The 72,089-nt window shown below is 35.0% G+C and overlaps 1 protein-coding gene across 1 annotated transcript; it reads right to left on the minus strand.

The window, feature by feature from the left end:
- Positions 1–8,319: 8,319 nt before the first annotated feature.
- On the minus strand, positions 8,320–49,264 carry LOC128858147 (homeobox protein unc-4-like). The gene is made up of 4 exons (XM_054094159.1): positions 48,050–49,264; positions 14,371–14,549; positions 10,426–10,565; positions 8,320–9,598 (listed from the first exon to the last, which is right to left on the minus strand). Exons 1-4 carry the CDS (start codon positions 48,633–48,635, stop codon positions 9,025–9,027), a joined length of 1,479 nt encoding a protein of 492 aa, XP_053950134.1. The 5' UTR covers positions 48,636–49,264; the 3' UTR covers positions 8,320–9,024.
- Between the last annotated feature and the right edge of the window lie 22,825 nt (positions 49,265–72,089).

Here is a 72,089-nt window from a genome sequence, read left to right on the forward strand (position 1 = left end):
TAATTTATGACTAAAAAGTTTAAAAATATTCGAAAATTTCCGGATTTCAGCCCTATTCGTTCATGTCAAAACGACAAATCAACTCTACATTAATAACTATGATACTTTTTTTTATTTCAAACAGTCGAAACTGCAGATATCAGTCCATCTGGTTTTTAATAGGAGTAACTTCACGCCGGGAAATTGGGAAATCTGCCCCAGACATTGCATCTTCGGATTGCCATCTGTTCCGATCAATGCAATCAGCCCTTATTGCAGAGCGGTTCACTTCTTACGAGAGAATCGCAAACTGGCTTAATGAATGGATCAAGTCGAAAGAACTCGAATTTTGCTGCCTGAAAGATGGAGTAAAGTTGTAGCTTCCTTATTTAAATAATTCATTACTTTGGCTAAGAAAGGACGTAAACTTATTCCCATTCCCAATAAATACCTAGAGGCGCCAACCAAGCAAAAGGTGGCCACCCGCAAAACCCTCTCAGTCAGGGTCACTTCAGAATACATCTGTAAACACATCCTCGTATCCTCGTATTTTAAATAATTTGCTTTTCGTGTTTTAAAAATAATGATATATTTTGAGGAAGTAGGCTGGTCAAATACTCATTTTTTATAGATATTTTTTAGAATTTTTTTTGTTTAAGAAAATAAAATGCGATCGTTTTGATTTTGTAGTATCTATGTTATTATTGACTTCAAATGGTATACAAAAACAATTTTTTTTGACAAATTTTTTTTTTGTGTAGGGTGGCACCAAAGTAAGCGTCTTAAAAAAAGATAGGTGGCTTGTCAACAGGATTTTGGCAGGTGCTACAATGGGAACATTTTTTTGAAAAATGACAAAATGGCGGATTTTTGAAATAACAGATATGTTAAAAGTCTGCCATTTTGTTAATATATTTTTCAAAAAAAATTTCCCATTGTCACACCTGCCAGAATGACAAGCTTACAGAATAATTATCAGTTTAATTTTTTGGTTTCAGATGTCCTGTGTCCATGGCTTTCAATTAGTCGTTCTGCAAATGGGGCATACATACCTCCTAATTCGGAATATTTGCTATGAAGTCTGGATACAATTCTTAACATTCAATTATTCGAGCCTTCTAAAGAGAATCGTCCAGCAGCTTATTTAACTTATATTTAGAACAGACCCATGTGGATGCACGCACAGAGCGGAACAGAATCAGCTCTATTCGCAGTACTTCTGGAGAGTTTGTTTCCAGGGGATTTTTTTCTATCGAGAAAAAAGACTCCAATTATAAATTCCCCGGGAGAAGATGTTTCCCTAAAAATTTGGGAAGAGGAATTTCGAGCTTTGAATCAGCTATTTCGTGCACCTTTGAAGGATAGAAAAGTAAACAAATTATCCGTAAAAAATAAAGTTAGGTTGGTGCATTCCATTGCATTGCGCTTAGCAACTGAGAAGGTAGAGCACGAACCTATGTCGGACCAGACTATGTATTGCCTCTTCAGTCAGAGAAAATTGTTTTTGAGTGCATTTTACTCAATTTTAAGTTTTGAGCCCTTTTTTGCGGAACATGCTTTTTTTTGAATCGGTCTAAACCTATTTAGCCGCCGAAAGATCAAATAACAGAAAATTTTTTTTCCAATAGCGTTCGCCCCTCGGCAAGAAATGGCAACCGATCGAGTGTATTTTGGCCATGAAAAAGCTGCGCATAAAAAACCAATTGCCGTTCGGAGTTGGCTTAAAACTCTAGGACCCTCCGTATGCCAGTGAGCGAGGATGCAAATGATATCCAAGCCACTCACAATCAGTGGCAAAACAATCTCCAATTGCATGGGCTAAAAATAAGCAGGGGAAAGACAGAGCTTATGCGCTGCGAGTTTTCCACCAACTAAATAGCAATAAGCCTAACACCAATTTTGTAGGACGGCAGCCCACTAAATGAGGTACCCATGTTTAAACCATTAGGCTCCATTATAAAAATAACAGCGCAATATAAGTATATTTTTGACATGATAACGTCTTATAATTCGATTTAGCCGGCTGCACGCACGAAAAAATGTGTTGTTACCTTGCTCATATGTAGTTACCTTGCTCATTAGTGTTACCTTGCTCATTAGTGTTACCTTGCTCATTTGTCGTTACCTTGCTTATTTGTCGTTACCTTGCTCATTTGTCGTTACCTTGCTCATTGCCGTTACCTTGAATGAACTGCAAGCGAAAGCGCGGAACGAACAAAGCAAACGAACGGCAACGTTCGACATCTTGCTCTTTCCTACTTAAGTGAGCGTATATATGTATATATAAATTCACGTTTTTGTATTTGCATATGCCTTCTTATTGATTATTATTCATTTGATTTACTTGAAGAATTTAAAATAAAGCAAATTTGTTAATAATACCTGTTGTTTTAATGTTATTATTATTAATTTTTTTATTATATATGAAGGAAAAAATGTATAGTAATATTTACCACATACCTTATAAGATATGTTGTATACTAATATATGTATATAAACATGCATATAGGTACATATACAATTTCGCGCAATTTTCAAAAAGAACAAATCTATATGTAAAGATGCATACAAGTCATATGGACATATCAAATATACGAATCTATTCCGTACGCAAGCAAATGTTAGCTAATGTGCTTGAACTGCAAGCGTGAGCGCGGAACGAACGACAAAGAGCACAATCGGCCCCCGCGTTCGGCAACGTTCGACATCTGGCTCTGTCCTACTTGAGTGAGCATATATATGTATGTATATGCGCATATGTAGGTATATAAATTCACATACTTGTATTTGCATATGCCTTCTTCTTGTGTGCATGGTAATGAACCATTTCTCTGTTGAGAATAGGACGATGATAGAAAAAGTAGGAAATGAAGGGGAGTGTTTCGAGTGTAAAGTGTCTTGAAGAAGGCAAATCGATGATGGTGCCTCTTAGTGTTGTTGACTTATTAACGCCTGATGCACAATCGAAATTGAAGATAGCTTTCATGAATTTGATAAATGTTTCGTCATTTTTCACGTTTGTGTAAATGTAACTTGACCTATTCCATTGCAATTCCATTTACCCCCTCCTCTATATCCATACAAAATATCTATCAAACAAATAAAATTAAAATTTTGTTTTGAAAATTGCAACCATTCCATCAATATTTTCTTATGACGTTGTCACGTTAAACTATCGTCAGTAAACCGACTTTACAGACAACCTCTTTTTATCTAATTTTTTTATTTATTTAATTGCATGCGGCAAAGAAAATTTCGGGCAAAATTATGAAATATTTCCAATATTGTCGTATAGGGAGGAGATACGACGATTAATGAATTTGAAATGTTACAATAATAAATTTATTTATTTCTGTTCTAAATAAAAATACATTGAAAAAATGTATTTCGCAGTTACTTACTCGTAAACTATTATTCTAATATATTTTTTCAAAATGATGCGAAACAATGTACGGCCCAGCACTGTAGTACTTAAAAAAAGTGGTTGTCACATGTGCGATAAAGAACCTTTTTCAAATCTTTAGTTTATTTCATAAACCCGCTAAAAATCCCTAAATATGCATATTTTTCCCGCCGGTACTGTGACCTATCCTTTTAAAACGCTTCGGACCCCCTCTTCAATTACGGCTTTCAGTCATTTGCTGTGAAGTTCACATATGTTTTAAAAACTTCCAACGGTTAATTTCGGTCTTCAGACTTCAAAATGTTTTCTTAATTGTAACCTCTGCGGATTTTCTTACCACTGAATCCAAGCTCAGCTTTAAAGGTTCATTCATTTCAGTCGCAGTACCGATGATCTCTGTAAAAACGTGATAAATTGCTGGGCGACTACTGGGAAATTGTTCATTAAAAAAGCGCACATTACGCAACTGTCTAAACGTGAACTGTTAATTAGCTTGTTTTTGGCATTTCAATTTATCAGTCAACCGCAGGTTTGCTCTACGATTTTCACTATTGATAAAAATATCGAACAAAGAATTTGTCTAAAATTTTGCGTTTTGAACGAATCGCGTGCCGTATCATTGAAAATGTTGCAAAAAGCCTTTACGACAAGAGTGCTCTATCAAAAGCATGGGTCTACGAGTGGTATACGTTTTTGCAAAGGGTCGAGAAGTCGTGGAAGATTTGCGCCGATCTGGTCGCCCATCAACGCCTTCAATGGATGAAAACGTCGACAAAGTCAAGGAAATGGCGCTAGAAAATCATAATTTAAGTTTGAGGGAGGTAGCTCGTGACTTTAGCGTGTCTCACGAATCAATTGGCAACATTTTACACCATCAATTGGGCATGAGACGCAAGGCTGCTCGACGCGTTCCAAGAGAGTTGAATTTCTTTCAAAAAATGAATCGGAAGAAGGTGGCTGAAGACATGCTTGAGCAAGTGAATTCGGAGCAAACTTTTCTCCAGCCCATCAGAACAGGTGATGAAACGTGGGTGTATGAGTTTCACATGCAAACCAGTCAACAGGTGGCTGATGTGGCTGAATGGCGCTGTCCACATCAGCCGAATCCCAAAAACCACGTCAAAGTCGGTCAAAAGTGAAAGTCATGCTACCCGTTTTCTTTGATTATTATGGTTTTGTGCACTCAGAATTCATTCCAAATGGTTCTACGGTAAATAATGAATATTATTTGGAAGTTATGCGACGTTTGAGACAGAATGTGCGTAAGAAACGGCCCAATTTATGGAAAGAAAACTCATGGCTCTTGCACCATGATAACGCAGCGTCTCACAACGCTCATATTGTGACCATTTTTTTTTACCAAAAACTCGACGAATATCATCCAACAACCACCGGACTCACCGCATTTAGCCCATGTGACTTTTTCCTTTTCCCAAAACTTAAATTGCCACTCCGGGAACGCCGCTTTGAGTTGATAGAGACCATTAAGGAGAATTCGCTGAAGGAGCTGAAGAAGATCTCTTCAAACGCGTTTAAAAGGTGCTTTGGTGATTGGACTAATCGTTGGCATATATTATATGTATGTATTGCGTCGAATGGAGCCTATTTTGAAGGCAACATAATAAATTTTGATGATTAAATAATTATTTTGCGTTTAATTGAACAATTCCCGGTACTTTTTTGACAGATGTACAACACCTTTTTTAATTTCAGCTTAACAAACAAAGTTTGATTTAATCGCATATTAAATTTCACAGTACTGTTATTTTGAAAAATGGGTCCCAATAGCTGCTAAATCCTATTTAAAAAAGAAAAGAGTTGCCGGGCATATATTTTTTTTAACAAATATTTTGTAAATTATCAATTTTTGTTTTTCATTTTGTGTTTCACTACCTTTACTCTGAATTATAAATCTGTTGAGTTTGTATTATTTGTCTTTTTATTTCTTTATTTAGCTTGAGCTGCATCCGTACCTTAGGGACTCCAGCAAACTGCTTACCTTCATCTCGGGATTTTCAGTTAACCATTTCATAAAATAAAACACTTTAATTTTATGTGTAAATAGTTATGTGATATTTTTTATACCATAGGACATATTATTTCTTTATCCTTTTTCATCTATTTTACAGTAACTTTAAATGCAAATATATACAATTCGTAAAGTCTCAAAGAAAAACAAAGAAGAATCGTAGCGAATAAAATTTTAAATTGCTACAGAGGTATTAAAGCATCAGACATTAACTCAAACATACTTAAATACATAATACATATGTACATTCCTAAGTGCATGCATGCGATTACATACACACATGAAAATACGCATATTTGTAAGCAATAATAAGTTATTGCACTTAACACTAAATCTCTATAATATTCAAAGCCCTGTTTGCTCACAAAACTACATGTCTATTTTGCTAAAAATTAAACAAATTCAAATACATACACAACTAGCTAAAAAGAAGGCAAGTAACCAATGTTATTGGCAACCAACGAATTGAATGACGATATTCAAAACCCCTCCGAATGCGTTTTCGGCGTCCTTTTGCAGCAGTTCCAAATCCAAGTACCATTTATGAATTTATGAGTTTACAACAATGATGAACTGCGATTAGAGGATCGCAATTTTAAATACAATTTTTTAACTTTTATTCTAAACTTGTTTTCAGGAAATCTTAACCGATTTTAATATACGAAATGAATTAGTCTGAACAATTGACTATTAGGTCCGAATTCACAATAAATGGATGCATCAGTACTGACAAAAAATTTGTTCCGACGGGAACTGGATTTATAAAAATTCGAGAAACGTTCATCAAAATTTCATATTTTTTAAACAGAATTTTAGTAAGCATTTGAACACAGAGTAATGAAAATAGTAGTAAATTGTTTAAGTAACTGTATGTTGTTGTCTGAGTAAGCCCCGGCCAATAATATTATGGCGGTTGATAAAATCACACTTTTTCCGTCGGTTATGAAGTTTAATATCCGCGTTGGTACTGAGTGCCGTTCACGTGGATCGGCCGCCACACAACTTTTTATTCTAAATATTAGGGAGTCACAAGTTGTCGTAAAATGTTGCATGTATGGTCATAAAATTAGGAAGTATCGGTACGCCGTTTTATTGACCATTAAATTTTAGGGCAATAAATTGAGAAGTGGTTAAAAATTCTAGTTATTCTTTATAATCTTTATAAACTTCGTTAACGATGGCATGCATTTTCTCCATATAAAATAAATGTCATTTGTTTGCTTCATTTTTCATCAAAAGGTTTAAAATTTTGATGAAAATTTCTCGGATTTTTATAAATTTTGTATAAAGTTTGAAACTTTGATTTAAGTTATATGATATTTGTTGCATTTTTTATAAAAAATTGATGAGACCTAAAATGAAAAAAAAAAAATTAAAAATTATAAAAATTGGTTAAAATGTCGCGGCTAAGGGTGAAGGTACTTATATTTTATATTATCATACAAGATGGCGCAAAATTAATCATCTAACTATGTTTTTGATAACTTTTTCACTAAATCAAAAAATATATATATAATATTATATATAAATTGAGTTTGAGTGTAGGAAATCTTTATTTTGACCTTTATGCGCTTCATTGCTTGCCTGCTTTCATACTGCAAGGGTCTAGTTTACAAGTGCCCCATATGATTGACATACGACCCCATTTACAAAAATTATAAATCTTCGGGTAGGATGATAAATCTTGCCCCCCTTATAGTATCAAAAAATAAAATATGAACACAATTGTTGGAAAATAAGTCGAATTGGCTGAAACTTTTTTAAGTAACTCGCAGAAGCTTCAGGCATGCTCTGGTGAACTATTTCAGATGGATTTTAATTTAGCAATATTTGTATGATTTTGGTTAGAAAAAAGGGCAAACAATCGAATTTGTAAAATGTAGAGTAGACCATCGGGTGGTTTCTTTTTGAAACCGCTACAAAAATTTTTTTTTATTTTAATTTCGTTGAAAAGAGTAGGTAATTTGAATAAATTCTGGAATATAACTTCATTCAATGGACTTACTCGTTTTGCTCTCTAGCAGGCCATATTTTTGACAGTTTCTGGCTTTATCTCTCGGATGGCTTAATTGATATTTGCTTTAAGAGTCTGCTTCGTTCTTGTTTATCAAAAACTTAATCTTTAACAACGATCCATAACAAAACGGTGCCATTTAACTAATCGTAATTTCGAAGTAGCTCATTTGGGTGACAGGATACAACTTTTTTTTTTTTTAAACTGCTACACAAATAATGGAATAAGTAAGTCTTTTGAATAAATTGTAGAATATGCATAACTTTATTCTAATGAGACTTAATGGTATTTCCGATGTGGCCAATTGACATCCCTCCGGCGGCTGTCAGCTTGGTCATTCTGTCGAACTTGGTGCCCATTTGATGAGCAGTGTGGCACTATAGGCCTTCTTTCTGCAGCCTCATTCGTAACTGGATTAAGTAACTGTAGTAGATTTTCAGCAGTATTCTCAAAATAGGCCAACGATGCTTCTACTCTCGAATAGAATGTCAGTCATTGTCTTCTTGACCATCGCTTGCCAGTTTTTCGATTACCAAATGCAACAATTTACTTTCGCTAAGATGAAAATGCGCCAGGCACGAAAGTTTTGCCCAATAGCCTCACTTTGGAAATACATTTTCAATAAAGTTTCGATATGGCATTTCCCAACAGCCTCACTTTAAAACTAAGTTTTCAATAAAGTTTCGATCGCTTGTTGAATTGTCAAGCGATTCATTTTCTAAGCCAGGTGGAACGAAGTTTTTGGAAACTATTATTTTACAGGAACTGAGCCCCATTTTTATTCTAATATACTAAATGCGTGATTCATTTATATTGCCACGCTTCTCCAGTATAGTTTTTTTTACCACCTTTCTGCGCTTGTATATTATATATTCAGTCTAGCAATGGAAATGGTCTTTCAGTATTTTAAGGTATGAAAATTGTACTTATAAATTGATAAATAATAATTAGCGTAGTACCTACTCTCATATATGTATATGTATCTAGTATATACATACATACATACATAAGTATATGATTTGAAATATGTTTGGACAGTTCTTTGAAATTTGGAACCGCTGCATTGCCTGAATTGAAAACACAATTCAAAGAGCATAAAATGTTCGAAAGTTGAAAATTGTGCATTCTGCATTCTGCATAAATTTTAAAAAATAAATTACTACTCATTATGGTACATCAATTAGTCTAATATTGCGCAATTGGTTCTGGATCCATTTTCATAAAATTTATTATGTTTGTAATTTGTTTATTGTTTAATGTGTATGTGTGCGTGCCCCAATGCATATCGCTTCGTACATACGTACATACATAGTAACTCCCAAACAATTCTTTTTAATAGTTAGCTTAGTTCATTCATTGTACATTCTTTTGTCTATTCGCTACATTTTATACTAAATATGATACATACATACTTAGCGTTTAAATACTTTTTTATTTAACTGTTTATGTACAGTGGTCTGGCTGATGTGCAGCCAGAACGTGTGTTTGTGTTAGCGGGTAACTGTTGTTGATGGGTAAAGTGGGCACAAGCAATGGCTTGCGGGAAAGCGTATAACTTGTTTGCCTTTGCATTCAACCATTTAACCATCTCAACAAATCTCACGTGTTGTTGAACAGGAGTGACTCTATGCTAAATGGATTATTTCGTCGGATGCTAATCGGTGATGTTTGTTGTTGGTTATTATTGTGATTATGTTGTATTTGATTATGTTGATTTTGCTGGTGTTGGGATTGATATTCATGGGCGGGTGTATTGGAATTCGATAAATTTAAGCGCAGATTAGATATAGCGGTACTTGCTGTTGGAAAAATGAATGGTTTTCCACAGCTATCTGTGGCATTACTATCATCTTCAGTGTTGCGTTCCCCATTAGATATTGGACTTTCAATTCCATTGGGACTACTTGTTGGTGAAAAGCTGCCTGGGACCAAGCTGCTCGCTCTAGGGCTGCGAAATGAGGAATCATCGGCATCATCGTCACTATCCGTGCCCCCCACTACGTCGATTTGTATGCCATCATCCTCAAGATCTGAGTCAGAAAAGGTGCCGTTGGCTTTGTGTTGTGATATGTATTCGGCTTTAAGTGCCTCCAGGTCGACAGTGATGCCTTTGGCCTGCAACTTCCTCGCTTGACGGTCAATGGCTTTCGCTAATTTTTTTCTTCGTCGTGCCCTAATAAGAAAATGAAATATGCGGTTTTTATATAAATATATGTACGTTTTTTAGGTCGCTTAAGGGAACCGGGTGGTCTAGAAATTTCAAAAAATCGATTATTTTTGATTTTTCGATATTTCGAAAGTATATCTAGTATCTCAATAATATACTGTGAAATTTTCGTGCGGAAATTTCCAATATTATAGCTTCTACAGTCCATTAACTAGGTAGAGAGCTGTCCGTGCGCTCCTGTACCTCAAAACCTTAAAACTCATTTATCTCGAAACGACTTTTTTCGGCCTGGTGTTGTCAAAAAAAAAAAAATCTATTCAACCGAATTGTCTGAAATTGTAATATGTTGTTCATAACATCAATGGCTATCGCCCGTACTAGAATTACTTGAATTATTTTGTATTTTTTTATTAAAAAACTGGAAAAAACATGATTTTTAAAGTGTGAAATTCAAAACCGCGCCATTTTGTAATTTTTGTTTATTCTAGTAGCGTGGCATAGCTACGGTCATACTGATTAATAATTTTTTTGGTTTTTGTGTTTCAGATAAATAAAAGAGCCGAATGGACACTGCTGAAGTAGACCCTCTTGAAAAATTGTTCAGGTCCAATTTTTCAAGAGGGTCTACTTCAGCGCCATTTTTTTGAATTATTAAAATTAAAAAAAAAAAATTTTTTTTTCATTGTTGTATGTAAAAGAATTTAATAAAAAGCCCAACAATTTTAAATATCGTTTTTCTGATTTTTTTCGAAAAATTGAGCTATAGACCACAGGGACCCTTTAAGTTCATGAAAGAAATTAGTGTATGTGTGAAGTTTTTGGTGAATAATTACCTCTCTTTGGCTTTCAATTCACTTGGCGGGATCGGTTCCCCAGAGCAGGTTTGAGGTTGAGCATTATGTGCAGGTCGTCCAGGTCCTTTTTTAGTGTGTTCTCGTTTTCGCACTTTTGCTCTTCGATTCTGGAACCATACCTATCTGGAACAAAGCGTTTCATTTCAGAAATTTCAAATTTGCATACATTGCGAAAAGAAGGCAAATTGCTTCATGGAATAACTTAAATAATATTACTCGTATTACGATCAAAAATTAGATGGCTTGTTTGTTCCACCATAAAAGAATATATATAAAGAGTCTTTCTAAAGGGGCGCCTAATTATCAGTAGTGAATAATTCCTAGACGGTACCTTTTTTATGTCATCTTTGACATTTGTCAGGTAGACAGATACACAATTTCATACGATAAAGGTAGGTGAAATGGTTGAAGTACCACTCTCTGGCACACCTCAAGTAACACTAAAGCGCCATTTTGGATCGCAAAGGCTTCTGTCTGACAAACGCTAGCAGTATGCGGCAATCTTAAGGAAATACATAAATTGGCTGATTTAGAGAAAACCCCTACTTTGACTCCCGATTCCATCTTGGAGTCGTCAGTGAAGACAGAGGTACCAGCTTCGGTGCAGATCCGTTCTAATTTTGCCTCCTTGAAAGGATTGCCCTGGCACGATCACTAAACTCTCGTTTGCGGATAGAGAGATCTATCCGAAGTTCAGAGAAGTACGGTGTTAACTGCTTAATAATTCTATGATGTCCCTTAAGAAATTGCCTCCAGAGACCAACCTCCTTTAATCTGATTACACTTCGAGCAGCGATGGCAATAACGTAAAAGTCGATGGGAAGTAAAGGCAAGACGATATTCAGGGCAGCACTGAGGCAAGTTCTACATTATCCGGTGAGCCAATACATGCAGCGATTTGCAACCTCCTTGAGTGATATTATAGACCTTTCGAAGAGCTTCGCACCAAACCAGGCATCCATACGTTAAAATTGGCAGAACCTCTACGTTGTACTTCCAAAGAACGACCTGTGGCTTGAGTTTCCATTTTTTGCCGAACATAGATTTGCAGAAATTGAGAGCACAACAACTTTTATCGAGGTATGTTAGAAATGAATTTACAATTTTTTATTTATTGCTTTATTTTATTTATCTGGTAAAGTCTTAACATCACTCAAGGTTTATATTTTTAACATAATGAATTTAGGAAACGAACAGCATTTAGAAAAGTTACTATCGAAATTCACAGTTGGTGACTACACTTTTAAGTGCGCTTACTTCACTATGGTCGTAAATATCTATCATCTGTCCAGACAGGGTATGCTGTGCGCATTTCAGTGTATGAGTTCGAGTCAACATTCAAAGCTTCTTTGCTAAAAGTAACGAAAATATCGGTAAAAATGAAGCAAATCATTCAGTATACGTCATGATTCAATTACTAAAAGTTTGCGCACTTATGGCATTAAAAACGATTGCATTTAAGAAGGATAAAAAAATTGGAACAAATTATATTGCTTTTGGTAGCAAACGAGTGTTTTTTACTTCAATGCAAACAAACTCTGAGCGGCTTAGAAATTAATTAAAGTTAAGATTTGAATGTAAGTAACTAATTTTATGGACAATGCAAATATATCTCATACGATATATGTATGTGCATATTTATGCCTATAAATAAATATAGGATATCATCCGAATATAAGTTATTAGCGAAAATTACCAAATGTGATATTAAAACAAAAAACGGTTTAATGCAATAAAAGAATTATATTTTGTGAATTAATTTTTAAATTTAAAACCGAATGGGAAGTTAAGAGGTTTCACCAATACCATTATGTTACCTAAGTAAAGAAAATACTTCTTTCATAGAAGAAGCGGATTCATCATAAACCTAATTGACTAAAAACAAACTTTGAATATACTATCCAAATATTTTAGCTTTTCTAGTTTTGTTAAATGATGGTAAAGTTGCAAAACTTGAACTTCTTCAAAATCAACTCATCGTCAGAAAGAAAGCTTTTTAAATTCTCTATTGATGAGTACGCGTAACTTAGGCGAAGCCACTCGGTTTCATCAGTTGCACGTTACCACCTACTGCAAAACTTGCGGTGTTGCGGGCTCTTGAACTCTTATTGGTAACCTAGGTATTTTTAAAGCAACCTAGTAAATACTTCCGCCATCTCCTTTGTTGGTAACCTAGGTATTTTTAAAGTAACCTAGTAGGTACCTTCCTGCCATCAAGAGTTGCACTTGAAAAGAGATACGGTGTGGTAGTGCCAGAGGCTTAATTGTGGTCAAACTCTGAAAACGAGCCGGGCAAACACTGTTTTCGCATTTTCACGGATGTCTACAGGACCGAGCACGGTTCCAGCTCTGATGTCTAAAGGGAATCCAGCGGGACAAAACTGCATTTTGCTCTTGGAATGCAGTGTCTGTGTTCAAAGCGGAGGTGTATGCTGTTCAAGAATCGATGAAATTTGTGTGGAAAACATATGGAGAGGCAGATCTGTATGTGTTTACAGCGACAGCAAAGCTACGCCCATGGCCTTAGACAGCCCTCAAACCACTTCAAGGGTAGTTGAGTCCTGTAAATTCAGGCTGAACTATGTTGGTAGACAAAATATTTTGATGCTAACATGGGTCTCGGAATACGTGGATATCGCGGGTAACAAGATCTGTGACTCTTTAGCTAGGATGGGCTCTGAGGCAAACTTCGTTGGCCCGGAGTCCCGTTCAGCCACTCCCTTCTGCTCACTTCACCTTCTGCAGTCATCAAAGCCATGGTTAGCAAATGGGTTACTTTAACCCACAAGCGAGCCTGGCAGGTTGAGAGAGGATGTAGGTGGACAAAACTTGTCATGTACGACCGACTGTCGCAGATCCTCCTGTCATTAAGCAGAAGAGACTGTAGGCGGCTGGTTGGACTGATGATGAGACACTTTCTATGGACCGAGCACATGAAAAAGGTAGGCATCTCAGACAGTGCACTCTGCCCAGCATGTGGAGAGGAGGATGAGACGGCGGACCACTTTCTGTGCATCTGCTCGGCCTTCGCTCGAATCTGGCTTGAGGTCTTTGGCACTGATGTGTTAAGAAGTGACCACCTTAGCTCCTTGGCACCACAAGATCTACTCAGATTTCTTCGAGGAGGTCGAGTAGATTTAAAGAAAATTAAAGAGGGAAGTTCAATGGACTTAATATTGTCTAAGTGCTGTACTTGTTAGTACTTCTGCAATCAATATTTGAAGTACATCGGGCTGAGATTGTTAAAAAGTCCTTGTGCACACATTGCTCTAAAAAATGCTCTATGATGCCCTAATTAGAGCGGGAAGTTAGGTGCCATTTTGTTTCTATAAATACCGATATAAGCCCCTGAGCGAGTAGTTGCTCATAAGCACATCGTTTCGAAAACTAAATTTTTTTTCTACAATACAAATTTTACTTTTCCTCAACTTTTGCTCAAAATTTCTAGAGCTCGCAGCACAGTGCCTTGCTAAGTGAGCCGATTTGTTAAGATGAAACAAGAAAAAGTTTGCTTACTAAGCAAACCTTTTATTATTGAATAACGATTATTTGCCACTCACAAGAATTGGGAATCTCTCAATTTACATTGTGGCGAATTTTGAGTAATAGGATACTCTGCATTATAACAGGGCCAAAATGACTCAAGCCATGTAGCCTCTTGATCATTTATGTAAGGTACCGAAACTTCTCTGCCTGTACTCTGCAAGAGTTATGTTATGTGTCAATCTCTAAGTGCTATATGTGGCGTTATATTTGCGAACTCCTTTACATCTTCTTCTTCTTGTTGATTATCGAGATAACCGTTTACGCGATTTGACCGAATTTAACAAATCGCGTCAGTCCTTTACATCTACTTATATTATATTATTCTACATTGGAAAGTTACAAGTGCATATAAATTAATATATTTAAAACAGAACTCACCGCAACTCTACTCTCCTTCAAGTCTAGTCTCATAGCAAGGGCTTCTCGCATGAATATATCGGGGTAATGACTTGCAGAAAACGCTCGTTCCAGCTCCTCCAGTTGCCAGGAATTGAAGTTAGTTCGAGATCGTCTACGCTTTGCAGCATTACTATCTTCATCGCCATCGCCTGGAAAACCTACAAAGTGAAGAATGCTTATTAAAAGAGTATACAGTTAATATATAGTGCATAATATATCATTATATACATATAGGTATAACCTTTCCATAAGAATTTTAAAATTAGAAGACTTATTTTTGATATCATGCCTTGTAGTTTCTTATTATTTTATTATGAAAATAATGCTTCTTCCTTGCAGGAATTCTATAACATGGCCAAGAAGCTAACAGCAATCAGGCCCGTGCGCAGAAAATTTCCGAGGGGGTGGTTTTAACTCAAGTTACGTAATCAATGAAAAAAGAAAAAAAATTTTTAGAGTACAGCAATTTTATTGTCAAAAGTAATAATTAGCTACATTTAGGTATGTAATAAATCAACTCTTCGAGGTACTGAAAAAAACTCTTTCAAAATTATTTGCGGATCGGACATCGCGATGTACATTGAGTGAGGCTAAGCCGTTCAGGCGATCTTCAGACATTGTTGATCTCAAATACGTTTTCAGTCGTCGCAAAGTTGAGAAGGATCGTTCATTCGTCGCTGTTGTCACAGGCAAAACTGCCATCACGCGAAGCATCTGGTTAACATTTGGAAACGCATCTTCATTACAAATATCGAGAGCTTCAAGTGAGTTTTTTATTTCCTTTCCGGCAATGAGCTTCCGCCAAAGTTGTACTTCGTTCACCCAGATTTCACGGGAATCGTCGTGCAAAATTGAACAGTATGGTTGGAATAGTTGAGCGCAACTTCCTCGAAAATTTGCATTTTGTTGGGAAAAAGGCAAGCGAAATTTGATAAAATATTGCGGTGATTTAAGAATCGAGATTGCAATTGTACCAGAAACGAATCAATATTCGGTATGTAGATTGTTATGCGGAAATAATCTTCAGCTGAATCAGTTTGTACGTTGGAACGTTGGGTCTGTTTCGACGCAATCGGTGGCTTTCGCAATTCAATTTCATATTGTTCGCTAATTTCGCTCACGCTTTTGAAAATTTGTCTAAACTCACCCTCAGCGTTTTCTCTTCTTTCCATCAAAATTTGTTTCGCTGCATCAGCCAATTTGATAGCCTCTCCCAGATCTTGATTTTCTCCTTGAAGTACTCGACTCAGGGACAATGTGAGAGAATGCACCGAGCTCAAAATATGCATGGATATCTGGAAATTTGCGGTTTTTATAGCTGAAAGCAGTTGAAAAGCTCCAGACGAAGTTGTTTGGTCTTTCCAGGTAGTAGAAATCACTTCAAGAGCGCGAATCACTGCTGGTTGCAAATGAAGATATGTTGCGACGGACTCGTGCTGCTCTACCCATCTGGTTTTACAAAATTGTTTTAATTTCTTTACTCGAGATTCCAATAGATGTTCGTTTTCATTTATCGCACCCTGAAGGCCATTTTGGGATGGAATGGAATTTGGCCATTTGAAATATAAATGTTTGCTGAAATCTCCCTAAAAGGGGGGTCCTGCCCATCATTTTAATACCGCCATTCATAAATACTTGGTGACTCAAAATTACTCATCCAATTCTGTTTTTGAATAAATCTTTTACTAAACACAATAACAAACAAATTTTGTGTGATGGAAATCTTTATTTTGACCTTTACGCGCTCCAATGCTTGTTTGTTTGTTTACTGCAGCTGTTTAGTTGTCTATGCATGTAGGTATATTATGTTCTTTATTTTCAAAAGATAAATTATATATATGTACATGGGGTACTGTTTAGTTCCCAAGTGTCAATTATGATTGACGTACGATGCAAAGCTTTTAAAGCGTAATTAATTTTATGCACTTTGTATAAGCTCTAATGAATTTAATTACTTACTATACTTCATCAGTTGCCAATGGAAACAAAAAAAATTGTTTATTCTAAATATTGGAGAGTTTTATAGGAAAGGGAAATGGCAGATCCAAAATTTTAATTAATCTTTGTAGTTTTGAACTGCTTAGGCTTCTAATAACTTTGTTAAACAACTTTGGAGATTTTTTACTATGCAGGATATTCGCAATTCGATATTAAAATATTTTAAAGAAATGTCATTTTTAAGAATTTTCGAGTCAAAACTATTAGTCCTATAAGGAAAAGTAATTTAAACCGAATTTCGACGAAATTGCTAAAAAAAAATAAAAAAAGATAAAAAATATTTTGCATGTTGAAATCATACGATTTCAGTAGATTACATTCTTAGTAGAGTTAACGGAAAATGATACATGTTGATTTCAATAAAACGGGACGAAATAATCCTAATTAGTGTCTTTAGTGCTCTATACTGAAGATCAGTGACGGTTGCGGTGTCGCCTGCCTCATTTTCATTGATGCCACCATTAAGCCACAAAACAGTCCATTTCTGTGAATGCATTGATTCTTGGCCAAACCCCAATAACTGTAATTTTACTTGTTCGCATAGTCACTGAGCCAAAAATGGACTTCATCCGTGAAAATGATTTTTTGACCAGAATCCGGATGTCCGGGTTTAGAGCAGATCTGGAATTTTCATAATTATTTTTAATAATTTTCACACACTCGTCAGTCGTGAAACGATGCAGAATAAAATGGCCAATCTTGCTGAATATTTTGACAGCTGGCTGGCATTAGTAACTTTGACAGCTACTGAAACATGACAATTGAAAAACTGCCATTGCTTGTTTGCCACCCTTTATAACGAATGAGTTTGGATTGATATTGCCATTTTAAATTGCAAGTTAAACTATTTTTTCGCTGCTTATAAGAGGCATATAAAGCTAGCATCTGCCCGAACTTAGACTTTTCTTTACTTGTTACATTTCGTAATTTTGTTCATAAGCATAATATATATCTGTATGTAGGTATGTGACATCTTTGAAGGCAACTCGTAGTCTATTCATATTTTGCGAGTAAATAGCGCATACAATTTTAATTTTTCAATATAACTTTCACCTTATACTCACGTGATAGGTAAGCGCTGTTATTAAATGTAATATTAGCTGTGCTTTCTTTACTTGCCAATGTATGTATGTACTATCAGCACTTAAAGTTTGTATGAAGCAATAACCGCAGTTTAAGCGCACATTTATTTGCGCGTAAAAAAATACAGTTATTACAAATATACGTGCACCCACATGTGCTGAAACAAGAAAAGTTCAATGGGTTCGAAATATAAATGCAAAGAAGTTGTCCATATTAACAGGTTTTTTTTATTAATTTTTTTGGTGAAACATGAAAGAGAACTGTTGCTCTGAATTGTGCTGTGAGTATTAGTGTTGCCCTACAAAGAATCAACCTATATTTGTATCCGCCTCCGAGCGGTAGATGGTTTATAAATATGTAGATGAGAGCTTTTGAGCACTCAAAAGATCGTACTAATGAAACATCCGCCTTACAGCCTTGATTTGGCAGCCAATGGTATCCTTTTGTTCCCGAACAGCAAAAATGAAATGCAAAGTTGACGTTTTTCAATGAAGGCAGCTTGTTAAACAACTCGTATTGGAGGTATTCCTTCCTGAGGGGCAAAAGTCTTTTGAAAATTGGTTCAGGCGAACGCAGAAGTGTATTGACTTCCAGGGAGAATATTTTGCAAAATAGTAAAGCCATTTTCGTTTTGTATTTTTATTATTGGTCGCAAATGTAAAAGGAAACCCTCGTATGTCACTAGTTACCTTATTTTTTAATACTCGTATTGTGCAAAAGGATTTTCAAAACGAAATTGAAAAATTGTTTAGCTGACCCTTGATCAAAAATCTAAAAAAAAACGATAGTTTCACTTTAAATTTTTTGACAGGTTTTTCTGAGGTTTTTGAAGTTTCTTAATTTGTTTATATTGCTAAAAGCTTTGTCACATTGTGAATAGTTAAGGATAAATTATGGTAATTCGAAATTCAAAAAGCTGTTAACCGGCTTCGTTGCAATGGTGCCTTGTATGTTTGCAGCTTTAAAACCGCAACTAATTTTTTCAAAAAAGTGAATTGTATTCAATGCAGTTGAAAGAAAAATTAATTACATTTCTTAATCTGGTTGAAGATGTCATAGTGTTCAAGTCAAAGGGCTAACATGGCTGCTAATGTTATTAATGTTGGTACTAAGTATTGTAATTTATACCAGCATCAAGTAACTAAGTTTATTATTTTATATTAGAGAATACTCTTCCGACTTAAGATGATTCATATTCAGGATATTCCGTAACTTGCAATCACTAAAAGTTCCCCAAAATTGGTGTTGAAAACCAATAGGGGAAATATGAGGATAATAGAAGTAAATAAGGAGGAAGAACATTTCGTAAGGGCGTAATTGTTCATTAACTATATTATTTCTTACTCAAAAGCTTGTATAAAATAATACTTGATAATTTTGTTTTATAAGCTATTTTATAACGTGAAAGGGTCAGGATCGATTGCTGCAGTATTTCATCACTAGGCATATTCGATCTAACAGGTGTTGTATACAGGGTCCGGTACTCGTTTAATTGGTTACAAAAAGGTAATAAATTTAATTTGGAAAATTGCTTTTATTCAATTCAAAGTGAAAAATGTGTGAAAATAATACATAATTAAGAATCAATTTACTTTTCCTCGATATGACCACCTTTTGCCTAAACTATGGCCTTGAGACGGTTCAGAAACTAATCGCAAGCTGCCCGGATGTGACTTGCAGGTGTTTTGATCCACTCGCAGACATGAAATTTTTCAGCGCCTTGAGACTGGTGAATCTTTTAGTTCGGACCTTCATGTTCAACGGATTCACGAAGTTAAAACAGATTATAGATTTCCGAGTGCAGTCATCATGTGATTTCAAATCTTGGAGAGAGTACCAGTATAATGATTTCGGAAATCTATAAAGTCTCTATAAAGTGAATTACAGAGTGCTTTTAAAAAACTAGAAAAAATAGTACGAACTACTGGGCTAAGAATTAATACAGAAAAAATGAAGTTTATGGTCCCGTCAAGCTCTGGTTTAGGGTTTGATAACCTGCTGATCGTAGACTATGCATTCGAGAGTGTGCAAGAATTTACCTATTTGGGTATCAAAATATCAGCCAATAAGGATATGCCATTGGCAATTAGTGACACTGTTTTAACAGCAAATAAGTCTTATGACTCTGTTTTGAAACTGCTTAAGTCAAAATTATTATCTCACGACCAAAAGTTTAGGATATACAAAACCTTGATCAGCCCTATGCTTACCTATAATTGCGAACTATGGACACTAAAAACTACTAATTTATGAACCAATAAGACTGCAAGATAAATAAGACACTGATCAAGAGCTGGAAATTTTAGCAAAACACGAAACAGTGATTAAATTTATAAAATCTCAGAGGATAATATGGCTTGGACACGTGTTTAGAATGCTCAAAGAGATAACAACTCGAAAGGCAGTGTTGGAGACCGAAGAAAATGGATTTTTTATGCTTCATAAAGCGGCCTAAGAGCATTTCTATAAGATAAACAAATTTTTTTTTCGTCTTCTCTAAAAAAGTGTATTCAATAAAATATTACTTTGCTTAACTAACTAAGTAAAAACCAACAACCTCTTCCTCTATAGTTTTCGTTTTGTGACTTGCTAAGAGTTTGACAATATAGACAATTCTTGCTGCATATCAGCTGATCTAAAAATGCTACTTCAGCGCTGAAAGCCTCTATTTGTGACTGGAGACTGCTTGCTGAATACCGGCATAAGTGCAACTATTTTATTTTTTGTATCATAATTACATCCATATATTTGTACGAGGTGTGTTTAAATTTAAGAAGACTTTTTCGAATTACTCAGGAAACCTAGAGTCCCTTTTTTTTTTTTTTGTTTTATTGGTTTTTGGTACCCAAGTCCTGAACACACTTATGTTTACAGTTTCAACTCTCGTCAGTTGAGTGAGTTTTTGACAAATATAAAGGTTAGACGCATTTTGGTGAGCTCGACGGTTTTCTGTTATCGAAAAAAATGTATCGAAAAATCTGAATTTTTTGGCCAAAAATAACACTGTTATCTTGTCTCAAACACTGTGCTTACCAGACTTAGTCACTTTTCATTGTTCACAAAACAGGAAAAGCTTTAAAAAGTCTGAGGGTTGCCACAACTGTGAAGAAAAAGCTCACATGATGGAAACAGCTCAGGTCATACCAACGTGCTTTTTGGTCAGAAGTAGAGAATTGGGAAAAAGCGTTGACAGAAGTGTATTGTATCTTTTTTTTTAAATAGCAAATACATTTCATATTAATACTCCTAGTTAACTAAAAGTAATAAGAATTTTTTTATATAATACCTGATTAAAACTTCTCTGTCAAATAAACATTTATGAGTAAATAAATATTTTTCGAGAAAAATAAAACGTCACCTTACTTTTTAAATGCACCTCGTATATGGTATGCGCAGATAAATTTGACAAGAAGAAAAATGACATTCGATGTTTTTATGCAAATTAATTTAAGTTATTTCTGGATTAATTACGTGTTTGCTCAGCACCGATTTGGCTACTTGGCAGTAGTGAAACCCCTTGGAGGAAATAAAGACCCACAGTTGTATTCATAAAATCAAATTCATTTAAAGCAAACACACAATTGTTTGCCTCACATGCATTTATTTTACACTCACACATTATACGTACTTATTAATTTAAACAAATATGTATAAGCATGGCCAATATGGATTTCTGCACGCATGGGAATAGGTATATCATAAATATTCATTCAGAATCATAATGATACCCATATATTTCAATTACCAACCAGCCCCAGAAAATTTAAAACTACTCTGGACAATTAATTTGTATGTAAATGAGTGTCTAATATCAACATCCACACATATGCACATGCACATATATACATATCTTTATATACCTATGTAAATGAACAAGTGGACATTCCCCAACGGATGTCCATGGGATGGGTGGAATAAGGATTTTATATGCGCCTATTGGCTATGGTTGAGGGAGTGAGTATAGCTATATGTACATAAGTACATACGAGTAGAAATGTACGCCTGTATTTTTAAATTCTTTGGCACTCTGGCTAGTACCGAGCAATTCAATTGAAAGGCGAAAATATTAGCAAAACATACATAAATATGAGCACGCACTGGCATAAATAGCTATATAAGTATGTACATATTCGTGTGTATGAACTGGTTTGAATTTAATTTATCCACAAAATGGCTAATACACTACGCCTGCATTCTTCCATGCTGCTCGTTACGGAAAATTCACGGGAGGCGAGTGAAATAAACACATTAGCCAAAGGACTCCGGCAGCTTATGGGCGTAAAGTGAATTGTATTACTTTCTATGTTAAAACGAAATGTACATTCAGACCCTAATAATTCAAATTAAATGCTGTCACAGGTAGCGCCCTTTCCGCTGTACGTGTAGCTGCCAACAGCCTGCCAACCACTTTTGCTTTGGCCGTGCGCGGCCGACTCCGTTGGTGTTGGTCGGCCAATTACAACTTGGGGCTACATATTCCGTTGTTCGCTTTGTTACTTATACAGTGGCAGATCGCACTGTGCCCGCTGTGTTGCGACAAATTAATATTATAATGCACGCGAACGTTCAAATTAAGACAAGTGCTACAGGACGAGTGGAGTTGTTGTAAGGCGGATTGTCGAGAACTCACTGAGATGTGGCGTGTGCTAAGTTTAAAGACCAAATTATAATCATATCATTTAATTTTACCTTAACTTACAGTTATTAACATGTATAAATGTCTACTTTGCAATATGAAGATGTATATACTTATATTTAAAAAGGCAAATGAATATAAGTTAAGTAAATTTTGAACTGATTTTCTTACTTGGGAAAGAATTGTAAAGGGTCTTTGAAAAGTGAAGCCTAGATGTCAGTACTGAATGATTCTTAGAGGGTGCCTTTTTTATGTCATCTTTGACATTTGTAAAGTAGACAGTACGCACAATCTTAAACGATAGAACAGCGCGTTAAATTTATTGAAACTTTTATGAAAATGATCGATATTTACGAACAACATATTGCAAAACTCGTGACTTTTTTGGTGAAATAATCGTCCGAATGAGTCGACTATTCAAAGGTTGCTGAACAAATTTCAAGAAAATTGTTCTGTCGAAGATAAAACATTAACTGGCAGAATAAAGACTGGATGTTCTGTTGAAAATATTGCTGCTATAGTGAAAAGTTTTGCTAAACAACCTTCAACATCGATATCTCGACGTTCTCAACAATCAGGCATACAGGAATCGACTGTTTGGCGGATTTTGCCCGTAGACGTCCACAGTTTTTTTATTTTTGTTTTTACCCCTTGATAATTATACATTTAGATGGCATTCTCAATTAAAAATAAACAAACTATTATAGGAACACATATCATCATAACGCATATTATATAGGTCCTAGTAGGAATATAGGGCGGAAACAAATATTCTCCCATGATTTCTGTCAGCCGCTATGTATCTGATTTGGTTCCAGGTGGTGGTGGAAGGACTCTCGTGGCTGAATGTGCGAATCCAATTTTGACGTGGACGACCTTCTATTCCCGGCGAAAAGATATGGCATGTAATTCTAAGGCATTTGTTGACAAACGTTCGAAGACGTCAACTTATGTAGTTAGACCCAAGCCAGGTCTCAGAACCATGTAAGAGGGCCAATTTAACGCTGGTATTGAAGATTTTAAGTTTACAAATACGAGCTGCCACATCTGCAACTGCGCCACCATTTCTTGTGATTTGACTACCGAAATAGCAGAACTCATCCACATCGTGCACACGGTGGACATTTAAATGCTGTAGTTTTTCACACATAATTGTTAAGAGCCGTATTTTGAAATAGGTAAAAATAGTGAAACCTGAAAGAATCTAAATTTTTTCATGTTTTATTTTAACACAACAATTTCTGTTTTTTAGTTTTTTTTTGTTTTGAATGTCGGGCATAAAGATCAAAATAAAGATTTCTATCTCAAAAACATTTTTTATTTATTTATTAAAATTACTTAAAAACAAAATTGGATGATTAATTTTGCGCCACCTTGTACACAAGCTGTGATTTCAAAATTTTGATGCTATTGGACTTTTTTGAGCGACTTTGGTTTCTTAGGTCATCAGTAAATAGCACATATTTATATATTTATCTTTATATATGTATATATTATATAATTGGCGCTTACACCCTTTATTGGGCGTTTGACCGGGCCTCCTCCCATTTGTGACATGGATCATTATGCTGTTGCACAAAAGGAGTGACCGACAGATTTAAGCCGACTTCAAACGGCAAATAATTTACACTCGGAGGGTTTGCTATTGCTTGCCGAGGGGATAGCGCTATAGGAAAAATCTTTTTCTATCATTTGGTTTTGTATGCGCGGAGATTCGAGCCTACATTTCCGAATATTAGTCATGCACCAATTCATTCGGCTACGGCGACGGCGGTCAGTAAATAATCTAGTATTTGAAATGATATGGTATTTAAGTTTGAGTTAAACTTCAGGGTATATGTTATAGTTGGACTTTGCACCTTGTAGGTATATAGGCGGATGAGCGGATGCAAATTAGATTTTCTAAATAATGGCTTTGGTTATATTTGCATTGTTATTGTCGAATATCATTCATATTCAATACCAACCTACACCTGAATTGGAAATAATAGAACCGCCACGAATAGCCACGTTTTAACAATTTTTTTGCATTTAATTTTTTTTTAAATATTAACAAAATAACAAATAACTCAAAGTAACAAACTTTCTTCAGAATTCACAAAAATATAAATTCAAAAAAAAAAAAATCAAGAAATTGTTATCAAAGTTTTCAACTTTTTAAGCATAATCTTTGGAAAACTTAATGAAATTTGAATCGTTTCTTTTTTGCATATGAAGAGAAGTTTCTTCTACATGGAGCCCAAAAGCTGAAGTCTCACGTCAAGGGCAATGGTATGTACCAAGAATTTAGAGCTAAATTTGCACTCGAGTTTTGGTGTGCATGGACAGACGGGCAAACAGAACGTCAGGCATCGCTAAATCGATTTCTCTTGTGATTCTAAACATTTCATTATGCACATATTCATATATTATATTATTATTTATGTATCTATTTCACTTCTGTTAGTCTGTGTTCTGTGCGCTTGAACGCACGGGTATTAACACTGCATGAATTATAAAAGCGTCGAAAAAAAATGTTTCACGGCGGAAGTAGCTTTATTTAATTATCCATAAGACAAATTACTATAAAAGAAAAAAATGAAAAATTTTATATTTTGGTTCCATCTATAAAACTAGTTACAAAGTATAGAATGCAATTGAAAAGCGGAAAAGTATTAGCCTACAGCAAAAATCACTATATTGACTCCATAAAAATATTTTTTTTTTCTCTAAAAGTATTTACTCTGTTATCGGTTTTTGAAAATGCATCACTCGCACTTCAATTTTGCTTTTTTCCCCACTTGCGCAAAAGTAAGATTATTTCGAAATGTCATAAAATCACAAACTGTTTTATAGCGTTTTATGATTGCTAAATATATATTTGATGGATTCAGATAGTTTGAATTATTTTACAATACTTAATTGGGAAATAAAATTTGTAAGGGCTCATATGCGGTAAAAGGTTAAAGTCGCTTGAGTGCAGAAGGTCGATTCAATCGCTTTTTTTGTGTTTGGTTTACTTCAAGGTGCGTTTCTTTTGCAACGTATTAACTTTCTTATTCCGGCGAGAAATTTACGAACCTCTTACCCATTTTATCTTAAGATTTTCAAAACTAATTTTGAGTCCAATACACCACCAATACCAATACCACCAATTTTTGTGCAAGTGAGGTTATTTCGAAATAGCATAAAATTATAGAGAATACGGGACTTATTTTCGCCAAGCGTTAGCAAGTGGCGAATTAATGAAGCAACTGGCATAAGGGGTTAGGGGTAGTCAGAATTGTCAAAAAATTGTATATTTTAATTTACATTTTCTTAAAGTATAATATCTTAAAAATATTGGGTGAAAATTTGAACTGAATCCGGCAAATACTTTTCGAGTTATTCAACAATTAACAAAGAGCGCTCGGGCGCTCCGGAGCGTTCGAGAGCAAGTAGCTAGCAGCAGCTCATATTGTTATGAATGTCCATTTTAATGTATACCTAGTTATATATTATATATTCCCTATATATACCCTACTATATATATTTACAATTTCTAGTTGGTACCTGAAAAACATTTTATTGTTGCCAGAATGCGTGTAGTCGTTGCACTGAGTAGTCGATAGTTGAGTGTTAAAATAAATCATTTTTTAAGTAATTTACCATGGGACGTGATTCTAGAAAGGTTTCAAGACAACTTCGGAGTTCTTAAATATTATATTATATGGCCCAGGAATGGATGACTCAGGGTAAGTTATTAAATAATTCGTATAACTCTACATAAATCGATAGCAAAACTTTAAATATGTTGTTCTCAAATGCGTTTTTCTCTGAACTGGTGATCACTGTAACTTAAAAAACCGCTTGGTAGATTTCAATAAAATGTATACTGCTTTTGAAAAATATAAAAAAATCGTGCCTGATCGAAGAATTTTTTTTCAAATATTTCGATTTCTTTTAAACAATTAATTGTCGGGTTTTTTCTCGAAAATATGAAAAATATTTCCTGAGGGCGCCATATTGTTAATTCTGAACGTCATAAACGAACATGTATTGGCAATGCTTGAATAGAGCTACCGCCGTAGCAGAATGGGTTGGTGCCTGACTACAATTCGGAATTCATGGGCTCATATGCGGTAAAGGGTTAAAATCAGTTCCCTCAAGTTTATTCAAATGGTATGGAACTTCAAGCTAATTTTCCCCTCCTTTCAACTTGTAAATGCATTCATGTAAATTCATTGAATCGAATTGTTTGTTAATAAAGTCATGAATCTATCTATTAATAATACGAATTAAGACATCATTTTATAAGCATACTATGTGCTGGATTCTATATTAATAAAAATATAATATATGCACCTATAAGTCGCATCGCGTATACCACCTCATTCATCAACTTGGCAACAATTTCAGTAGAACCCTGAAATGAAGTGTGGAGCTACTGGTAAAATGCATCGAATTTTTAGGTTTCCTGTTTGGAAGCCATATTCTTCCGAAAAGTCAGCCGTTTTGTGATTGCGGTTGCAACAAAAATTGTGCGCATATGTGCATACGTACATACATACGATTATATGGTATATATCCATGAGCGTTCACAGTAAAACGTGTCATTATATACAAGCATCGAGTCATAATTTTAGGCAGAAACGTAAACATAAAAGGATAATTGAAATTTATTGCGATTACTGTTGCGATGTTGGCTTCGTTTCATGTCGGTAGCTGGGCTCTTTTGGTTCACACTGCTATTGTGTTCTTCCGCCTGCTCAAAGTATGTTATTAAATTCTACTCCACCTTGGCTTTGCTTTTGATTTGATTTGATGGCAAATCCACAAAACAATATTTGAATGCGATATTTTCGTGCTAAGGTGCCATTCAATCAAAAAAACGAAACAAAAAAGAGCGGAAGGAGATAAAAGAAACAAGGAGCTGCAGACATGCATAGAAAACTGTTTAACCCATTACTGTCTATTGGATATTTCAGCACCTTTTTTATTTATTATTATTTAATCTTTGAACACAAGTTTTTTATAGACTATTTCCGACGAAAAGTAGAATAACTATCGGCCAAAATTTAATATAAAAGATTCAATATAAAGCAAATAAAAATACACCCTTTGTGGGAATGAAGAAAAATGGTTGGATAGAAACCGGGATAGAATTAAATTCAATTAAGGCTCGTACAACTGGAGCATTAGCATCGAACTTAAAGTATTTTTGTTAAAAAACAAAATCTGGACACTGGGAAGATTTTGATTACCTTGATTTTTCCAGATGGCTGTTTTTCCCTAATATTCCGCAAAATGTATGCAATTAACTGCCTTTGTAAAGCAAATTACTTTTATGATCAGCTGATGGGCACTTACAATTTGTTTTTAAGAAGTGAGAAAGTTAGGAAAAAAAATTAGGGAAGGACGAGTTCAAATGTTGAAATTGTTTCTGGTTTTTTCAGACACTTAGAAACAGCGAAAGTAGTAAAAAATGGCAACATTTAGTTTAATCTCCAACTGACATTTATCAAAATTAGGTTATCTACCCTTCAAGCAACTTCAAATTTCAAACCTTGTGTTTATTATATCAGGATCTATTGTAGTTGGATTTGCTTTGCAAAGCTCATTAGGGTTTATGGTTTTTTGCCATTTAGCATTTTAATTTGCTGAACATTTTTAGCCAAAAAGACGCGCCTAGATGTTGTTTTAAAATAAGACATATAAAAATGTTTATTCTTTCAGGCTTCACTATTGCATGTATACGGCAAAATATGGCTCTTCACAATTATATACGAAAAATTACATCATTTAAATGTCCACCATGAGCACGTCTACAGATGAGAGAACATCGAGATAGCGATGTTGAAGGTTGTTCAGCAACAATTTGCGCTACGGCAGCAATATTCTCAATAGAATGTCCAGTTTTTGGTCTGTCTGTTCTCTTTCTATACTCGACATAACCAGTTTCTAGAAATTTTCTCATCAACCTTGAACTGTCGATTCATTCGGAAGATACTTTCCAGATAAAAAAAAAATCATGAATTTTGCGATATTTTGTTCATAATGATCGACTATTTTTACAATATAATAAGTTCCAATAACCTTAACGCGCTGTTCTATCGTGTAAAATTGTAAATCTATCTAGTTGACAAATGCCAAAGATGACATAAAAAAAGATATTATTAAAAGAATTATTCACTACTGAGATATAGGGGTCACATTTGAAAGGCATTTTGTTATTGCGTTATTTACTAGATAATTTTATTGGCTCTAGATTGAATCTTCTTTCTTAAGCGTACCACTTCTACATCAAAAGATATAACCTTTTTCAAATACACTTTGGTAGTGAGGCAAGATAGAAATAAAACATGGCTGCTATTCTAAGGGCGTTCGAGTTGAACCCCAACTTTTCGGTTACTTTTGTAATAAAACGAACCACAGAATGTAACCTTGAAGCCTCTGACGTCGGTAACAAAACACCCTGTATATATACGTAAGTGTTTTTTCTGCATAGACCTATGTTATAACTTCAGATTTAGAAAGTGTGGCAAAACTAACCGTCTTAATTTTTTTTGTGTTATCGTTTCAGTGTTTCATTTCAAAGAACAAAAAAATTCCAGTAATTCTGTAACACAGTCAAGAAGCTAACAGTAAAATTCTTAATCCTTACTTTTAATTCTAAATCCCTACTTTTAATACAGGCAGGGACATATACAAGATGGTGCAAAATTAATCATCCAATTTTGTTTTTTGAATCACATAAATTTTTTATTAAATAAAAAAAATTATTTTGAGTGATGAAAATCTTTATTTTGACCTTTTCGCGCTCCATTGTTTTTCTTATTGTATACTGCAACTGTCCAGTACACAAGTGTCAAATATGATTTCGACGATACGGCGTCGTACCCATTTGTAAAAATTATAAATTCTCCGATAGAGGATTTAGTTATCTCATAAAAATGTTGCTCTTTCAAACTACTTTTTCAACTGATCTGTACCCGATACACAATCCGAAAGTCCATTAAAAATCGAGTATAGTTCATGTAGGGAAATCCACATGGCTCCGGAGGTTAAGAAGAAAAAAATCATTAATCTAAACAAAAAAAGTTCTTTGACATTTTCGAAGCTTATTGCCGACTTTTATTAAAAGAACCTATTACAAAATTCTTTCATTCCAAGTTTCTTCGACGCATTTAATTTTAAAAATTTATGTCGAAGAATATACAAAATCCAGGGCGATCCCTTAGGAATTTGAAACCACGCATGCTAAGCATCGAGGACTTTGGAGCGCCCCCAGGTGAGAGCTACCACAGTTGAGGGCTACCACAGTGCAGTTCCCCGCTGCTAGGCTTTCAGCAAGGCGCATTCGTTAAGGTACTTGACCACCTTATAAGTTTCAAAAAATTAAATTTTTTTTTTTTTAATTTTTTCAATCCTTATACTTTTAAAAATCATCACCTGAAACTGTTTTTTTAAATTCGAATTCTAACAAAGTGAAATCAGTGAAAATGTGCAGGCGCATCCTGCACTCATTACTTGCTGACTCAGCTGAAAGAAAATAGCAAGTTTTAACTTTAAACGCGTTTTTCCAGAAATTACTTTTTTTCGAATGGCGGACACTTTATCTCCGAAACTGCTTAGCCGATTTTAATGATTTTGGTCTTGTTTTATTTGTTAAGATGTTTTGTATGCCAATTTACCACATTTTGCAAAAAAAAAAGTTAATAAAGTATTGCTTTTTAAGCATAACATTGTGAAAAACAGGGGTGTTTTCTTAACTTTTTTTCAAACATCCGCCATTTTTTTATTATTTTTTTTTTTGTCAGTTTGTGGTAAATTCTCACGCAAGGAACCTTCCTTTTGAAAATTTTGTTTCTCTCTTTTGTTTTAGAATTACCATTTCTAAGATTAACTGTCCGCCGCAAGACATGATTTTCTTCAGGCCTCGACTTTGGCGCCTCCTGGATATATGTTAAAAAAAGAAATTTTAATAAATCAATTTTTTTTTGTATTATATAAGCTCTAAATAAAAATTAAAAAAAAAAATTTATTTTAATAATATATATTATACAGAACATGAAAAACAAATTATTGAATATGTTGTACTTTTTAGCTTTCCAAGGTGGTCAAGTACCTTAAAGGTGGGGACACTAGACCAAAATGTTTCAGATATTAGTAGGTCACGAAAAAGCAAAGTGGAGTAGGTGTGAAAAAGAACGAAGGTTCGGCATTTAATTTTGTGCTGACATCCTAAAGTTCAAGAGGAAAAACAAAAAAAAAATTAGCTGGCCTACTGATATCAATTTGAATAGATTCGCCTCGGCTTTTGGTATATGTGACAGAGTCTTAAATTGTTGTTTTAAATTTTTGTTAGCATTTCTCACTTTTGTTTTTAACTTTCGCTCTTATAAGCTCATATACGTCATCCACATTCACGTCGCTCATTTTTCAACTTTTTACGTTGTATTATTGAGCAGCGACCAATGGAAGTTGATGATCAGGTCACCACTCTTCTCCCCATTAGTGCATGTAGCTTACTTGTATATTATAATAAATTTAAATTAAATAATCAAAAACACTTAAAACCGTCGCATACCAACCAATAATTGTATATTATATTATTTTTCATTACCAGTTAAATAAAGCCGCCGTTCATCAAAAAAGTCTGAACGATGTGCAAGGTCGCAACTTTATGTCTTAGGCTAACAACTCTTATCAGATTATTGAGCTAAACGATTTGTTTATTAAATACGCCAATCACGAAAAAAGAGTGCAACTAGAAAGATTCGGTGATAATATTAACGCTATTGACGATAAACTCTTTGATCTGGAGCGGAATTCGGGGACGGGAAAATTTCGAACGCCATTTTCATGAAAAGAAAATCCGGAAACAATTGTAGAGATGTCATTACATCGACAAAAAATCACTGTTTCGTATATTACATGATCTGATCGTATCGTTGGCACATATTTTTCCAAAATGATTACTCACTTTTTCGTTCCACAGTTGCATGGAATTTATGTGGACGGGCGAGAAAATGCATTTATTGCAGGCACTTTTCAATTGGCCCCCTCGGCCGTGCGATATAAAACCCATGGGTTATTTTCTCAAGTAACAGGGCCATGCGATATTTGATTGTCATGGATATTTAAAGCTGCTGCTCTACGTCGATAGGTTAACGACGTTGGATAATCTGACAATCAAAATCCGCCACGATTTTTGGCGACATACCACTCAAACAAGTGATAGAAATTTTAATTCGAGGTTGCGCTTCATCTAAGCCCCTCTCCTCGCCCAATTGAAAAACCAAAAACCCCTTTTTTGTATAAACAGAAGAAATAGCCAAGTAAGAATTAACCAAATACATTTTTAAAAAAAGTTTTACATTTGAATACCCGAAGAAATGGATTTAAACCAAAATCATTGAGGAAAGTCAACTATATAATCTGTGTAAGTACATCCGAATGATGTATACGTATGCATATATGTATGTAAGTGGGACAGTATTTAGCAATAACGAATTTATATTGGAAGTTTATATGGGAAAAGATTTAAAAAAATAACAATGGATAGTTTTTAGATTCTGGCATATTTAATAAATTTTACATGCGGACGCAAATTTGCATATATTTCCGCTTTTAAAAGCCATATGCATGTATAAAATGTTTAAATATGATAATATTAAATAGTTGGAGCTTCCAAACTTTATTGAGAATTTGTTTATTTATTTTATTTTTTTGTAACTTTGGTCAAAAAATTACACTGACTTATTGTGTTCAGCGACGAAGCTCATTTTTGGATCAATGGGTACGTGAATAAGCAGAATTGTCGATTTTGGAGTGAAGATCAGCCAGAAGAATTGCAAGAGCTACCAATGTATCCAGAAAAGGTCACAGTTTGATGCGGTTTATGGGCTGGAGTTATCATTGGACCGTACTTCTTCAAAGATGCTGCGAATCGTAACGTAACTGTGAATGGTGAGCGCTACCGTGAAATGATATCTAAGTTTTTTTTGCCCCAAATGCAAGAGCTTGACTTGCATGACATGTGGTTTCAGCAAGATGGTGCCACATGCCACACAGCACGCGTAACAATCGACTTGTTGAGAGGCGAGTTCGGTGAACATTTTATTTCACGTTCGGGACCTGTCAATAGGCCACCCAGATCGTGCGATATAACGCCTTTAGATTATTTTTTGTGGAACTATGTTAAAGCTCATGTCTATTCGGACAAGCCTGCTTCAATTAACGCATTGGAAGACAACATTAAAGCATTTATATGTGAGATACCGACCGAAACATTGGAAAGAGTACGCCAAAATTGGACTAAGCGGATGGTCAATTTGAAGCGCAGTCGCGGTCAACATTTGCATGAAATAATCTTCAAACATTAAATTATATGGACTGTATTATCGATTTAAATAAAAATTTCATCCATTTTTCTGAATTTTACGTGCGTGTTTTTGAAACACTTTCCTATAGCTCTTAGAAAATTACCCTTTAGCAACAATAAAACGCAAAAAAACTGACTATGATTTTATGGCATTTCCAAATAACCTCACTTTGTTCAAGAGTTAATAACTCAGCTTCCTCGACGGTTAATACTTGTTCCGCTTTTCAACTGTTTTCTATACTTTACAATTAGTTTTTATATATAGCTCCGTAATTGTAAATTATAACACTTTTGCATTATTTTTCTTTTAATATGTTTTATTGATTTTTGTAAATTATAATGTTATTATTATTTAGTGAATCTATTAATTAATATTAAAACTTACAATAAGGTTTCGACTCTTAACCTAAATTATAGTACCTACAGCTTTTGGAAGAAGGTTGCGTCACAGGGTTGGAAGGTCAATTCTTCTGAGACGTGAGGAATTGGCGGTATGCAACAGCGACCGAGCCAATGAATTTGGGTGGTGTCTCAGCCTTTAGTAGTAGTTTTGTTGGATTACTGCAATTTTCTCTGCCACTAATGGAACATTTAGGTCTCGATGGATATTTTCATTGGTTATGTACCACGGCGTAATCAGTAACCATTCTCAATATAATATTTTAGATTGTCTTTGTTCTATAATTGCAATATTGCGTGCACTTGTATTACCTCAGAGTTGTGGCGCACACGTCCAGGTTGGCTTGATGATTGTATTGTAGAGAAGGGCTCTGTGATCAAGGCTAAGCCCGGAATGGGATTTGATTAGCCAATAAAGATCTTTCGTTTTTAGCTTCATCTCTCCACTTTTGGCCTCAATGTGCCTTTTCCATGTCAGGCGCCTGTCCATACGAGCACCAAGGTGTGTAACTTCTTTAGAATGAGGTATGAGGGTGGAGTTTAGATATACACTGGAGCTGTCGCTTCTATTTAGCATAAAAGTCACTTTGATCATTCACTTTGATGCGCCAGTATGCCAACCATTTTACTACTTATGTGTTTCAGATGACTGTTGAGTTCACCCGACGCTCTTATAAGACACTCGGAGCGACAAAGGATTGCAGTTTCGTCAGCAAACGTGGATGTAAATATTTGCGGGTTTGTTGGAAGGTCATCCATGTATATTATTGTACATATAAAAGCGGACCCAGTACACTGCCTTGTAGTACACCCGCTTTAATATCGAGTACTTCAGCTAAGTAGTTTTTATACCTCACAATAAACACCCGATTTGTAAGATAAGATTCTAATATATTGTGGGGATTTGTGGCAGTGGGCGTTGGATTTTGGAGACAAGTCCCTCGTGCCATACTCTGTGGAACGCTTGAGCTATATCAAGAAATATAACTGAGCAATATTCCTGTCGTCCAAAAGCATTCCTTATTCGGAGCTGATCCGATTGACTTGCTCAATTGTGCCGTGTTTCTGACGAAAACCGAACTGATAAGCTGAAACAATATTGTTTTGCTGCAAATGCGGCATCAGTTTTCGTTTTAGCAACTTTTCAAATAGTTTGGAGAGAGATCAGACTTATAGGTCTGTATGAATTGATTGTATTGATAATTAAATAAACCTATTTTCACCGTGAAAACATTTTTTTTAACCACTTCATTAATTCATGTAGTAAATAGTTAATCTAATTAATAACAAGCGGAAGCTGTAAGAGGGAACTGGATCAAAAAATTTCAAAGAACTTAAGGCATATTTAAGAAACATATTCTGGATTCATTCTATTCTTGTGATAGCAAATTGGTGATAAAATCTCCGAATTGGACGAGCTCTTCCTGCTATTTATGGTGTGCGTATTGATGTTGTTCCTCAAATGGAAGGACCTGCAGCTTGAAGTCGACACCGAACGGCCGATGATTTTTTGTTTGTTTTTTTGTGAGAAGTTTTTTTATGGCAGAAATTATCTCCGAGGTTTTCCTGTGACTTCAAAGGAGCGACCGTTGTTAGAGAAAACCGTATGTATCGTTTGGGGATTCAAGCCCAATAGGCTCATTGTTAGTAAAATAATAACAATTTGCCATTTGTTACACAATAAAACCGCCATACTCATTTGTAGGTTTTCGTTGCGTTAAACAAAAAGCAAAATTTGTTGCTGTCTAACAACAAAAATCTATATAAAACCTATGTATATACTTTTTAAAGCAGCTTTTTTGATACCTTGTAATTATATTTCATGTTTTAGAATGGCCAGAAGAAGAAAAGCTGTTTCCATGATAGCTTACGCTCACGTTTTTGAGAGTTTACTGTTCACATACATATGTAGGTTAATGTCATGCTTACATAAACGATTGGCAAAAATGTATTTTGAAATTTTTACAACGAAGGACACATCCGAAACCACGTTCACCTTATACATACAAATGTATGTATACATGTTGTGCAATACAACAACATCTCTAAATATTGTATTCATTTGCAATTTAACTTGCACGAAAGAAAATGATGAATGAAAACGATCAACTTATGACACATTTCATTTCCTGCAAGAATATTTTCCTTTAAAGTATATCCGATATCAGCGTAGGCCAACGACATGATGATGAATTGAGCTTGCGGAAACATACAAACATGCATACGTTTAGGTCTACACATGCAATGGAAGCTCCGCCCTTCAGTAGGGTTATGAAAAAAGTTAATGAAATCGAAGACAATGAAATTCCGAATACGAAGTGGACAATACAAAACATTATATGCGAAGGCTTTCGCATTCGAACGACATTTTACTCAACAGAAGAGTGACAACTAGTTTACGTTTACAGTACGAGTATTAGCTATGACCAACTCTTAGTGGTATGTGAATTGGCCGTGTGTTTGTGGATTATGGTTGGTGGCATGGCTGTGGCGTTTGCTTACCGGCAACACGCTTCAGTGCGTAGGCATGAGCAAATATTATACGAGTATGTACTCGTATGTCGCAACGTGAAGCAAAAACAAAATTTTCTTCATTTTTGTTTCCCTCTTCGCGAAAATGATTAATGAGTTTGTGGTGACTCGGAGTATTTTTGCGTATGACTCGCTCCAATGAGGCTACAAAGAAGAAAATTGTAGGCAAAAACAAGTCTTACAATTGGTAATAATAGACACCCTTTTAGGGCGGCTTGTGGCAGAATATTGTTAATTTTCAAATTATAAATTCATTATCTCACTGTCTGATCAAATTAATATCCTCAATGTATTCGTTGACAAAAACCTACGCATAAAAGATTGTAAATACATTTAGAAATTGATTATATTTAACATCTCGGTCTGGAACTGTAGCAGTAAGAGAAGTACATACTTATATGTATGTAGATTTGTTTATTGCGGAGTTTGTATGTAGGTGAGTGTGCGTATTATAAATATCAGTCTATGAATATGTTTTCACCTTTTCGCGTGTATGTATAGCAAAAACAGAGAAGCAAATAAATCACTTGAAGTATTTAATAATCAGATGTGTTTGATATTTCGCACACAGCCGATGATTGTTTTTTAGCTCTTATAGTTCACACTCTAAACTGGCTGGTGGATGTAATATATGCGCTGGTTAAAATGAAAGCATTGCTGATGCTAAGCAGAATACCATCAGGTACTCGTGCTTAGGTTTGTATCGATGAAATCAAATATTGGTTCCTTAAAAAGCCATCGCTGTCTTCAGTTTTGTTTTTTAATTTTGTAGAATTTCTCAAAATATTAGTGTGACGCGTACATGCTTTATAATTCTTCAAACGTATTTTCTAACCCAATTTTTGCTCTATGCCTTGAGGATTTCTTCATTTGAAGGAACTTAGTGCTAAGTACGTCCGAATGGAAGATGGATTATTCGCGAGGGGTTTTTACCACATTGGCGTATGGTTTGATATACAGCGTGTAAGGGAAGAAGGCGGTGCATCCTTTCCAAGCACCCAAAAGTCTCTGTTTAGTTTAAGTCCAGGGTCTTTCGTTTCCAGGTGCCATTTGAGCTGTTTTAATTTGTTACTCTCGATTTCTTCTATATACATACATACTTATACATGCATACATATGTATTTATATATATGTATATCTATTATACTTATATCCTTAAATACATTTGACCAAAACTCTACATTAATTTCTCGACTGGGTGATATTCTGCCATAAATCTAGAGTTTCATGTCGCCTCAGAACGCCAGATGAATGAGATCGTTTATATGGCGTGAATGCTTTCGGAGGTTTTTCATTACCTGCTCATGCACAACCGCTATTAGAAATATTTTGGTTTTTTTAAGCTTCATGTACACAGTGGGCTTCGAACCCATTTTTTTCTATTATTTTTAATTCCATTTAAATCTCTATTCTTTTTTATTTGAGTTTGCCAGTTGCTGAGTTATAAGCAAAGTCCCGGAACTTAATTGCTAGACATCCTGATCTAATTAATAAGTATTTGGTTCAATTGACAAAAAAAAGGATATTTCACACGGTCAGAGACACCATGACAATACTGCGATGATTCTTCCTAAACAAACTGACATATCCTGTCCACCAGATCGCCCGAACGTATTCCTTTGTACTTTTTCCGTGGGGGTACCTGAAAAGTAAAGTCTATGAAATAAACTTTGCGACCATCTCGATATTACTTCTTCAGCGAGTGACACGCAGTACGGAGACCAGATTCGACGTGTGTATCCGAAGAAACCACACAAGTCGGCAAAAAAAAATTGTTTTTCTGAATGGCGCAAAGAACAACTTTCAAAGCGTCGCACCTTTAATATATAACAGACAGTTTCAAAATGGAAGAGAGTGTTGGAGCCGGAATTAGGTATGAACAGTTATACACACTATTGGACTACTGCGATGTGTTCCAAGCTGAGAGCTACGCGGCAACAAACGCAGCAGACTTAGCCATATAGAGCCCTCCTCGGAACTTTCAAATAAACTTTTACATTGCCAAGCAACCATTAAAGCAATAGCAGCTGTAATGACCAACTCACACTGAGTACAACAATACCGGAACAGGATGGGTGAGCTCGGAACTAAGAAACAAGCCACCATCTACTGGGTTCCAGAAGACAAGAGAATTGAAGGAAACGAGAAAGTGGATATACTAACCAAACCAGGCTAGCACGGCCAGTATACAACCACCTCTCTGCAAATAGCTGCTGAATATATGTAGATGCAGCAACGATTCAAGCAACGAACTCAAGATGGGAAAGAACCAAGTAATGCAGGATCGCGTAAGTCATGCTACGTAGGCACAATGCCAGATCTTCGAACTATATTTTATCTTTTCCCAATAAAGAGTGTAAATCTTGGTGTCGAAGGTGACGGCACACATAAATTAACATGCATTTTGATTATGTTCTAGAATATACGCTATTTCACGTGAGGGGGTGGCCAATAGGGGTGGAAGGGGGTGGATTTTCAAAATTTTAAGATCAAATTCGTAATCAGCGACCCCGACAACCCCCGAGTAAGAAATTTTGAATCAATTACTTAATTTTTTGAGTTTTGGCCAGCTTTTCGGGAATCGGCCGCACTGTGCGCTGTCAAATTGTAACTAGTGCAAAATGTAACGAAGGTGTTCGCCACTGCCATGCACTTAGCCAAACATGAATAAACAGCTTAGGTTCTGTATCATTTTCAACCTCAGAAAGCGTGGCAGATTAAACAATTATAAGCCTACTTAAATTATCAAAATATAAAGTTCTTAAACTCTCCATAGAAACTCTTGGTATCACTATGGATCAATTCCTAGTCTATATGCAAGTCTAACCTAAAGAGTCAAGAATAGTGTCTTGAGGAAAATTTCTAGTTAGAGGTAAGCAGTTGGATATACCCATACTGCTTGTAAACGACCACATATGTTTGCACAAGAGCTGATGCCGACGTAGTGAATTTAAACGAGTTGTTAAGTTTTAAGATCAAAAGTTTGTGGTCCACAGAGTTAAACGCTTAATGCTCAAGTAAAATTAAAAGAGTCACAAAGTTTGTGTCAATATTGAATCGAATATCGTACGTTACTTTAATTAAAAATTTGTAAAGGCGAGAGAAATAACATACGCAAATGTTATTTATAGACACACTCGCAATGCTACGTACATACAAATGTACATATTTACAATACATATGCGAATGCATTGTCTGATTGCACACATGCATTTCATAAATCCAAATCGAGACGTGCGTCAAAGTATTTTAGTTGTCAAGAATTTTAGTTAATACTTCTAATCAATACGATGCAATTGTGTAAAGTAAATGTTTTGATAAGTCGGCAAATTTCAAAGAATAAGGTCATTTCGTGTTTTGCCAAAACAAATCAAATCATTCAATTAGTTCGTATTGAATCCAATAACAACTAAACACAATCGCACATTGTGCATCTTGTGTAAGAATGAGTAACTACAGTAACCCTTAAATAATGGTTTTGCCTTTATATTTATTGTTGTTCATATGTCTGTATTATTTGCATTCAATTAATTGATTATTATTTGATTAATGAGACTAACAAAGAGTCATGTGTTTATAAACAGCCAACAAAAAAGCAAACAATTAATTTTACTATCACCACCGATCGACAGATACAGACATCTACTTTTATTAGTATATATTTAAATTTTATACATACACACAAGCACATCTATATATGTATGCATTTGCATATACACATTATGAGTTTCAACCCATCACAATTGCTATCATTTCCGTTACATTGATATGAAATTTGTATAAATTCTGTGACATTGAGTTGTTTGATTGATAAATAATAAAATAATTTATTCAGTTCTAAGTGTTTATAAAAGAGATTTCAATTCCAAAGTCTCATTATATTTGCATTATTTATGCTATTGTAACTAACAATGCAAAAAAAACATAGAAATGTTGCTGTTTTAAATTCATTTCTACACAAAGCAAACTTTTCACATAAATCGATTATCTGGGCGACATAAGTCAATGAATGGGTATTTCCATAATATAATACAATAAAGAATTTAGTTTTGTCGGTCGATACATTAAAAACTTGACATTTTAACAGATTAAAGAATTTCATATATCTTGAAGAAAATATTATAAATAAAAAAGATAAAATATCTGTCAATTTTTCAAGCTCGATTTTGTTAAATTAAGAAACCATTAGAAGATACAAAAAAATGGCCGAATCTTAGAAAATGGTGATCCTAATTTATTATCTTGTGGGCCAAATTTAAAATATCTTGAATGAAGCTATCCAAGGAGATTTGAAGGCGAAACATTGACTTATAATAATTGAATAAACAAAGTTAAGCAAAAGTGCAAACAAAGTTAGAATTGCCTACCTATTTGTAGGTATTTACTATTTTATACTAAATCACAATCGGTAGATTCATAATTTTTATAAATTGCGTCGTACGTCATTCATATTTGACACTTGTGAACTGGACAGGTGGCAACATGGCACGCGTAAAAGTCAAAATAAAGATTTTGATCACTAAAACCGTTTTTTTATTTAATAAAAAGTTATTCAAGAACTAAATTGTTGACTAATTTTGCGCCACTTTGTGCCGGGTGTTTTTTTTTTTTCTTTTAACTGCATAAGAATCGATAGTTCGATAACTTTGGTTTGACAGCTGAGAATGGTAAGCTGTGCGGGCAGTAAGGTTCGACAAGTCATTGTGAATCGTTTAACGCCAGATCAAAGCTTCCCAATTGTAGAAATTTATTTTGAAAACAAAGTCTGTTCGCGAAGTTCATAGAGCACTGATCCTTATTTCTTTCGAAATGTGGAAGGAGCTGCCGTTACAGTGCATGGCGACCGCTGTAGACCCATGTTGACTGAATTTTTGTTTCCTAAAATTATCCAGCTAAACATCTGATTCCAACTTGTCATACAGCGAGCTCAACAATCGATTTATTGTAATATTCAAGCTATCATTGACGCCATACAGCCAGATTTATTGGGTAAAGTAGTCAAAAATTTAACTGACTGAGATATTATAAAGAAACAAATTCAATCCAACAATATTTCTGTTTTTTATTATAATATCAAGTTGTTAAGCTCTTAAAAAATACCCGATATATCTATTTACTTATATATACTCATACTCCTTCTTTCTCTATTCTCTACGTTCTCTACTTTCTTCTCGTCCCTGCAGCTGCCACTGAAATCCTTAAAAGAAAACGCTATACGTATAACTTCTAGGCAGTACCCAGTGATATGATACTAACTACCGTACTAATAGAAGTTCGGCTTAGATTAAAGAAAGTGCTACTTCTGTGTACATTCCTGTCAGGCCAGTCCTGTCTAGTTACTTCACAAATGTACCATATGTTGCATTTACTGTTAGCCTGCACCAAGTATACCGAGCTGATCCAGAGCCTGCTTGAGGTTAAAGGGGTGCGCATCTAATGAAGAGAGTTTACTGATTTATATACAGGTGGTACACCACTTAGCCAACTCATTTAGAATGATTCTACATTCAGTTCCTACTTTGTGGGAAGTGTAGGGATTTTCTAGCAGTTTGAGCAGCTAAAACTTTGAAATTTTGTGGATTATATACCCAACAATCAACTAGAAGAATGTTCGAGATCGTTAGTATATGAGATATATCTCCCCTATCACTAATTGCTCAGATATTAGCAAAATGGGGGATATGTATGTATGTCATAGAGCTCATTTTTTTGCTACCAAGTCAGACCTACTAAGCCCTCAAAGTAACTATTCGGAGTGGTTCCTGATTCCGAACGGCGCCACCGCTAATTGAAAACATTTGTTTTATGTTCTATTTCGTGTTCATAGTGATTTTGAAGCCGCGGATTTACCGAATTTTTGTCACACACAGCCTCTTTCGGCTATAGCAACCGACCCAGTAGTAAATTTTTGAATGAAATCACCATCACCTCAGTAATACTCGCAAAAATATCGAAAGGAATAAAATTAATTTTTCCTTTTCTATGTTTAATGAAATAATGGAATAATAAGCAAATTCATGGAACAATGAAATATATGGGTGTTGCAAGAACTAACATATCTTAAGCAATTTTATTTAAGGCTTGATGAAGCATTGCGCCATTGGTATCTACAAGGTGTCACAAAATTAATTAATTCATTCAAATTTGTTTTTGAATAACTTGTTTACTAAATAAAAGGAATTAGTTTGAGTGATGGAGATCTTTATTTTGACGATTATTTTTTTAGCGCCCCATTGCATGTCTGCTTGTATACTGCAGCTGTCTAGTTCACAAGTATCAAATATGTCTTACATGCGATGCCAATTGCACAATTATAGATTTTCCGGCAGGGTCCCCGTCTTGTACAATAAAAATAAACTTCAGTAATAAAAGAAATGTAGAAATGCTTCTAATACTAGAAGAAAAAACTTCAGTAGATTTCAATTAAATCGGCGCCATACTTTTGGTTTAGGTAACAAATGCTTCAAATTTGTTTTAAGAAAAGATCTTTTGAAAATCATAAGAAAAATGTTTGCTCAATACTGGAAAAATGTTTAGGAATTTTATTCAACCATCGAGTAGATTTTCAACTTATTGTTTTCGAACTCATTTTGGGAGACGTCAGCAAAGTTTTTTTCCATTAGTATTTACTTATTCGAGATTTCTTATATTCCATCTAAAATATCGATAAATCATATATGCTATAAACTTGGTGCTTTGTGACCTTTCAAAAAATGTTAAGCAAAGATACCCAAATGCTATATTAAGGACAAAATATTGAGAAAGCGATTAAAAAATATTAAATCGGTGAAAAGCTCTTGCTTATGAAGAGATGCATAAATTTTTATTTAAGAATGAAATATGTATTTATGTATGTACATATGTAAGAAGCATTCCATGGAAAAAATAACTGAATTGCCCTAAAAATCTTCCACAATAAAAAGTGTTTTTTTTTGGTTTCTCAACTACTAGACAGCCCTATGACAGGCAATTTAAATATCGCTCCGAATTTCAGTCAACTGATAAAATGTTTGGAAAAAAATACAATTTTTACGCCTTGAATCCGAAGTTTAAATAAAATAATAAACATTTTTAAATATATTATGAAAAAATTTAGGTGATATTGTTTGTGCAAATATCGCTTTCCATAGCTCTTAAAACGATAGCTTAACGCTGTGGATGTATAAAATGCGTATCTTTGCCTGCCACTTCCCGCCCATTCACAAATATTTAGGGAAATTGGGATTCCCTGTATTGAACGTGTTGAATTTCTCAATTATTTCGAACTGCTAAATATAGAAATTTATCTATTTAAGACATAAAAAATTTGTTTTGGAGGATTTAAAGTGGCTACTGTTGTAGGACAATCTTTCGCATGCGCATATCCGAATAAAAAATCGATAATAAAAAATAAATCGATAGCACAAATATGTCTATATAAATGAAGCATCAACTAAAAAGGCATTTGTAAAGAAAAATATTTGGAATACTAAACAAATTATTCAAAAAATTATTTCCTTTCGGAGGCATAATTTAAGATCTTCCTTTGTATTCCTCATAAAGTAAGAAGTAAATATTTAAGTTTTTTTATTCATAAAGATGGTTTTTTTGACAAAAAGAATTTACTCACAAGTGTTGTACAATAAACAGAGCAACCTACGCAATGTAAATACATACATATGGTATGTATGTAGGTATTTATGAATTTTTAAATATGAAGCAGATTACATGGAAAAACGTTCGCCAACTATCGTAGATATGGAGCAGTTGTATAATTGTTAAATTTTCGCTTGCGTTGTCATTGGTTGATCCAAATAAAAAAATTCATTTAAAAAATTGTGAATTCAACGGGTTATTTTATTATAAATTAAAAAAAAAATATTGTTATTGAATATACGCGTCACTTTCTGCCTTGGGCTGGATAATAAATATGGTACGATGACCCGCTGCCTTTTCCTTATTTAGCTCATCTAAATCTGCAGCTCTAACTGTTAATACATTTGATTGTGCCTTGAAAAGCTCAAGGTTTTCATCAATACAGAGTTATTTGGATGTTTTTAAAGGAATACATGTACACATACATACATACGTATTACAATAAAAAACTGCCGAGGGTATTTCTGCCGTGATAAATATCGACATAGAAAATTTCTGCCGCTCGGAGTCGATTTAAAAATGTAGATCCCTCTATTTGTGGAAAACATGAAGACGCACACCACAAATAGGAAGAGGAACTCTGCTTAACATCTTATAAAGAATGTAAGCGCCAATTATATATTTACATATATATATATCGATGTACAGATTGATACTAATTAATTTCCTTTTAAAATCTCTTTACAAATGTCCAGAAGCCGATAACAAATATAAAAAAACGAGATTAATATGTTTCTTTAACTTTCAAATGTTTTTTTTTTAATTAAAAAAATATTTTTTTTTTATTTTTTATATTGTATTTAATTCTACTTGAGAAGATAAGCTTTACAAAGTAGTCTTGTTTCACAAAGAAGTCTTCGCGATTATTACTCTTTTTATGGGGTAAACTTTAGCACTAAATTTGCGAGTATGCACCCATTGTTTGCGCTCTTAGAGACTATAGGCCTCTTCTATTCGCCATTTCTCTGCTAGGCTCACTTGACGAAATATTTGAGTGATTCGCCTCTCGCGCGTATGGTTATACCCAATAAAACTGGTATAACTCACTATATTACAAACAAATGTAATTTTAGGAAGCTCTATTCCAGTGTTGCTTGGCGAAAAGAAGAGACTTCATAATTCATTATCCAATTCCAGCCTGCTTGATTTCGTTATCAGGATCTAATTTTGTAAAAAATTTAAATTTAGTTAGTTAATATTGAATTTAGACCATTTTGGCCTATAGCGATACCAGATCAAAGTCTTTTTTTTCAGGGCCTAATTCCAAAGCGAGAGCTATTTCACGAGTGAACAACAACTGATAATAATAAAACAACAGAAAAAAGTAATAAAAGTAATAGGAATGTAATAATTCTAATAATTCAATAAAGGCAGAAAAAAATTATATTATATAATAATACGCGTTTTTCAAAGCTTCGTTTTTAAAGTCGGCAGGAATTATAACTCGAACAAATCTTGACCGATTAACTTGAAATTTTAGCTGTGCAATTAAATTATAAACAATTTTCGGATGAAAATTTCGATTTTTCTTAAAATAAACGCTGTTCTACAAAATTCAATGTATGTGTGAAATCCTAAAAAATTTAAATGTATAATCGGAAACAAAATTTTGTATTCACCATACATTAAGCATTTTAGTTGCAGTTGTTCCCTACAGCCAGCATTTTGTGTTATACAATCAATTCCCTTTCTAAGCGGCCGTTTTCACACGGTCTTTTTACACGATTTTGAAATAACATAACATTTCACTATTAAATTTTTTTACACGAAATTTTCGTTCTTGCACGAATATCAAAACAAAAACGTGTTTCTCTAAACAAAACAAAATTTCTAAAAGAAAGGCTTATAAGTAAAAATGTTTCGTGTAAGATTAAGTAATGATCTATCCATACATATGTATGTACATATGTTCCTTCAAAAACGTTGCAATAAATATATTTTAGAACTAATCAAGTCCGATTGCGCATTAAGCTGTGGCGCAAAATTAATCATCCAATTTTTTTTTTAATAATTTTTTTACTGAATAAAACAAAAATAAGTTTGAGTGATCGAAATATTTATTTGACCTTTATGCGCTTTATGGCTTGTTTGTTTGTATATTGCAGCTGTCTAGTTCACAAGTTTCAAATGATTGAGGTACGACACCAAATTATAAGTTTTCCGATAGGATGATTAATTTTGCGCCACCTTACATAAACAAATCGAGAAAGCAAAAGAGAGTCACTAATAAAACACTTTGTTACAACGAAAAAGCGAACAGAAGCCGTTAAAAATTTAAATTAAGCCGGACAGATGAGCTGGACATATCTGATATAGATATAATCTGATATACCACCTGGACTGAAAAGTTCCGGGCCGAACAAAGAAAACATGTTTTTTTTGGTTTAAAATTAGCTTTTTTCATCAACGTAATTTCATCTTTTGTCTCAAAATAGGCCTCAGTTTCAGCGATAACCTCTTCCTTCGAGCAAAATTCTTACCGGCAACCTTTTTTTTGGACCTGCGAACAGCCAGTAGGTGCTGGGAGCCAAATGTGGTAAATACGGTAGTGGTGGGAGCAATTCAAAGTTCGACTCATGGAGTTTTGCCATTGTTTTGATTGACTTGTGATACAGTGCGTCTTGATGACACAAAATGATGAGCAAACGCGAGACCCACTTTGAACACAGCTTTCTCATATTCAAATGCCCATGCAATATAAAGCCAAAACATTCTTTTTATATCTTTACGATGTCAGGTGACTCTCGCAACTACACTTTTTGATCATTCAAAACAGTTTTGTGGATTTTTTTACGTTTTCTGGTGTTAACTCCTCATTTGGACGTCCACTGCGTTGTCCAACGTCGGTGTCTCTGCGACTACGTTTGAAGTCAGCAAAATCGTTTTTTTGTTGTTTTTTCTGATGGAATGGAGTCCTCGTAACACTTTTGAAGCCATTACTTCGCTTGAACGGTATTTTTTCTTACCCAGAAGCAGTTTAAAATTAAAACGAAAAATTATTTTTGATCCATTGTTTTGAAAATAATAAAAATAGCGTCATTCTTAGCACAATAACTCACGAACTAATGAATATAATAATATGAAATTTCAATTTAAGGTCAGTACTAACTGAAAAAGTGGTGAATGCAATAAAACTAGTGTCATTTATGTGTTAGGCCCGGGACTTTTTAGCCCATGTGTTATCTACTGATGATAGCATTTTTGGTCTAGTCCGTAATAAACGTGCACCCTTGTTATCAAGTAGCGATACATAGTCACCAATTAATTTTCTTCCTAATTCAATTTGAATTTTTGTATATTATGTTTTGCACTTATTGATTACATTCTTTTTCAATAAAATAAAAAAATTAATTGTTTTTGTTTTATAAAAACTTATGCAATACTTCTTTTGCACGGCTTTTTTTTGAAAAAAAATGTAGCTTTAAAAACGATTTTTTAGACTATGGAACATATCCCCAAATTTACTATTTATAATTTGTTTCTTTCCGATTCTTTTGCTCACTTTTCCAAGGAACGAATCTACTGAGTAAAAAAATACAATAGTTGGGAGTATTACTTTGGAAAACTATGTATACAGTGTGTATTCTGATCCATTTGATTGTCCCGCTGTAAAATTTCCCAAATCCCCTCGCTTATTTTTGTGCCCCATCAATGGTCTGACCCTTACATGAAATATGGCACCGACTGCAAAAAGTTCTTTGAGGTGTGGATTGAAACGAAAGCGAGCATAACTCAGATACACCTATTTTAATGATTCATGATTTTTTTACTAAATTTATTCAATAAAAGTTTAAAAATGTACCTCGAATTCTCGGGTCTTCCCATCACTTAAAGCATTAACTTTTTGTGTTTTAAATAAACATTTGAGGCTTTATTATTTATATAACACAGCATGTATTTAAATGTTTAGCATATTCGCAGCCGTATGGCCCTGCGGTGGGTCACAAAACTTTGCCATTGTAGGCCATGTGCAGCATCATTTTGCATGTAAGTTTTGAATTTGTTTGTTGGTGAACGTAATTTGACATGTACTTATAAATTTTATTAATTTTTCTATTAGAGAAACAATTTGTTGATTTGCTATTCATATTTTTTTAAATATTTTTTTATATATTTTTTTGTTTGTCGTCTCATATGAATAGTATTTTAAAACACATTTACAACAGTTCTTAGTACGTCCGCTTGAATGCTGATTGAGCTCTTCAATAAATCTTATCTTAGCAAAAGTTTTATGGAAGCTCTTGATAAATAAGTTTTTATATGCAGACCCATATTTGCTTTCTAAAGTTAAAAAAACTTTAAAAAATCCTCTTCAAGTATAACTTTTCGGAAAAGTTAAAAAAAAAATTCTTGTTTTTTCACAACACTATAAAAAATATTAAAATGCAAATATTTTTTATTTTATGTGCTAAAAATAGTTTTTTCTAAATTTTATGTGTTTTTATGTTTATAAGGAAGCATTTAAGTTAACCTTAAACAAAGGCAAAATATATGCAGGCGCATATGCTTTCTAAAATCCAAAAAACAAAACAAAAAATTTTTCGGAAAAGTTGCATGGCTGGCAGCAAAACAAAGATATTTCTATAATTTTTTTTATTATTTTTAGATGAAACATATTTATAACTTATTTAAAAAATATCTGCATCAGGTAGGTATGAAATTCTTTTTTTACAACACTTTATAAAAAATATTATATTAAAATGCAAATCTTTTTTTATTTTATGTACTAAAAATAGTATTTTCCGAATTTTATGTTAAATTTGTACTACTTATTTCATATCTCTTATTTTCGCTATTTACTTGTGTAAAAAAATAATATGAATGACGACGACAATGATAACTGTTGTAAATGTGGAAAAATTAGAAACAGAAAAAAATTTTCGAAAGCAACAACAGTTGAGGCAACACAAATGGCTTCTGGAAAACACAGTTTAAAAAAACTGGCTCTGATATACTTTCACACGTAGGGCATAATCGATATATTGGAATCCTATAAACAAAACAAATGTTCAAGGCCGAGTCTAACTCACCTCCATCCTCGTTTGATCCTTCACTTGGTGGTCCCGCCGCTAAATTTTGTCGATTTCCAATCATTAACCGATGTTGAATGGCCACTGTAGCCACAGCCGCGGCCGCAGTCGTTTGTACGGCTGACACATTTCGCATCGCCACACTTAGGCCAGTTAAATTAGCGAAGGCATTACTTGCATTGACTGCCATTTGCGAGGCTGCGGCGGCAGCAGCAGCATTTTGCGAATTAGCCTCGAAACGTGGACGACCCAAAAATGGACCGCCGGCAAAAACGCCCGGCACACCGAATTGCAGAAACGGTCCCCAAGGCGGAACGCGCACTCCACCTGGTGCCAGTTGGGCTGCAGCAGCGTACAACTGCAATGCAGCTGTTGGATGCAAACCTTCCGGCGGCATTGTAGCTGAGGCACCTGTCGAACGGACAATTGTTCCGGGACACGAGGAAACAATACCACTACTGACCCCAACGCTATCAGACCCGCTGACGGTATCAGCCGTCGGACTTAAACGTGCTTGCGTTGATAAACGCTGTACCTGCAAGTTTTGTTGTTGGTGTTGTTGCTGCAATTGTTGCTCTAAAACCATTCTGAACTAGCGCACTGATGATGAGCGTTTGTATATATTGCAGCACGGTACAAAAATTGCTGCAGCTGCTGGCGCGAAATATGTTGGAAAAGTCCACATAGAATTCGCACAAAATTCTCACAAACAATTTTTAGCCACTCCAATTTAAACATTAAATGCACAAAATTCACAAACATCGATTTATATGTATATGTATGCATGTATGGATTCACAGTCGTATTGTCGTTGCTGCTCCTTTCGTATATGTAGACAATTTCATTATAAATATTTCATATTGTTAGTGTTTTTGTTATTGTTAGCTTATTATGCCAATCAATTAAGATTCAATTTTGTGGCGGTGTTAATAAAAATAATTGCAATCGCACGCAACGCGTTCGGCAGACAGCGCAACCGATGAAGTGAATTCCGGTTTAGACCTCGGCCAACTCAATTACCACCGCTTGCCAATGGAGCCCGAACCGCGCACATCCTACTCCTCTCTTTCGGCACAGCTTTGGAAAATCTCAAATCAACTGAACTAAAACAAGTGAACCACCGACGGTAGCACAGGCCGAAATGTGCAACAAACCGAACGTAGGAAATAACCAACGAGCGCTCACCATGAAAATTCAATTTGAACTGAGTGCAGCGAGCGAACCTCGACGCCAACAAACCAAACCAGACGGATTAACGATGTAGCAACGGCCGTTAGCAATGAGCAACAAGAAGTTAACGAATCAATGAGCGAACAGGCGATGAGACAATGGGCACGAGATTGTTGCCATTACTACCACCAAACTACCACCACCACAACTACCACTATCTACACCACACCACACCTAAAAGCCATCAGTCGATTAACGTGCGACGAACGCTTCCTAGTTGTTGCATAGTGTATGCGAGAACGGTAGCACTATGGCGCGTAGCTGTTTCTTTATGGGTGCGAGTGAGTGGGAAATTCATCAAATAACCGCTTAATTCTATTCCTTAGGCAATGTTGTTGTCTATGCCAATGGTAAAGTTGCCACTACGACCTCTGTCGCCGGTTCAACCAACTTCAAGACTATCTACAGCAAACAACTTTGCCAAATACTGTTTTCCTTAAAAAATCCCTTTCCAAAACTTCACTGCTCCCCAGCCAACCTTAATTGTCCATTAACAACTCGCTGTGCAGCCAACAAAACGTACATATGTATGTACATGTTATACATACATTTGTTTGTGTGCGCTTATGATTCATGTCGTTTCCAATATGGACGACAATGGCCGCATTTCCGAGCACTAACACCACCAGTCAAATCTTTGCAGAAACATATTCGCTGCCAGCGTGTTAGAGTGAGATGACATAATGGTAAATTGTAAATACTGGTCTAATAGTGGGAATTTTCAACATATTCTTTTTCACTTTTCTTTAGATTTTATCAATTTAGCGCAGCGATAACTGAGCGTATGAACTCGTAGGAGAGTGAGCATTTGTGCCAGTATGTTTGCGTGAGTGTTGCTTGTGAATGTGTGTGGGGTTGTGCAGGGCGGAGTTTTTCGATATTTTTCAATTTGCGCTCATAAAATTATTATTTGTGCATTTGTTGCTGTAAGTGCCTCTGTTGCTTTCCGGCATTGGTATAGAAGCCAGGCTAAAGTGGTTCAACTGGAAGAGGAGGCATGATTGTTTACTCGCTTATCGTCGGAGTTTCTCGGCGACAGTTGTTGCTGTGGTTTATGCTATTGCGCTTATATACGTACATACATACATACGTATGTGCGATCGAATAAATTTGTGATTATGTGTGTTGTCGTTGAAATGAATTCAAACGATGGTTATACCATAGATAAAACCAACCATTTCGGAGGTGTCTACTGAAATTTTTTTCAATTCGCATCTTAGATTCTATATATATCTGTTGTATATATAAGTATATCTATATATTTGATTTAATTTAATTGAAAAAATAACGAATTGTTTGATTAGCAGAAAGGATATTCGCTCAAAAGTCGGAACAAATATTTTAGTTTTGCTTAAAATGTAAATGTTAAATTAGAACGATTAACTTTTCGGACTTTTCAATTTGCATACATATACATACATATGTATGTATATATACCAATGCTTAACAGGGCAAAAATTCATTTAAGCATATTTTCGAATTATATATATTCGATTTATATATATTCGATTTATATATATTCCAATTGTCAAATCCAATGCTAACCTAAGAAAGCAATTCAATTGATTTTATTTGCGAAGAGCTCTGCCCGAAGTAGCATTCTTGTATGCTTCTTTTTCAACTGCTTCTGCTACTTCCACGTCTACGAATGACATTTAAAACTTTTCTTCGAAAATTAAGGAGGCACAAGGCTTCCCACTAGACGGTTGGTCTACTTAAAAATTTTGGAGAACAGTGTTTATTTAAAAAATATTGCTATTTTTTGTTAGAATGAAGAGTAGAGACTTGGGCTTACGGAAAAAAATATTCAAAAAATGTATGCTTATGTACAATCAGCCAGAGCTGTTGATGTAATAGTGAAGATTGATGCGATTAAGGTTGGCGCACTTGCCTAGCTGCCAACCCCGGACATTAACAGAGAAAGTGTCCAATAGTCTCTTTCTCTGAAAGATCCACACAGCTTCTGCAATGAGGGTTAAATCATAAACCTAGCCTTCCCGCGTGTGTGTCGATCATCCAATAACCCGTAAACACAGCTACGAGTTTGGAAATTGAACTCCATGGAGTTCCCAGAACTTTCTGAGTCCTCCGTCTATTGTATTGGGGCCAAAGGGTTTCCGAAATAGCACATGAATAAATGGAGCTCCATCTTTCTGCGCTTTCCTGAGAAATAATTTGTGCGATTCCTCTTTAAGAACAGTCAGGGGTTACCGATGACCGGACAGGAGGTCTGTCCCTGAGAAAAAATCAGTCCTCTTCTTGGCAAGCTCATCAGCAATTTCTCTTCGCTCTATGCTCCTATGTCGTGGAACCCAAATCAGAGAAATGTTATCTGCAAACCGATGGGATTTAATCTCTTCCTTACAAGAGTTACCTAGTTTGGATCTGCACCATGGTATCTATCAGGAAAAATGTTAATATTCTCCTCGCTCCAACGTTCCTTAAGCATTTTGCTTGTCTGCAGGTTCGCAAAGACGTCTGCCTGAAAAACACTAGCGTTATTCGGCTATTTTAAGGCGTCAGTGAAGAGAGAGGTACCAGCTTCCGTGCAGATTTTCCCCTCATTCCAATCCTGCCTACTTGGAAAGATTGCCCTGGAATGCCGCTCAAACTCCAGTTTACGGATAGAAAGATCTGTTCGAGTTCGGAGAAATACGGTGCTAACTGCTCAAAAATGCTACCATGTCCCTTGAGAGATTACCTCCAGAGACCAACCTCCTTTAACCTAATTGCTATTTGAGCAGCTATGGAAATAACGTGAAAATCGATGGGAAATAAGTGCAAAACGCTATTCAGAGCAGCACTGGGGCAAGTTCTACATATTTCAGTGGTACTAAAACAGCATAAGGTCATCAAAAAAAAAAAGCATATGGTCATTAATTTTCAATTTTCAATGATGAATGTGACGTGAGATAAGAACTAAGAGAAAACTTATGATTTTAAGAAAAAATGTAAAACCATACATTTTTGAATTTGGTAGTCTTGAGAAATTTTTACCCATATACTTTTTTTTTTTTTTTTTTTTTTTTATTTCAAACATAATAAGTAAATTACAATGTTTAATTACACTACAACTAGTTCAGAAACTAACGAGCAGTTTGATTCGAAAATAAATTACAATTGATAAAAAGAAATTACAAACAATATTTCTTATTTTCTGTTAATAGCCAGCAAGTTCATGTGGTTTTTTCCTCTTTAATCTGCGAACTGGGCACGGGTTACTAAGGATGCTCCTAGCTTCTTCGTTTACATGCCCTTGAAGTCGAATTTGGTGCGCTTCTGCTATTTTCTTAATTTCTTCAGTTACAGTGTTAACTTTAAGGTCCCGATGAATATCAGCATTTCTGACGTACCAGGGTGCTTTAACGATGAAACAAAAAAATGCTAGTATTTTTGTTTCAACCAAACTGAAAAATTATAATAAAGTTTTAGAGTAGATCGAAAAAACAGCATTAAGGAAAAACTTACTTCCTTAAAAATTTGAAAATACTTGTGTACTTTAATTATTGGCCTTAAAAAACTATACATTTTAAAAAATTAAAATATATACTTATATATTTCTTTTCACTTCATTAGTATTTAAGTAATATAAAAAAATTATATATTTTAAATTATAATATATGTACCTATATATAAAAATATTATATATATTTTTTCATTTTATAAAGTCATAGTAAAAAATATATTTTTAATTATAAAATATTAAAAACATATATATGTTTATTTTAAATTATATATAAAAAATATATTGTATATTCTTTTTAAATTGTATATTATATACTTTTTATGTTATTAAATTATCTGTTATATATTTAAAAAATAATTAAATATAATATATATTTTTTAAATATATATTTTTTATATTACTTGAATACTAATGAAACGCAACTACATCTTGCGGTACCAAATATTTGTACGATGTACGTTGCAATATGCACGAGTATTTTTCATTATTTATATACATTTTGGTAAATACCTAAGCTCCTTGTTTTGTATTGCTTACCTTACTACTCGCTCGATTTTTCTCTATATATAACTGTAAACTTATATTCTTATATTTATGTATGCTTACACTATTGTTGGTGGTAATCTATGAACGTATAGGTATGTACGCACATACTTGTAGAAGGACGTAGAACTTGAACCAGCCCAACTGCTTGCTCTGTAGGAAAAGGTACATAACAAGCTGGTTGTATAGGTATAATACAATTTTTTGGAATCCCGGACAAATACACAGGAGGTGCTCTAAAGTTTCCCCTATATCCTCTTTGCACCTATATACCTATAATAGTTCTGCAGTCTTTCGCGAGAGCGTAAGTACGAATTGAGTCAGTTCTTTATCAATATTTCTACATGACTTCTGCGCTGTAAATACCCGCTCCCACTCCGACCAAAGGCTTTGAGCCTTCTGTGTAAATATGAAACGTCCTACGGCCAGGCCTCATGCCTTTGTGCCATCGCTCCTCTTCAATTGCAGTATGAAACCTTCTCTCCCAATTAAAGCGCAAAGTCATGTAGTCTGAGCTATAAAAATACTCCAGCACTATAGGTTCGAATTTCGCTGAGAGCTCGAAACACCGAAATTATAGAAACGTTTTTTCTAAAAGCGGTCACTCCACGTTAGCCAATGACAAATCTCCGATTATATTTCTACCATGAAAAAACTTCTCAAAAAAATCATCTGTGGGAACATTTGTTGAACAACATCAAGAGACACACCACAAAATTGGAGGAGGAGCTCGACCAAACACCCACTAAAGGAGGTAGGCGTCTTTTACAGGTATATTCGTACAGTCGTACTTCTATAATTCGAACTTCTATAATATTCTCTCTTCTCCAATATTCTGTAACTCGAACTAAATCGAGTGGCAATAGCGTTTAGAGTGCAAAATATATTGAATCTTTGTCTCGTAACTCAAATTTCTCCATAGCTCGAATACGAATTTCGGCACATGCTGCTTTAAGTCGAATTATTTAGCGCAAATCTCAAATTATTAAGAAAACTTAAAACTTGTTTTTTTTTTGGTTTTTTTTTTTTTTGGTTTTTTCGGCGAAGCTCTTACTTGGGGAAGTAAAGCGAATGTTTTTTTCTTTTTCCAATTTTTTCTTTGCATAAAGTTTGTTAATCAGTTTGAATAGCAGGTTTTCTGACAACAACATTATTAACCAGTTAACTGTGGTGCTCCCATTTAAAAGTGCGCACAGTTTTGTGTCGCCAGAATTGAGCTATGACGAGTATATTCGTCAATCACAGAGTAAGTTGCGCTGGTAAGATATTGGATGAAAAAGATGGGTTAATTTAATAAAATTAAAAATTTTATTTTCTTTACTTCTTTGGTTAACATAAGCATATATTACATACATATTAAACTAAAAACGCAATAAATTCAATTAAATATTAAACAATAAAAGTAAGAATTCAAATTCTTGCTGTGGAGGGATATTTGGTCGGACTGAGTGTCAAGTTCGTTGTTTTCATCGCTGAAGTCCTCAGAAGACGATAAAAGTACTCGTAAACGCCTTCGCTTCATTGAAGGTGAAACAAAGTCGTCGCCGCTGCTATAGTTGCTCATTTTAGGGACAAATGAACTAAAAATAAAAAAAATAGTAATTTACAGAACTTCTGGACTACTCTATAATATTATATTTACGCACTTGAAATTCTTACGTTGCAACATCTAAAACACGTTATCATCGCACATAAATAAATTCATTATTATGCGAACTTTTTCAACCAGTGCATAAGGGGAAGCACGACATCATCTCAAACTGTTTATATTTTCTATTTGTTTGTTTTATTCTGGCATAGCCTCAAAATATTCTAAACATCTTGAAATTTGAGAATATGTGTGGTTTTTCTCAAAAATTGTAATTTAAATAGCCAATGGTCACTAATTTATACGCATGACGAGTATACTCGTCAATCACAGTTAACTGGTTAATTACTAAAGCACTAACCCAGCAGATTTGGATTTGAGCAGAATATAAAGTGATGATGAGGGTTTGGTGTCACTTCAGTTTCAGTTTTCAATTCGGTGTTCAGTTTTCAGGAACCCTGTTCACCAGTTTTCAAATGATGATGTAAGAGATTACTTCAAAAGGTTAAATTTGTATTTGTTTACAAATGGCACTACCACTGGCGATCGTTATAAGGCCTTGAACAAATAAGAATCTCTTTTCCCAGAAAACTCCTCAAAGAAAGTAAGTTTTTAGTCACTAATTTATGATTATTTTAATTCTTTGTAACATTTATAAATGTCGATAGAATGAACTTGATTTCGATTTTTAATAAATTTGTACATATTGCCAGTTTCTTAATAAACAAAATCATATTTTATAACTCGAACTTCCATAAGTCAAAAATTCGTATTCGATAATGATGATTCGAGTTATAGAAGTTTGAGTGTATACGAGTATAAATATTTAAAGTTATTCTTCTTCCTATTATTGTCTGCCCTCGTATATTTCTCTTTGGTAATTCCGTCATTTGGTCATAATTTTGTACACTAAGCTTTATTTTCATGCGTTTCCTTTGACTATTTTTCCTAGTGGGTATCTATAATACACACATACACACATGTTCATGCATCTATACATGCTTTTATGTGCTAATGTAAACGTGGGTGCGTGTGTAAGCACGCCTGTGTTGGTGCCAGATTGTATGCATTGGCAAGTGGGCGCCATGGGAGACTTTGTGGCGACCAATTTGCTTTTAATTTGTTAACATAAACGCCTCGCTTAAGGAAAAGGCACATGAATCATTTTATGATTATTCCTTTCCTACTCTACTTCTCCACTCGTCAAGCTTCCTATGTATTTTTTTTCTTACAGTTGGAAGTCCACTGTGAACATTTGTGCCTTTTCGTTTTGCGGTAGATGCTCCTTTGCGGTATGTTTTCCATTTATATACTCGTAAGTTCTTGATTTGCTATATTTTTATTGTATTTGGCTTTTCCTTTTTGTACATGAGAATTCTATCCACTTATACATATGATTTTGTCAACGATGTAAGCAGGAATAAAAAATAAACATAGGGAATGAGGTACGAGTCGGTAGTTGTATTCATACTTTACTACCCAAGGACTGCTTGATTCTCGTTTGCTACAAGGAGTCGAATATTTCGACTGGCCCTAAAAAATCTTTACCACCCAGTTTCAAGCCTACGATTACGTACACAGTTGAAGACTTATTGTTGTAACCATAGTAGTGGCCTATACATATGTATTTATATTCGAATATATATAAACCTTTGCACACATACATATTTACGCACATATACACATGTATGTAATACATTTATGTACTACCTTCATATCCATTTATTTATTTTGCTAATGTTACTTTCGTCCCTGGGTGTGAGAGGGAGGGATGTTTGTGGTGCTTGCAAGGGATTTGACTGACGTTGGCAGAGGGTGTTAAATGTTGGATACGTTGGCAGGTTGCTTAATTGGTGTGTGCCGTAGTGATAATTTTATTAATGACATGAAAGTTTTCCTGAACAAGCTGCTAGCTACTGTCAGCGTCAGCATTTAGCTTTGTTTTTGTTGTTAGTAAGTGGTTTTGTAACCGCGTAATTCCGCTCTATACGCTGTTATTTTATTAAATAAAATTGTTGAGCTTTGCTTTGGAATATATGCAGTTCCTTTAATATGAACAAAGTTTGAATAAACTATAAATAAAATAAAAGGCCGTTAAAGCTTCGTTATAACCATTTAAATTAATATTAATTTATACGTAATATAGTTAAGAACTCATACACTTTACGTACAGGATCTTGTTCGTGGGGAAATTTGTATAAAATTCTCTCGTCAAATGATTACTTTTTCTGTGCAAAATTAATTACAGCTAGAAAATCATGATATTCAAACCAAAACTTGTCAGCAATTCAATAGTAAGAATAAATCTAAAAACAAAAACCAAAATGGAATTTATTTTTTTAAATTGCCGAAATCAATTACTTAAATCTAACTAGACTGCAAGGAAACGTTTACAAGGGTATCATTTGCTTCTATACCCAGACGTCGGCATTTGAATTTAGCGGCTGTAATTTTAGAATAGTGTGAATAAATGTCGCAGTTTCTTAATTTATTTTCGTAACGTATTGCGCTGTACTGCTCTTATGACAAATTATTTTCAAGAAGGAAAGCTAAAACCTTATCTGCAGAAAGTTGAATTGACGATTTGGTAGCTTGAATACACATCTTGGGGGGCCTTATTGGGCTTTCCATGCTTTCTTTCAGGATTGCAGCCAAATCGGCATTTCCTTGCTTACGAGCCGATGTTGCTGCTGCACAAACAAGAAGATTAGTATCAGCTTTCTCAGTTGAAAGGTCTGCGGCTTCTTTTCTGGTACACACGGACGACCAACAATGGTGCTAGTTGCTTTTTTGGGAATGATCTTTACCACCAACTTTAACTCCGAATTTAACCACAGATGATTTTGATCCTTAGAGGCGTTTATCTTTCCGTAGCATTTTTTCCACTTTTGCGTTAATTTTACAGTAAAAAATGTTTTTTTTTTGCATTAAATCCCTCTTCATTTCATCAGAAATATTAATGTCTTTAATTTTTCCAAGAATATGATTAAAAACGACATCATATTTTTTTTTTTGTTTTTTGGGAACGTTCTTTTCGCCATAAAACACAATTAACAAAAAAACAAAATACATTTTTTTAATAAAACAAAAAATTAATCCAAATCATGGTGGAACAAATTTAAATATTTAAAACCAATGAAAATGAAATAATATACTTATTCTAAAACCTGGTATATCTTTTTAGCCGTACAAAAAAAATTATACGACTCTAAGATTAATGCATTTTAATAGACTCAGCAGGAATATCAACATTACGAAACATTGATTGCAAACACTAGTAAACTATAAAAAGAGAAAATTAAAAAAAAATGAACGAAAAATAGTGAGAATATTTATCAGAAAGAGGGCCAGTCATATTGATAACGAATTATAATGAATAAAAAAGCTTAAATTGTTAAGTTGTTCTTTGTTTTTAGGCTGTTGATGAACTTGCGGTAGTTTTAATTTGTTTTGTTTTTGCTCAAGTTTGAGCGTTGCTTGAAATTTGGGCTTCCTGAAAGAAATAGTTAATTTAAAATATTCCTTAAGAAGAAGATAAGTTGAGTAGTTTCCATTACCAAATAAGTAATTTGCATGCGCGCAAAAGAACTTTTTAAGGGGACAGATACCTGCAAAATTTCGAAAAAAAAATTTTTTTCATAAAATGTTAATATAATCCTTTAAGAATATGTCAACAAATTTTTAGAATGTAAATTTAAGTATTTCTTACATTAGATCGTCAACCGTGACGACTCTATTCTTTGCGTTCGAGCGCTGGGAGAGGTATAGTTACGTTGCCGACTTTAGACGCGTTTTTCTCAAAACTATATTTTTCGAATTGACGTACACGATAACTTGAAAAGTTATTGACCGATCTCCCTGGAAATTTTACGCACATCTTTTTTATGATGTTACTTTCTATATGAATTTACAATTCGATAATTTTTCGAAAAAATATTTTTTTCGAAGCAAGAATAGTAGGAAAATTCGCCCGAAAATTCATGTTTTTTTTGGAAGCATTTTATTCTGCGAATTCTTTTTTTTTTCATTTTTGTTTAATTCATATAGAAATTACGACATTAATACAAAAAAAAATGTTGGTTTGTTGTATTCAGGTCGCTGACGCCGAAGCTACAACACCCGCCGATTGAGAAGCCCCGCTGCGACCTTCCTGGTAAAGTTGAGTGTACATCCGCCATTTTAAATGATTAAAAAAAAAAATTATTGTATATTATTTTAATTTATAAATAAACAGTATGCCAATTTTGAAAAAAATATATTGACTTCTTCATTTTAAATAATTTTAATGAAAATCAAAGAAAATATGGCCGTTTACAGGCCCTTAAGACACTAACTAGGAACGCGCTACTATTCTCAGTCTCAGTTCACAAACTGCCCATTCACAACTTTTTGAAAAATCCTAATGGATATGGAAAAATTAAAAGAACTGGTCCAAGGCCTAAGACTGACGACAGGTGTAAGAGAAAGATAAGACTGTCAATAAAAACATTAGCCTTATCCAAATTGGATGTGAACTTTCTCTCAATGTTACGAAGAGAGGAATACAGCGAATTCTTAGTCGAATTTTCGAATTCGAATTCTATTCGAATTTTAAATATCAAAATCGAATTTATAATATCGAAATAGACGAATATCATACGTTTCGGGATGATGAATGGCAATCCATCATTTTCAGCGTCAGAAGTATTGGAGAGTAATTCGCGACGCGACAAAGACGTCATTTTAGAAACTTCCACAATGATTCTCTTATGACCTAGAATGCTTTCAACTACCGAAGCAAGACTCTAATCTGTTTTATTTCGCATAAGTTGAACGCAGAAAATTATGTAGAGGTATTAGATAATGTTTTTTTTTTTTTTAATTTTGCACTTTAAAAATGCTACTCAAGAGGAATGGGCAAAAATTGATCTTAGTGTCCTTCAGTCACTCGTAAATTCGATGCCACGACGACTAGTATCAGCTACAATAGATAACGGAAGACACACAAGTTATTAAATATTATTTTATATTGTTTTCTTAAAAGGCTGAAATAAATCCTTAAACAGGTGTTGTTCTCACTTTTGCAAAAAGATTTAACCTCTGACTCTTATATTACAAAAAAAATGTTTGTTCAGTATCCCATATAGCTATTTCGCTGAGTGTATCCCACTATATATTTACGCTTTACTTCCTTAATTCAAGTGTGAGATTGAACTCCTCTTGTGACACCGTGCTTTTTAAATGCACTCCCTCTCACTTCTCTCACTTGATTAAGACCAAATGTTTGCTACTATCTTTTGTGCCAAATATGTTATCAGAGCGTCAACAAAAAAAAATTATTTTAATATAATAATTTTATTATATTATAAGAAAGGTTTTTTTTAATAAAGCCATTCATTTCAACTTGCTTTTCAGCATTTGTACAATTGTTTAGGTTCAACTTCAGCATTATTTCTTAGAATCGAAAGCATTACATCGTGCTTACGTATCGTAATCGTTGAAGTAAAAAAAGCAAAATTGCATACCATAACCGGCGCTATTTTATATTTTTTTGGGGTATAATTTTTAGCCGATGGTTATATATATTTGTTTTTTTTTTTTTGTTTGCGTTGACATTCTTCAGTCGTATAAAGTTTCAAACCTCCTCCCTTGGTTGCACTGAGGATCTGCTTAAATTACTTAGGACAATTTCAAATAACTTACTAATCGCCCTTAGTTAGACATAAGGTTCTTTTAGGTTAGATTAGACTACGGTAGTTGTTCTAGTTCTGGAGGCCCATTGTAAAAGCATTAGTTTGGGCTCAAGTTCTTCCTCTCATTCCCAATGTGGTGAAACCATTTCAACTCTCGGATAAACGATTCAATACTGAGAATGGCTGCCGATCCGAAGTCTGCTAGACATCCAAAAAAGGACGAATTGAGACAGCAACATCGGGTTCTGGCAAGAGCAGGACAGTGGCAGAGGAAGTGTTCAACGCTCTCCATCACTGCATTTCCTCTTTTGAGGGAAACCCCATAGGTTTGTTGCTGTGAGGCAATATCCGGTGTTGATACCAAGCGCCTTATTAACCAAGATCCAGATTACACACTCTCGCTGGTCGTTGATGCACTGAGTGCGACTTTAAAGTCAGAATAGCTGCCGCGGGCAACACTTTTCAAGATATTCTGACTTAGAAGCACGATTTTTGGCTGTGTTTGTGGTTGTATTATAAAATGAGATTTTTTTTCCTAAAAGAGCTAATTTAAAGAACAAAATTTTTTCGACTTTTGTATACACTGCTGAATTTGCAATGTCTAACTGTTACTTTTAGTTAGGATTTTGTGGGCCGCTTTATACTCAAAAGACAATATCTCAGAAGCAAATAACGATTTTATTACATAAAAAATGGGTTTGGAAGGCAAGGATTTGGGCTTTAATAAGCTCTTGCTACCCTTAAGAACACCTGAAGTACTGCGGTTATTTCGATTAGGTAGATTAGATAATAACTAAATCAAATATATCGAATAGCCATACTTTTTGCAGTACTGAAATTCTATCTTGCAATAGATTAATATTTCTTTGTTAAGGCTAGCACTAACCGTGAAATTTCACCAGCAACATGCATATGGCTTGCCGTGAAATGTTGCAAGCAACATTTATTGTCAAATGAGAAGAAGCGTCAAATTTATGAGCATCGCCTCAGAAGCAATTGGCAAATTTTGCTAAGAAAAGTATTTTTAAACAAATAAAATATTTACACAAAGTGCCGCATGGAAGGCACCAGACGAGCCACCACTCAAGAAATCGCGTTTGAAGAAGTCAAAAATCAAGTCGATGCTCATTTGTTTTTACGATTCCAAGGGAATTGTCCACAAGGAGTTCGTGCTAACGGCCTAAACGGTCAATGCAATTTTTTATCTTGCGTTTTGAAGCATTTATCTCATCGCATTCATCGAATTCGCCAGGTATACCGCGAAGGAGAAAGTTGGCGCTTATTGCATGATAATGCACCATCTCATCGATCCACTCTTGTGACTCATTTTTTCACTAGAAATCGCATTTTATATGGCTCCCTGTGACTTCTACCTATTCGGAAAATTGCATTTGGACATGAAAGGAAAACGTTTTGAGTCCGTAGAGGCCATCCAAAATGCTTGTACCGACATCTTAAAGGACATTCCGGTCAATAACCTCAAACACTCTTTCAAAAAGCTTTTAGAACGCGCCAAACGGAGTATCGAGGCCAGAGGGGAGGGACTATGTTAAATAAATAAACTCGAGTTATCAGATCAAAGCTCCTGTCGTTTATATTTTAGCTTAGTCTTGTTTATTTTATACTTCACATCGTATAAGAAACAAACAATTAGTCAAAATTTGTCAATAAGCCCCAGTCATCATTATCATCATTTGGCGCTACAGCTCTGTGTGAACTTTAGCCTGCTGAACAAAATGTCTCCATTTGACTCGATTTTTATTGATGCCTTCCAGTTTTTTTTTGAGTTTCCTCATGTTATCCTCCAGTTCGTCAATCAATCTTGATCTTGGTCTACTTTTTGCATTCGTCGTAAATGTTTCAGCGTCACTTATTTTTCGTTGAGCTCTCATTGGGACCGTTCTTGTGACATGACCTAGCCATCTGATTCTTAGAGCTTTGCTGGAGCGCACAACATTCTCTCCTTTTATAGGTTGTGCCAGTTCACAGTAAGTCCCAGGGGTAGAGTTATTTAAGGTAGTGCACCTCAGTTATTCTCAGAGGCAAATAGCATAAGCACTGGCAAGCTCTCATAGAAGTATGTCTGCTTTTCATTACGACAGTGACATTTGATGACCATGAAATAGATGGCCATGAACAAAAGTGCCAGCATATTGGCATTCATTTCATCTTGAGTAGTGTGGTTATGAAATTACATAACGAAAATTAGGTATGGTAACTAGGCTCGATTACATGCCAATAACCACAGCAAGAATATTTAACTAAGTGAATAAGTTTCGAAATTCTATTTTGTGTCGCTCCAAATGATTTACTTAATGGTATCTAATAAAATATCAAGTATCCGAATAAAGCAATACTTGCTGGTGAAAGTATGAGTGCAACATTAAGGTAACGCGACAGTTGTTTTTTTAATTAACTCATAATGTCCATGTTATTTGCATCATTTTCACATGTTTTACTAATCCGCTCATTAGCACTTGCGCACACATATATACATACATACATATAATAGTACGGAAGTGAATATGCATACATATGTGTGTATGTACATATATAATTCTATTACCGCATTTAACTAAAAAAAACCAATTTTATGGCACCTAATAATTCAAAATATTTGGAAAATAACTAGAACACAAAAATTTGGTATGCCTTTGGTTTCGAATACCAGTATGTACATATGTACATATGTATATATATTATATGTAAGGCATATGAGGCGGAACGACTTGCAATTATTTCGTTTCGTGGAATAATTGGCCATACGGGAGTAACTATCATTTGCTCGGTCATGGTTAATGAGGGGATTTACACTTCATCAAACGAAAATCAAAATATGTATGTGCTCACACCTAATTCGTAACATTTGCTGTTTGCAACATGACACGCCCACTTGTGAAGAAGAATTATGATTGCTGACACTACGGCATAAGATAAATAAATGATTGTTGGGCGCATTTTGGTCGACCAGAAATCAAAACATCTGGATTGATTGGTAAAACGATTTAATGCGATTAAAGGAAGACTTTTGTGCGGTCAATAAATCATTATTCAGGGCATAAATGTTGTCTTTTTGTAGAAAAACTTAATAAATATCATTGCGACATAAACTCACCGTGATTATTACCATTAAATTAAGAATGCTCTTGCTTGGCCCTACGCTCTATATGCGAAGGCTTTTGATAAATTTAGGCACTACCTGAGCTTCTTATTCCATATTTCTATTTATGAAGGGGGAAATGCTATATTTTTGGGGTAGGTAAAATAATTTCCTCTTGAGGTTCCAAATAGATATATTTTACTGGTACATTTGTCTTGCCTTTATCAGACGGTCCAGGGTCGGAATGTCATACGTAAGATGTAAGAATAGATAAAGTGGCAGCAAAGTCCCCTAATGTCAATCAAGTGCGGAAATTCTTAGAGATATTTGGCTGAAGCTAATTATTTATGGGAATGCTTGGATATTTTTCCCAAAAAAATATCTCCTTTAAAATCCTTACGTAATAAGAGGCCGCCGCGGCCGCCGTAGCCGAATGGGTTGGTTTGTGACTACTATTGGGAAGTTCACAGCCTCGAATCTCCGTGAATAAAACCCCAATTGAAAGAAAAAGCTTTTATAATAGGGACCGCCCCTCGGCAGGCAATGGCAAACCTCCGAGTGTGTTTCTGTCATGAAAAAGTACCTCATAAAAACCAGCTGCCGTTCGGCGAGTGACATACAATTTTGGGTCCATCAATTTGTTGAACAACATCAAGGGAGGGAGCTCGGCCTAACACACAACAATAGATATACGGGCCAATTATGTACAGGGTGGTCGGTATAGTGTTTTTTTTTTTCAAATGTTATTTTGACAGTAACAGCTATTTGCCTCTGGAAATCTCGACAGAAAGTCGGCTCCATATCTGCTCGATACAAAATAAATCAGAAAATTGGAAAATATTGAAAACTTATTTCCGAAGTCAATGTTGTGTGGCGCCTATGGTGTGTTTGTTGAAAAGAAGTCAAAATCATATTTTCTGACGAAGTGCATTTTTATCTCGGCGGCATATAGGAATTGGAGAACTCATACGAGATTTTTGAGAGGCCAAGACATCCTCAGAAAGTAAAAGTTTGGTACGAATCTTGAAGCGATAGTATTGTTGGCCTATTTTTTTGTTTTTGGAAATGTTATAAATATTTTGTAAATATCGCTGGAAACGCAATTTCAGTCAGCGGTAAGTGCTACAGGTCTTTGATTTCAGCAGAATGGACGCCATGCCATACAGTCCATGCCACAATTGATCTTTTACGCGCCAAGTTCGGTAATCGTCTCGGCGATGTCAATTGTCCACATCGAATCTACGATTTGTCGCCATGCCAAACAAGGTCTCACACAAGGCGATTTCTTCAAGCTGAAGCTGAAAAAGATAGCTCGAGCAACTGAACTATACCAAGCTGGCACAAATTTCTACAAGAGCGTGCAATTATTGGCGTATACCGATGATATATACATTGCCGGCTATAACATCAAAACTGTTAGTTCTGCCTTTTGCAATCTGGATATAGAAGCGAGTCAAGGGGGTCTGGAAAGCAAAAAGACGTATCTGCTCTCATCACACAAAAAGTCAACGCACTCGCCCTTAAGAAACCCCGCGACACAGCATCAACAATGATAATAACGTCAGCCTCGAAATCCGACGAAGAATCTCTCTTGTCAACTAGTACTACTTTAGATTAAGTAAGCTATTGAGTAGTGAAGTCCTCTTTCCACGAGCAAAAATCACATTCTCTCATCATGCCCATCTATTTTATGGCGCAGAAACTTGGACAATGAAAAAAACGTCCAATAACATTCTGCTTTGAAAAAATTCGGCACGATGCCTGATGGTGGTAGTAGAAGAGCATTGGATGGACCAAGTGCAGACGGACTTGACTTCGTGGCGCCTTGTTGAACTCTATCAGAATCACTTATTGGGTTATTGCGCCAATGAAGAAGGCAAGAAAGGACCTCTAATTGGTGTCAGTTTTCCTTTCCTATGAGGGAAAAAACGATTTCCCGGCATTTTTTATGTCGCACAAATTCGCTAAGGTGTTAAATATGTTTACATGCCTCCAGTCAGCTACGTACATTTTATTTTTTTTTAAGTTGCCTTATAAGCCACGAAGGTGCTAAACTTTATTATTTTTTTACAATTGGCTTTAGGCATTAAGTAATTATTATTACGGTAACTGGAAGTATGAGTGCCTGCCGTAAACGATTTGGTTGGTGCGCGACTGCCAAATGTCAGATGTACATAGGTTCGAAACCCCGAGCTCGAAACACCAAATGATACAATTTTTTTTTTCGTCATCAAAGACCATCTGCCATTCAGAGGTGGCGTAAAACTGTAGTTCCATCCATTTGCGGAAAAACATCAAGTCGCACGCCACAAATAAGAAGAGGTGGACGGTTAAACATCCAAAACAAATCGGGGGACTTACAGTTTTAAGTCGACTCCGAAGGAAGAGTTTTTCTGAGGAATTATTTGATGGTAGAAATACACTCGGAGATTTGCCATTGCTTGCCAAGAGTCGACCGCTATTTAATGTTTCATGCACTTCCGAATTGTAGTCACGCACCAACTCATTCGCCTACGGCCGCCTTTTTTCCCCAGGTCCTACAAATTTTGTTTAAGAAACTCGCAAAAATGAAAATATAACCTAGAATAAATATTTCCTACAGGTCCAAAATCAAACAATCGAATTGAAAAATAGTATATATGATTGGTACATTAAACAGTTATCCATACAACGTAGTATGTATCTATAAGTAAATATTTATTAATTGCGATGGAACTTTGCGTTTCAGTCTTCATTGATTTCGGTTTTCCTATAAGAGCAACAACCTCATCGAGCAGTTTATGTGACAGCAGTCGATTGATGTGTTTTTTGCGTACGTTACGTATCAGTTCTTCACGACGTAGAGTCTGTGTCAGAAAAAAAGAACCGCGATTATTCGTGAAGCACAATATCTTTTGTAAATTTTTTTACTTGAAAGTCTGTATAAAACTACGAGTCACAATTACTCATTAAACTGTATAGTCTTCATCGTTGTCGAGGATAGCCTGACATCTTCTTCATGCTTTGAACCAGCTTTTCTGCGTAGCTCGTGGACAAGCAGGACTAGATTTTACGAACTTGACGCACGAGTTGCTTTAAATCATGGACTGCTCTTTCGGCAAGATGCGTTTTCTTAGTTCCCCACACATTTTATATGAGGTTGGCGTCTGGCGACTGGGAAGGCCAGTCCAATACTGTCACGCCATTTTCTTGTTTTCTTGTTTCTCAATGTGTTTTTCTGAAAGCAGTGGCTTTGAAGATATGGGACTGTAGGATATGTTCGCTTCCTTCGGTCGACGTTCGATGGTGTTGATACTCACATCTATTTCCTTTTAGCAAGAACTGATCGATATTGGCGTAGTCACAAAGAAGGGCCCCGCTTAACAAGTTGGACGATCACTTTATCCTGCTTTTTTGTCGCCACTCTCTTCAAGCCACGCTCAGAAAAGTCATCAACATTTTTGTACAGCTTATACCACTGGTTCACATGACAACAAACTTTTTTGATGTTTTAATTACTTTTGTAGCCGCGGCGTAAGATAATTTCGGCCCTTTCGAATGCGTGCATAAAAATACCGCCTCAAAACGCTTCGCGTACTTCTCACTCATTTTTGTTTGGTTGCGTTTACGGGAAAGTTTCGAACAGAACTAACCTGAGTTAGCACTGGCGTCGTAGCCCTTGAGTGGGACTATTATGCAACAAAATGCAGAACGAAATAAATCTTGAAGTTACAAAAAAAAACTGGTTCTTTTCTACTGACACAAACTGTACATGTGTATGGAATACTACCATGGAACATTAGCTATTGTCCGAAGGGTTTTAGACTGTGTCCTGAGTCGTTTGTAATATCTTCAGGTTGGACTTGGATGTAGTTTCCTAAACTTCTACGCCATACTTCCATAATGACATTTTCTAATCTTAGTATTTGGTTAGGTTAGGTTAGGTTAGGTTATGGTGGTAAACGGTCTGTTGACCAACTCATTTGCACCTTACAGGTCTGTTGTGATACCACTGTATAACAGAGGAACCTTATTTATTTTTGTTCGTGAAACCATTTTGTGGCTCTTATGAAGCACAGGATTAGTCCAATTCCCACGCCGGAAAGTTATGTAAGAGTTATGAAAAAATTGTGTAAGTGTGTAAGTTATGAAAAAGTATCTACCTAGAAAGCCTGTTCTGAATTTGGCTAAGGATGGAGAATTGCAAAGGAACTGTTCAGCTGTTGCTTCCTCTTCTTTACCTCTACAACTTGTACAACATTAAGAGATATCCTCTATTGAATGGCTAAGCAGTTCTTTCGCCTTTTTCTTATTGATTTGCGACCACAGCAGCCTAGCTGTTACGCATGGGCCGTCATCTCTCCATGACCTATTTCCCTCTTGGATCATGTTGTTTGCCCGTGGCGATAAGTATCCCAAGGTTACTTCTATCACTTAGCAGTTGAAGAGTAGTACCTTTCCTGGCTAGCTCATCGGCTTTACAATTTCCCTCAATATAGTATCTCTGTGCGAACGTAGCAATCATGCGCTTTCTTATAGTCAGAATCGATATGTCTGCTGTATACATATTCTCGTATGAGGTATAGCATTTTATTGTAGTGGAGAATTTTTTTCACCATCAATTTTGCGAATTTATAACAGGAAAAAGTGATGCACAACTTTAGAGTTTACAACTAATTACAACAATGACACTTAGAAAATGCCAATTTCATCTAGCTGTGTATATTTCGGTACTCAACGTACCAAATCAACATTTACACGGTGCAATTGCATGTTTTCAAAAATTTTTGTACTCAATGTGTCAAATGCGCTAGAAACACACCAGTACGGAACTATGCATTTTCCCTGCATGGCGTGCTGTGCGTATGTATGTGCAAGAGCAAGTGCATGTATACCATTGACATCTTGTTGTTCCCTTTATAGAAATTATTTTTGGCATTCATTGGCTTCATTGGATACTGAGTGGTTTTAGCACGACCACAAAACTGACGGGATATATGGAGCTAGTTTAGTTGCCACCATCCTGTTCATCGTTGTTGTTTATGCTTTTAGCCTTACTATCGTTTACCCCCGATTACAGACCTCAGCTACATACATAAATGTTTTGTTGTATCTGCTCATTTGAGCGAGAATGTTCGCAACACAAGCATGTATTACTTTGAAAATATGTCCATACATACATATGCGTAATAAATTGTTGTTGTTTTGACTTTTTGATTGAGACTTGAACGGCTTTTGAGCTAAGGCAGCACACCCAAAGTGACTATACTGTTAGGAAACACACACATATATTTACATATGTACATACGTGTACTTGGTCTCTAAGCTCCGATGATAGTGGGTGGCGGGTGCCTCATGGCCATCACTGGGTAATGGGCGGTGGGTGACGTTTAGTGGGCGATGCATGGCTTCAACTTTATGGGCGTCGAAATGGGCCACAATGAGATTGAATTCATTGGGGTTGTTTGAGTCCCTGTATGCATACATACACACATCCATACATACATAGAAGTATACTCGTTTATTTTCATATGTGTATACATATGTATGTATGTCCACATACAACTTGTGCTCATGAATGCTGTTCGTTGTTGGTCTTGTTGTCGTTGTTGATATCAGATTAAATTGTATCGTAATTTGTGTTGTTGAGGTTGCGGCTATGGCTGTGGCCGACGTCGAGGCCGTTGTTGCGGGAATTCAGGAACGAAGGGCAATTGGAATGCACATCGAAGGAGGAACGCGAAAGCTGGCGGCAGAGTCAAAGTTGATGTGTGGCATGTAAGCGAGCGTCGGTGAAACGAGCTGGTGCACAGTTGTGGTGGTGGTGGTTTTACATGTAACTGTAAGTCATTTGCTCATTTAGAGTTGATGGTGTGTGAAAAAATGTGAACAGATTGTTATGTAATTGAGTTTTAGCATCCGTTTTGCTTCGTGACCTTTCAAACTTGTGCCGTTACCGTTTTCGACAATCGTATTAGTGTAGGTGTTATTATTACAAGCATTGTTTTTTTTTGCAGGAATCATGGCATTGATGACTTCTCGTTTTAATAGAATGTAATTGTGGCTTACTTACAATATAATATTTGGTAGTTCTTAAAATATGTAAGTATATTCGCGAGTAAAAGTGCATTCGATCCTAGTGTGATTGCTGGCTGAAAGCCTAAACAATAAACTTTTTTTAAGATTCAGCAAAAATGAAAAACGGTAGTTAGGTAGTTCGTAATAAGTCAGAGTAGATTGTCGTATTTTAGTGAGGTCCAATATAGAACAACAGGAAATATCAGAACAGGCATTTAAGCTATTATTCAAAACTAAAATACAAATTTTACAATATTTAAGATTAAAAAGTGCAGTACAATTAGAGTACTAATATAAAAAACTATTAAAGGGCTAAACAAAAATATACAAGTTAATATTTTAACGAAATAATTAATTAAAATAACAAATATTTAGAAAGTATTATTTTGATTTCGTACATAGAAAGTAATTTTTTACTTGCATTTGAAATGTCTGTTTGGCTCCAGAAAGGTCCAAATCCAAAAAGGTTGAGAGATAATTGAAGTCAGACAACGTTCTAACGAGTGGCGCATTAGCTCTACGATAATTTCCTACTAAAGCCAACGCGAAAAGTTTTAAAACGACAAAAATTTCTCAATCGACAGCGAGATTCATATGATGGTTTTGGTCCTGAGAAATTGAGTGAATGTAATACGAAGCACATAATTTTTTTTTTTAATAAAACGAATTCAAGTTTGGGACAGTTCCGGGATCGCGGGATTATAAATTAAATTCCCAAAAATCCTGTGATAAGTAAAATCTCTAAAATTTGCGTCCCTATTATGCATGTACTATATACCATAGAGTAAGTTTTGAACCCTTGCTCTGGGAGAGGTTCTCTTCACATTTTATTGTGGTTCTTGATTTTGTTCTACAAATGGAAGGATGTTTACGAACAGCAGATTGTTTTTGTTAGAACCTCATTCATAAGAAATACACTCGAAGATTTGTCGTTACATGTCTAGGGACGACCCCAATTAGAAAAAACTGTTTTCATAACTGGATGTTTCATGTCTATAATAGGCCTTGAACCAGGACTCACCCATCGCTTGTTACACGCAAACACACTCAGCTATCATAGCCGTTTTAGTTTGGATCATTGAAAAGATAAAATCGTCTACAAGTCTGTTACCAGAGATCTCGATCCCTCAATTTCTCAATTTCATACAAATATCCGCTGCTTTTGAGCTCACAGAGGATCTTCAGTATAAGCAGTCAGGTTCAATTAAAGCGAAAACTAATATAATAACAATCCCTATTATATATGGCACACGGTATTTATTTCCTTGTTGTTATAGAATTAGATACAACGAGGAGCTACTGTTCATTTGCAGAGAGGGAGGAGTCGTTAAGTTCGCCAAATCGTAATGACTCTGATGGTTAGGTCATGTCATGCGCATGAGTTAGGAACGTCCCCAAAAATCCTTCTTATATTACAACACCCTGGACTGCCCTACAACTAAAAATACATAACTGGCGGTCTGCTGCCTTGAAGGATGTAACTTGTGGAAGGCTAGCTGATGAAGTTAAAGCTCACTCCGAGCTGTATCGTTGCCTGATGATGATGATGATGATAATGGTATTGATTTCTCAATTTCTCTCTCCTTTTGTTCTATTCTTTTGATCTTTTAACAAACTTGGTCATTCTTAAAGGCCGAGTAGCACATATTTACTAAGTTGGAATTATGAAAAGCAACAGCTTTTCCCTTCTTAATGAGGGCTATCCAAACATACTAAAGTTGCTCCCAACAGACGAAGGGCTATTAAGAGGCTCACTATAAATTGGATGACAAATTTTACATAAAACTAAACTAAGTGCCTAACAGTTGCTAGAGCCTTCGCCAGCGGATGATCACTGATCATTTTTAGTTTGTCAACTTAATGGTATACAACACAACCAAAATACAATATAATTTTAGCCCATATAATCTTACTTTTACGAATATACTCAAAGGTATAAGATTGCATAAAGTGGCACAAAATTAATTATCATATTTCGTGTTTGAATAGCTTTTTTACCAAATAAAAAAATGATTTTGAATAATGGAAACCTTATTTAGACCGCTCCATTATAGGCATTACGTTTTTACACGCTCCATTGCTTGTCCGTTTGTATATTGCAGCTGTCTCGTTCATAAGTGTCAATTGTCAAATATGAGTGACGTACGAAGTTTTTGCAAAAAATTATAAATCTTTCGATAGGGTGTTTCATTTGCGCCACCTTGTAGTTTGTAGTAGCTGCTAGGTGATGGCACGTCTGCATAGACGAGGTAGATCTTAATCTAATCTTATCAAAATCGGATTAAGTAGGATATGCAAATAGATGTGATGCTTTTTGTCTTAATATTTTGATGGTCTGCTATTGACTGGTTAAAGGCGTATAAGCAAATGGGCAATTAGTTATT

The sequence above is a fragment of the Anastrepha ludens genome, chromosome 3, assembly GCF_028408465.1.
Source record: "Anastrepha ludens isolate Willacy chromosome 3, idAnaLude1.1, whole genome shotgun sequence".
Lineage (NCBI taxonomy): Eukaryota > Metazoa > Arthropoda > Insecta > Diptera > Tephritidae > Anastrepha > Anastrepha ludens.

Excerpts from the sequence above, each read along its gene's own strand:
- LOC128858147 (XM_054094159.1), bottom strand. The coding sequence starts at position 48,635 with ATGGTTTTAGAGCAACAATTGCAGCAACAACACCAACAACAAAACTTG. Across the intron at positions 10,566-14,370 it reads TGAAGGAGAGTAGAGTTGCG|GTATGGTTCCAGAATCGAAG; the intron begins GTGAGTTCTGTT and ends TGTTCCAGATAG. Across the intron at positions 9,599-10,425 it reads GAATTGAAAGCCAAAGAGAG|GGCACGACGAAGAAAAAAAT; the intron begins GTAATTATTCAC and ends TTTTCTTATTAG.